Source organism: Cornus florida, unplaced genomic scaffold, assembly GCF_030987335.1.
Source record: "Cornus florida cultivar Cherokee Brave unplaced genomic scaffold, ASM3098733v1 CherokeeBrave_3.0.0_Hap2_Chr02, whole genome shotgun sequence".
NCBI classification, from domain to species: domain Eukaryota; kingdom Viridiplantae; phylum Streptophyta; class Magnoliopsida; order Cornales; family Cornaceae; genus Cornus; species Cornus florida.
Genome location: NW_026775572.1, coordinates 63,126,451 through 63,198,539, shown reverse-complemented (window position 1 = coordinate 63,198,539; position 72,089 = coordinate 63,126,451). Strand labels below are relative to the sequence as shown.

Genomic DNA, 72,089 nt, shown 5'->3' with positions numbered 1-72,089 from the left:
GATGACATGTTGAGATTCAATCTTGACTTGCTAGAAGAGAAAAGGGATGCAGCGGCAATAAAGCTGGCCTCATATCAGCAGACACTTGTGAACAATCATAACAAAAAGGTGAAGCAAAGGGATTTTACAGCTGGTGACTTAGTTTTGAAACGAAAAGTTAGAATTACCAAGAAAATGGAGTCACCATGGGAAGGACCATATAGAATTGCAGAAGCCATAGGAAAGAGGGCATACGTCCTAGAAACCATGGCTGGAAGGTTGGTCAACAAACCGTGGAATGCCATATCTTTGAAAAGGTACTACCTGTAAAAGCTGGATTTCACTCCGAACGATGTTTTTTCCAAATTACATGCTTGCAAATGTACAAAATTCCCAGAATCTATGAAATAAGCTTATTTCGCTTAGAAAATTGATTGGCACTTTTCCTGCTAAGCCAAGTGGCAAGTGGCATCCTAGCCGAGTGCCAGGCACTTAGCAAAGTAAGTGGCAACTGGCACTATGAGCCGAACGCCAAACACTAGCTAAAACAAAGAGAAAAAGCCAAGTGGCAAGTGGCAAGTGGCATTCTAGCCGAGCGCCAGGCACTTAGCAAAGTAAGTGGCAACTAGCACTATAAGCCGAACGTCAAACAATTGCTTAAAATAAAGAGAAAAAAAGAAGCCAAGTGGCGAGTGGCGTTCTAGCCGAACGCCAGGCACTTAGCAAAGTAAGTGGCAACTAACACTATGAGCCGAACGCCAAACACTTGCTAGAAATAATAAAGAAAAAAAGGCCAAGTGGCAAGTGGCATTCTAGCCAAGCGCCAGGCACTTAGCAAAGTAAGTGACAACTGGTATGATGAGCGCTGAAAAGTGCGTAATTAAACCCCTTAAGCTTAGGCATTCTAGTACCTTTATCTATCTTACTTTACCGTTTTAGATTGATTTCGTATTATTTCCTTTTTCAGGCACTTATCCCAAAAATAAGCTAACTCAGCCAAATAAGAGCTTAATTGAAGCAATTCTGGGATTAAACAAAGAAAGGAGCAAAGTGGAGAAAGAAGGAAGCAAATGAAGCCAAATGTGGCAAGCAGCAAAGTTCGATCGATCCAAGTTCAAGGTTCGATCGATCAAACAATGATCGATCTCAGCACTTCAAGATAGATCCAAGCCTTAACCCAAAAGCATAAAGTTCCAAAAGTTTGATCGATCTAACACCATCCTTCGATTGATCGAACACTTTTGTCCTTATTCAAATGATTGATCCTATCCACAGCCGTACCACTCACTAACCACTTTTGTCCTTTTCCCATAAATATCTTAGATTTGTCTTTTTCCAAAAAGGTCAGCTAGTTGGATCGATCCAGCCTAAGTTCGATCGATCTCACTTACTTTCGATCGATCCAAGACCAAGGTTCGATCTATCGAACTTCCTCCAGTGCGAAAAAGTTAAAATTCCATCTCATTGAAAGTTATCCTTTTATCCAATCATTAGGGAATATTGTGTGCATGACCCCAGCTCATTTTGGGTGTCATTTTGACCTACCTATATAAGGATAATGATTGCTTTTTACAAGGGGAGCCAACATTATTTTTATATCACCTCTTGGAGAGCAAGCTTAGAGGAAGAGGAGGCTAGAGACACCATAGAAGTTCTTCATCAACAAGTAGCTGATTTCAACCATGGAATTAGCCCTTGAGGGTTGGAGCATCATCACCATGAGCGGCTAGACATCCTCTTGGGGCTAGAGTTAGCCCCAAGCATGCTTTCTATATCTTAATCTTGTGTATTATTGAGGGATTAGTGTTGTAATTGATGTTTTGACATTTTGATATATATAGATCTTGTTTATTCAATGATTTATGTGGTTTAATGCTTCCAATTGGTCATTTCATTCTATCCATATGTCTATGTATGCTAGAATAGATGTTCATATGCTTGTCTCTAGATTTTATATTATTGATGCATGTCTATGTGTAATGATGCTATAGATTTGGAGATTGTCAAAACATAGTGCTTAAAGGAATGCTCTTGTAATTCTCTTGATGGTTCATTCTTATACCTTGATGGATTGTACCTCTCCCCTAGTTTATTTTCATGCTAGTAGTGTAGTTGTAGTGTAGTTGTAGTATAGTGTTAAATGGGAGGATAATCTATGCTTGTTGTTTGACGATCCAAGCTTTTGAATGCAAGTAGCGTATGTCTCTATCCTTGTGTTGTATTTGGATTGTGAGCTTAATGAAAGGATTAATTACTTGTTTTGATTTATTGTGCCTTTCACATGTTGTTTAGACAATATATGCTTCATTGCTTAGATATATTGTGTCTTTCACATGATGTTTAGACAATACATACTTAACTAGCCATCCTTGCTTGTTAAATCAACCAAACACACACACACACCAATATTGCAATACACCATTTGCCCTCATTAATCACTTGTCAATGATATAGAAATGCATTGCTTGGTGGTGATCTCTAAACCCCAAGATCTCTCTCTCTCTTACTTACTCTTAATTGCACTTTTTTGCTATTACTTGGTTTAATTTAGTTGCTCTTTAATCAACCAACCAACCAACTGTTTGATCACTCGACCTACTAGCCCTAATTGTGATTCCACGACATTGCTCGATCCCCATAATCCCTTGGGACGATCCCTTCTCACTTATACTACATAGTATAGGTGTTAAGCGGTTTATAAATTTAAGTATGATGCCCACTTGACACTATTCTCCAAACTCAAAGTGTTGTGCATTATTTTGTGCACACCTAGGGTTAAGGCATCATAGTTTTTGGCGCCGTTGCCGGGGATTTGTTGACTAGATTTGGCAACGTCAGATTTGTGGAATTGATTAGGATTAGTACTCTTTTGATAGTGTCTTTACTTTATTTTTATTTTTCTTTTTGGTTACTTACTGTGTTGTTCTTACTTAACTAGGTGCATTATTAGAGAAGAAGCAAGCAAAGGAGCCATTGAGCATTCAATTCCAGCAAGCAAAGAAAATAAAAAGCTAAAAATTCTAAAAATTGCTAAGCTAAGCTTTAAATTTGGAGTTGAAGTGCTAAAGGACCTTTGTGAGATTTTCTTTACTCAATCCCTTAGTTAAATCGTCGGCCCGCGAGGAGGCTTATTTTTAATTGTCTTGCATCATTGTTGTTAAAGCATGGGAGTATGAATTAAATGTTTGTGGAAGAAGTCTAATTGCATTGTTGTGAAGGCATAGTGTTTGTCATTCTTTGTGTTTGTTGTGTTTTGCATTGTGCATGCATGGACGTCGTTCATTGAGACCAACTCTTATCCCTCTTGATTTGCATCTTGAATTTATCGTTAGAAATCCTAGGGGAAAAGGAAGTTCAAATAGAGCCAATCTTTCAATGGATGACCATAATGATAATCATGTTGAGGACCTTGGTCACATAAACCACCAGGGTATCCTTCATCCCAATGTGCACAATGAGAACATACAAGTACCATTAGGCATGCCTAGGCCATTCATTCACCAACCACCACAACAACAAGGCCAAGTTCCATATGGAATGCCAAGGCCAATGTATGCTCCACAACCTCCCATCAACAATCAAGGAATTCAAAACCAAGGTGTTCATGTTGCACCTCAAGTAGCTAATCCACCTCTTGCTTTAAGAGATCATTATGTGCTTAATGAGTATAATGCACCTACATGCATCCAATTGCCTCTATTTAGAGCACATCATTATGAAATTAACCCACAAACCATTCAAATGCTTCCTAACTATCATGAACTTCCAAGTGAAGAACCTTACAAGCATTTGGATGAGTTTCTTGAAGTATGTTCCACCGTAAAATATACGGACATGCCGGAAGAGGTTTTAAGACTCAAACTTTTTCCATTCACCTTAAAAGACAAGGCAAAGTATTGGTTTAACAATCTTAGGCCTTTTTCAATCACTTCTTTGGCAAAAATACAACAAGAGTTCTTGAAGAAGTACTATCCGATTTCTAAGACCAATGCCATGAGAACCTTAATTCGAGAATTTTCACTTGGGGATGGAGAAATGTTTCATGATACATGGGAACGCTTCAATGAATTGCTTAGGAAGTGTCCACATCATGACATGCCCAAATGGCAATTAGTTCAATACTTCTTTGAGAGCTTATCGGACAACTATAAGGGCATTGTTGATGCTTCCATAGGTGGCTCATACATTGATAGGCATGAGGATGACGTGTGGCGTCTCTATGAGAGTATGAGTGAAAATTCTTTACATAGAACACTATCATCCAAGAATGGTAAAAATTCACAAGATAGGAAGAGTGTTAGCTTACATCAAGTCGACCATTTAAATGAAATAGCCGCCGAAATGAGGTCTTTGTCTCAAAGGTTTGATCAATTTTTGATTAACCAAAACTCGGCGAACCAAGTATCTTCCTTCCCTAACCATTCTCATCGTGCATCAAATGAAACATGTATGACTTGTTCTACTGTTCTTCATTCTACTTCTCATTGTCCTCATGGACAAGTGCAAAGTGAACCTAATGAACAAGTCAATGCGGCTTTTGTGAACCAAGGGAACAATCCTTATGGTACTCATTATAATCCAAGTTGGAGGAATCATCCGAATTTCTCTTGGAAAAACCAAGGAGAGGGCTCAAACCCTTCCCAAGGCAGTTTTTAAGGGAAGTACATTCCACCTCCACTTCAAAACCAAGGATCCCAAGGTTATAGACCCTATCAATCACAAGGGAATCAATTTGCTAATTCTGATTTTCCCAACCAATCTTATTCCCAAGGTAATACTAGAAGTCCCGCCTTTAAAGAGAAAGTTTTGAATATTTTGGGCACTTTAGAGGCTAACACTCAATTACCTCATTCTCACTCTCAATCTATTGCGAAGCTAGAAACCCAAGTAGGGCAAATAGCTAGCACTCTCAATGCGAGAGAGAAGGGAAAGATACCTATAAATGCCCCACCTAAGCAACAATGTGTTGTGGAAACCCATTCCTCATCGGAAGGCCACACCATTAAACATGTTAATACGGTGACTTCCTTGCGGAGTGGTAAGATTGTGGACAATCAAGTTGGAATGTCCAATGAAGAGAGTGAACCGGTGCAACCTCTCAAGTTGTCATCCGTCCCGTTTCATATCCCATTCCTCCTTCAATGCATATACATGACCTTGTAAATGAGAAAGTTTTAAAAGATGTGTTTGAAAAAGAAGTTTTGAAAAATGATGTTAAAAAGGTTTTATTGAAAAATGATTTGAAAACTTCTTGTGTTGAAGAGAGTTCAAAAGAAAATTTTGAAAAAGTGTTTGAACCAAAAGTTCCATTTCCGGATGCCTTAAAAGGATCCATTGCAAAAGACAAGCAAAAGGCAAAAACCAATGAAATCATGGAAATGTTTAGGCAAGTAAAAGTTAATCTTCCACTATTAGATGCAATCAAGCAAATATGCCAAATTCTTGAAAGACTTATGCACCCAAAAACAGAAAAACAAGAGCCAAGCACCAAGAAAAGTGGTTTTGACCGAGCAAGTAAGCTCAATTTTGCAACATAGCACTCTTCCAAAGTTTAAGGACCCCGGTTCACCCACTACATCATGCATTATTGGTGATCATATCATTAATCGAGCGCTTATTTACTTATGAGCAAGTGTTAACCTTTTTCCATACTCGGTTTATGTCAAATTGGGCTTAGGTGAATTGAAACCGACGTCGGTAGTTTTGCAACTTGCCGACCGATCCATTAAGAAGCCTAGGGGTATAATTGAGGATGTTTTGATAAAGATTGACAAATTCTTCTTCCCGATTGATTTCATTGTCATAGACACGGAACCGGTTCCTAATCCTAAGAGCCAAATTCCCGTTATCCTTGGTCATCCTTTCTTGGCAACTGCTAATGCCAACATCAATTGTAGGACGGGGATAATGAAGATCTCATTTGGCCACATGAAGGTGAAGTTGAATATCTTTAATCCCACGCCCAATTCATTTGACAAATATAAAGGAGAAGTTAATGTTGTAGATGAATGTCATGATCTTCAATACCAAGGAAATGAGCTTTTGTGTAAAACCAAAACTTCTAAAGGATCATCTTCAACCTTGTATTCTAAAAGTCTTGTTTTAAACTCTTGCTTTGAAAGGGCATGGAAGCCCAAAGGTTGTAATTGCATAGACAAGGGACCAAAGATTTCTTTTGAGCTTAATCCAACAAGTTCTTCAAAGAACCATTTGTTGGGAGGAGTTCAAAGCATCTATCACCCCAATAAGGAGGGGATGCATTATAAGATCTTTGATCCAGGCTAAAAGAGCCCAATGTCTTGCTAGAGACGTTAAAGACTAATAAAAGCATTCGTAGGGTGTCAAAACCCTATTCCTCCCCTATTTCTATCTTTCATTTCATTTTTTGCGAAGTCTAGATACTTGTTTTTGGTTCATATGCATTTCAAGGAACTTTAGTGAGGATTGCATAAGCTTTCATGTCATTATTAAGCATTCTGCATAGTTCGATGGATCTCAAACTTGAGTTTGATCGATTTCAAACTTGAGTTCGATCGATTGAACTCCATTCTACATCCAACACTTAGAAAAAAATTTGACCTACAGAAACCTTCATCCAAATCACCTCTCTGTCCCATCGTTCGAACCAACTCCAAGATCGATCAAGAAATCTTCGATCGATCCAACTTCCCAGTTCGATCGATCTCATGACTCAACACTTAGAAAAATTTTAAGCCTGCATCCACCTGCATATTTCAGCTCTCTGTCTGATCGTTCGAAACATTTCCAGATCAATCTGAAAGTTCTTCGATCGATCCAACTTCCCAGTTCGATAGATCTCATGTTCCAACACTTAGCCAATTTTCTGAGCCAAAAACCTGCATATTTTTGCTCTCTGTCTGATCGATCGAACTCTTATTTCGATCAATCTCAATCTTCATTTCATTGTTTTGACTTTATTTTGACTTTTCAAATTTTCAAATATCCAAAAATATTTTCATTTTTATTTTATTTTATTTCATTTTACTTTATTTTCATTTCATTTTATTTTATTATTTTGTTTTATTTTTCAAAAATCCCAAAATATCTTAATTAATTTTTAATTATTAAGTTTTTATTTAATTTAATTTGATAAAAAAAAATAAAAAAATCCTTTTAAGAGAGTTCATCAAAGTTCGATCAATCGAACTCTATCGGGAATGTTTTTAAAAATAGAACCAAGGGTTTGTAAGATCGATTACAAAGATCGATCTAACTCACCCTCATCCTCAAAACCCTAACCTCTGTTCGTCGCCGTCTCTATCCAACCACTTCACCATCTCCGGCGAAGCTTTCCGGCGAGTTTCCAAGCTTCACATCTCGGATTCCATCTTTCCTTCTTCGCATCCACTTCTCTCACTCGTTTAAGGTAAGATCCGAGAATGTCCCTCATGATTTAAGCTTCAATCTTTTGCATACATGTTTTATATGTTGAATACATGCTATTTACATCACAAAATCCTCCATTGTTGAAGCTTAAAGCATTTATATATATGTATATATATGTGTATATATTTTTGAGATTTGTTTAGATTTGTTGGAATATGGGCCTCGATTTGTGATGGGATTGGATGATTTGTTGTGTTGATGGGCCCACGAACACATTCGTCTGGGCCCCATGCTTCCAAGATCATAGATCTGTGACCTTTGGGTTTTCAACGTCGCACAGTTCGATCGATCGAAGTAGTATCTCTGATCGATCTTAAGAGATCGATCGAACTCATGTCTGAGATCGATCTAAGTAGTGAGATCGATCTCACTTACTTTCGATCGATCCAACTTTTGTGGTCGATTTCATTTCTTTTTATGATCGATCAAACTTCACAGATCTCACACACACACTTCATTCATCATATCTTATGTCATGCTATCTATCTATGCCCAATGCCTGTGATATTCCACATTGGATGCATTTCATACTTACATTGTTTAGCATGTTTCATATTCTACCACTTGTATAGATTCATGTCATATTTGTATTTGTCTATTTTACTTGACATCCATGATTCTATTTTGTGCTTTTAAATTTCTTATTCTGGCACTAACTCCTATTGTAAGTTTTTCTTTTTCTTTTTGCAGGCCATGGTAAAGAGGAAGACCATTGCCAACAGGCAACACGGGCCCACCCGACATACTAGGCCAAGGACAAAGGAGCCAGCAGAGCCCTCTTATGCACAGTGGGAGCCAGCACAGGCTACCCCGCCTCAGTCACCATCTCATGAGCCGGAGGATGACCACATACCATCCACTTCTGCGGCTCATCCTGCTTTCACTCCATCACCATCTCCACCGCAGACTGGAGCTGAGTATTCACATATACCACCTTAACCAGCTCAGCCTGCTCATCTGCGGCGTGATAAGCCCACGCCTCGATATACGCACATGACAGTCGACCATGAGTCAGAGTTTGACACAGCCTTCTTCTCTCGATCGGTGTTGACCCAATCCACCTACCAGGATATTATTCAGAGGGGCCTAACCGCTATTCTTGCCCCCGTTACAGAGCCGGTCTACCCATGGCTGGTTTGGTGTTCTACCAGAACCTCCGACCATCGCCGCGTACCACAGCCGAGATGGTCACTTCTATCAATGGCCATCCGATCACCATTACAGTAGACACTTTAACCCGCTCTTACCGCTGTCCACACAGATGTCCCCCAAAGCTTCAAAGCACATATCCGAGGCTATTCAGGCCTTCATATGCCAACATGGCAGTTACCTTCATAGGTCACCATGCCAGTGGTGAGACTTTCGCCACCCGGACATTCCTTCCTGACGACCTATGGTTCACTGATTCCATTCTTACCGGAATATATACATGGCGGGGCACAAGATTCAGAGGAGGGGCGATTATCTGATAGCCCTTTACTCTTTCTACACTGGGCACTGGGTGTCCATTCCCGCGCTCATCTAAAGCGTGATGAGGAAGCTGTATGACGAGTATATCAGCAAGGAGACGCCCGGACGGGATAAGTCTCTTCCTTTTAGACACCTTATCACCCAGATTCTCATTGACCAGCGCTACCCCATTCATCCTTGGGAGCACCCCAAGAGAGGTTCCTGTCACTTCCTTAAGAAGGACTGGAACAAGACCTACCGCTCCCTTATTACCAGATTACAAGACCACGCGGTATTGGGTGCAACAGAGTTGGAGCTGGAGTAGGCACAGGTATAGGCCTAGGCCCAGGCAGAGGCACCGGCAGAGGCAGCAGCAGCATATCCCGCAGCGGACAACACACCAGTCGATCTAACTGCAGAGCATTTAGACATAGACTTAGAGCGCCCTGCAGATGATGCAGAGTAGGACTCTCCAGCCAGGTCGCCCATTCATGAGCAAGAGCAGACTCAGGAGCTTTCTTCTGATTCATCTATGCCTGAGACTCCAGATATAACCCCTGGCTTTGGAGTACGTCTACAGACGCTTGAGGATGCTGTTGTTAGCATCTGAGCTAACCTCACAGCCCACAGAGCTGAGTTTGCTGCCTTCCACACGGATGTCGCGACCATGTTCAGAGATTTATCCAGAGACATCCACGGAGCCAGACCTGCCCATCCTACCTCATCTTCCTGAGCTCCCAGTCTTTTCTATCTTACGATCCCTCTCTCCTTTTGATACTTTACTATTGTTAATGTATTATTTTTATAGCCGGTCTGTCGGCTTTGATATTTTTGTTGTACCTGCACTTTATCCATTTTATATATATCTATTTCTGCTATGGATGTCATATGATTGTATTCTCATATCTGTATGTTTGACTCCATCAGGTGCATCACAGTGACTTCAGTGAGAGAGTGCTACCCAATTTTCAGGACCACCCTTATACCTCTCTCATTTCTTTATCTGTTTATCCCATTTACACTTGCATGACAACTGTGCACTGATTATCCCATTTTGTTATCTAATAAATTTATCCAAGTGCTAATTTTCAAGACCACAGTTCATCCCAAGTTTGGGGGGGCCATGCCACCAACTTCGGATACTTCAGTCTCGATCATTCTTACTTAGTTGCACTGGTATACTCTTTCCTTTGTTCCCTTTGCACATTGAGGACATTGTGTAATTTAAGTTTGGGGGGAATGGTGCTTTACAGTGTTAGTTTTAAATTCAAATTTTGAGTATGACTTGTGTATTTGAGGGATATTTCTATAATTGGTCCATTTCTAGTTATGATTTTGATCTTTTAAGGACTATTTTGCTTAAAATTTAAAAATTGATTGACTTGAGAGTCCAATACTCCTTGTATACCTTATGAATGCCATTTAGGAGTAAATTTTTAAAAAAATTAATATCATGCTTGCACTTGTGGTCCACATCATCTTGATTTTGTGATTGTTTTGAGATTCATTCTGGGATTCTACACTAGCACAGACGCACACTAGCATTCATTTGTGGGGTACATGCTTTGTTGATTATTGAATTGGTTATATCCCAATTGAGCTAGTAGTGCATTGAAAGCTTTCATTCTTGATAAAGGTGGATAACAACCCCTTTTCACTAAGTAGCCGGGATTCTAGCCTCATCAAGCACTGAACTTCTCGCGCCGAAAGGTGGAGGACCCAAACTCTAGGTTAATAATTGAATACCAAAAAAAAAAAGCAATAAAAAATGAGGACTTCTCCCAAAAGGTGAGAAGTGGGAAATGATTAGATGGTTGTTGTCTTGATTTGTAACCTAGTTGATTTGAGCTTGTAAGTCCGTAGGGGTATTTGAATGCCTAATGCCCTAAAGCCGTCTGGTTTGGGAGTCATTGACCTAACGCTCAACCTCATGAATCACTAGAAAGCTTAAGAGATCAACACATTGCACCATACTTCCATCTTTGATCCTCAATTATATATATATATATATATATATATATATATATATATATATATCGAGTGAAAAGAATAAGCGCACCTAGAACAATAAAGCTTTAATAAAAGGTCCACTTTTTATCTTGATGATCAGTACTAGATTTGTGTGCTAGTTTAAGGGTAAGGATGTGATTAATTCTTTAGTTGGCTTAGATAGCAACATATTTGATGCCGGTCCACACAAAAGTATTCTAGAATTGTTTTGATTTGCATGATCATTTTCTTGATGTGTGGAAGACCATGCTTGCTTGATGTTGAAATTTTGAGAGATTGCTTGGAAATGTTTGAAAAATGGCATACTTGAGGTAGTTTTCTCCCAATACTTGTTTGCAATATTGGTGCCTCCTTTGAAAGAATGAGCTTAATGTTTGTGGGTACCATTTCTGGAAACCCTCACGAGACTTCACTCGTCCACTATGGGTAAGCTAGGGGTTTAAAAGGCTTGTTGCATATGCTAAGTGCAATTGTGTTCCCTACGAAAGTGGCATTATCCATTTATTATTTTCTAGTTCATACTTGTATAGTTGTTCATTTCATTTCTTTACTTTCTAGTTCATTACTAGGGACTAGCAATATTTAAATTTGGGGGTGTGATGAGTGCAGAAAAGTGCATAATTAAACCCCTTAAGCTTAGGCATTCTAGTACCTTTATCTATCTTACTTTACCATTTTAGATTGATTTCGTATTATTTCCTTTTTCAGGCACTTATCCCGAAAATAAGCTAATTCAGCCAAATAATAGCTTAATTGAAGCAATTCTAGGATTAAACAAAGAAATGAGCAAAGTGGAGAAAGAATGAAGCAAATGAAGCCAAAGGTGGCAAGCAACAAAGTTCGATCGATCCAAGTTTAAGGTTCGATCGATCGAACAATGATCGATCTCAGCACTTCAAGATAGATCCAAGCCTTGACCCAAAAGTATAAAGTTCCAAAAGTTTGATCGATCCAACACCATCCTTCAATCGATCGAACACTTTTGTCCTTATTCAAATGATTGATCCTATCCACAGCTGTACCACCCACTAACCACTTTTGTCCTTTTCCCATAAATATCTCCCATAAATATCTTGGATTTGTCTTTTTCTAAAAAGCTCAGCCAGTTGGATCGATCCAGCCTAAGTTCGATCGATCTGACTTACTTTCGATCGATCCAAGACCAAGGTTCGTTCGATCGAACTTCCTCCAGTGCGAAAAAGTTAAAATTCCATCTCATTGAAAGTTATCCTTTATCCAATCATTAGGGAATATTGTGTGCACGACCCCAGCTCATTTTGGGTGTCATTTTGACCTACCTATATAAGAATAAGGATTGCTTTTTACAAGGGGAGCCAACATTATTTTCATATCACCTCTTGGAGAGCAAGCTTAGAGGAGGAGGAGGCTAGAGACACCATCGGAGTTCTTCATCAACAAGGAGTAAATTTCAACCATGAAATTAACCCTTGAGGGTTGGAGCATCATCACCATGAGTGGCTAGACATCCTCTTGGGGCTAGAGTTAGCCCCAAGCATGCTTTCTATATCTTAATCTTGTGTATTATTGAGGGATTAGTGTTGTAATTGATGTTTTGACATTTTGAAATATATAGATCTTGTTTATTCAATGATTTATGTGGTTTAATGCTTCCAATTGGTCATTTCATTCTATCCATATGTCTATGTATGCTAGAATAGATGTTCATGTACTTGTCTCTAGATTTTGTGTTATTAATGCATGTCTATGTGTATTGATGTTATAGATTTGGAGATTGTCAAAACATAGTGCTTAAAGGAATGCTCTTGTAATTCTCTTGATGGTTCATTCTTATACCTTGATGGATTGTACCTCTCCCCTAGTTTATTTTCATGCTAGTAGTGTAGTTGTAGTGTAGTTGTAGTGTAGTATTAAATGGGAGGACAATCTATGCTTGTTGTTTGACGATCCAAGCTTTTGAATGCAAGTAGCGTATGTCTCTATCCTTGTGTTGTATTTGGATTGTGAGCTTAATGAAAGGATTAATGACTTGTTTTGATTTATTGTGCCTTTCACATGTTGTTTAGACAATATATGCTTCATTGCTTAGATATATTGTGCCTTTCACATGATGTTTAGACAATACATGCTTAACTAGCCATCCTTGCTTGTTGAATCAACCAAACACACACACACCAATATTGCAACACACCATTTGCCCTCATTAATCACTTGTCAATGATATAGAAATGCATTGCTTGGTGGTAATCTCTAAACCCTAAGATCTCCCTCTCTCTTACTTACTCTTAATTGCACTGTTTTACTATTACTTAGTTTAATTTAGTTGCTCTTTAATCAACCAACCAACCAACTGTTTGATCACTCGACCTACTAGCCCTAATTGTGATTCCACGACATTGCTCGATCCCCATAATCCCTTAGGACGATCCCTTCTCACTCATACTAAATAGTATAGGTGTTAAGAGGTTTATAAATTTAAGTATGATGCCCACTTGACACTATTCTCCAAACTTAAAGTGTTGTGCATTATTTTGTGCACACCTAGTATTAAGGCATCATGGTACTATGACCCAAACGCCAAACACTTGTCTAACTAATGAAAGCAGTTGGTGGAATGTTTGATAAGCACCAGATGCATCTAAAGGATGAAACAATCAAGAGTTGGAATAGAAGCTGGTCAAAATTCAGTCATTTTATTCATAACAAATTTTGAATTACAAGAAGTGAAGTGCTCTGATGAAATGAATACAATGTAAGAAATGGGGTCTTAACTAGCCCTATCTATTTTCTCGGACTCTTGACCACCCTCAGTGTTCTCCTCAACATCATTAGTTACAGTGTCTCTTTAAAGAAAGGGATCAAGTTAGATCACCATCTCATTCTGTTGAGTTTCATATTCAACAGTAGATGCCAGGGGAACCATGGTGGAGAGGGGAGGAACGTCCAGAGGCTGAGCAGGAAGAGGAGTAGGAATAACTCTGGAAGAGGCAATCTCCTGACATTCGTCAAAGATATGTTTGGCAAAAGTGGGGTCTAGATCAGTATAAACTCCTGGAGGATTGATCTCAAGTTCCTTGTCAATATCATCTGGACTGGCGCTGGAACTGGTCTGACCCTCAGCAGGAAGACAGTCACTGTAACCCTCTCGGTATCCTTCAGCATACCTAAGGGCACCGATCCGAGAAAAGCGACCATGCAGAGCCATCACTCCCCCATTGACCCTGCCAATGATGCAGAGCAATGCATTGCGCTCATCTAAAGCCCTCTTCTCAAAAGCCAGCCGATCAATCTGTTCGTTTGCCAGTAAGTATTGGAGATTTTCCTTTTCAGTCCTTAAAGCATCCCGTTCGGCCTACAGGACGTTCTTCTCGAGTTTGAGAGCTTCCTTCTCATCTTGAAGAGAATCTGTATCTCTCTTCAGAGCATCCCTCTCTTTCTTAACATCGTTGAGCTTCACCATCAGCTCAACGTTCTGGGTGTTGTTTTCTTTATTAGCCGTGTCAAGGCTATTGGCGAATTTATGTGCCTTGGTGTTGGATGCTTCGACATACTTCTACATAGTCATCATCCCAAATAGAGTCTGCAAAGCAATGCATGAATACTAATTGAGCCGAGCGGATGTTCAAAGTTATTAAGGTGTGAAAACTCACTTATTTCTACCAAGTGAGAGATTGAAAATTGCTTCCATAGCAGCCAAGGGAAAGCGGCTGATTTAGCCACTTCGATATCCTTGGGGGACCACATGTTCTTGTAATAGGCCATAGTAGTTGGACCCTCCTTGAACATGGTCTCATTTGAGTTCACAACCGATCCATCCGCTCAGAGGAACCGTGGGGTCCACGAAACCCCTCCAGAGGGGGAAGCGGTGGCTACGCTAGACCCTGAAGGAGCAGTTGGCCTGATTTGAGGAAGTCTGGGTATGATCGGCCCAGAAGTTCGAATCCTCCTTACCAGAGGAACATTATCAGGACTGCCTTCACTGTCAGGCTGAGGTCTTTTTCCTCGCGCTTTATCCTAGGCTAACACAACGGGGGCAGAGGGATTCTCAACTTAAGGAGCAGCGTTCAGGTTGACAGAAGGGGTAGTGACGTTCGGGTTAGCAGCCACTGTGTTCGGAGTGGTGCTGGATGTTGTAACAGAAGAGGATGCAGTGGCTGGAAAGGAAGCCTGGGTAGGAACCGTGACGTTCCTAAGAGGATCTTTCTTTCTGCTGAAAGAGGGGATTCGAAGCTGACTCATGGTAGCGCCGAGGAGGGAAATGTCACTAAGATTCTCAGACACCAGGAGTTCCGAGCAGGAAGGAATGTTGTTCAAAATGTATTCCTTCAGGTGATTGATCCGGTCCCTACAAATGCTGTAACTGAGTTCGTCATGAGGAATACCCAAACAATCACAAAGAAAAGTGCAGAAACGGGGGGTGCAAGTTTCACAAGGGCAATCCAACTTGTGGTTTTTGTATTTCTAGTATGAAGTGACTGAGCATTCACCAAAAATGCTCAGGATGGGATAATCCCTTGCATCAGGAGTAGACCAAGCCCCCTGAACCCCAACTATGTTTTCTCTCCATCCTTTCTCAAAGTCTAGCTTATCTGTGCAAATAGATCTCTTGTCATAAGGGTAGAAATGGTAATATAGGTCGTTCAGCCTAATCTTACTGACCTTATAATAGAGGAGAAGATCTATAATATCCAGATCCAGACCCCTGTCATGGTTTAGAAGTATCAAAACAGACAAAACCCTAAGAAAATTGGGGTTCTAATAATATGCCTTAATCTATTAAAGACATAACTGGAGAGGGGAAAGCCTTAATCTATTAAAGACAAAACTGAAGAAAAGATGCAGAGGGAATCTAACAATATTTAAGTGATGGAGGGAAAACAAGACCTCGCCGGGAAGAAGGCCGGCGCCAGTCCTAATATCCACAGTCCCAGGGCACTCCCTAACGAGAATATCACTGGAAAGTTGGAGTTTCATACGAAGAACATCCAAATCAATGGGCATGGTGAAGATTAGCAAGAGCCCCCAAGGAAATATGCAAAAAGGAAAAGAGAAAAGAGAAAAGAAGAAAAGGAAGCAAAACTAACCTCAAGAAGATTAAAGGTTGCGAAAGGTATTGCAAGATGGTTGAGAAGGGAAGATCCTTTGTAAGGGTTTGCCGGAAAAGATTTGACTTGCTTGGGAGGGACGAACAGCGATTTGATTGATAGCAAAGTATGACAGAGATGACAAAGAAGGTTGGAGGTACGGACTAGGAGTTTATATAAGGAAGGTAGACCCAGTAATCGAGACGTTAGGAAAGCAAAGGGTTTTTGTACTTCAAGAGCATTAATTCCTAAGCCGACCGACCACTTTCCCACATGATCATCTTGAGCCGCCAAGTTATGATTAGGGGCCATAAATAATTAAACCCTAATTAATTAGGGAGTAATTGTGGGGGCAATTAAGGATACCAAATACGGCGCAGGCCGGATGTAATCCACAGAAGGATTAATGGGCTGGGTATTAAGCCATGGTCCGAACCGGACCCTCGCTAGACAAGCCCAAAACTAAAGAAACAGCCAGTGATCCATTAAAAGGAATGAGGCCATAAACTTGATAGGCCCAGGAGGGAGCCCCGTTCAGGAAATTAGGTAGGAAACTTCTAGATGGCATGTAACAGTCTATAAATAGGCTGAAAATAAGAGGAAAAAGGGGGGGGGGATTTTGAAGTGAAGGAATACTCTGTTAAAATTGAGAGAGGAATTTCTTGCATCTTCATACTCAAATAAAAATTACTTTCTTTTTCATGCAATATATTCATGAAATTAAGAAATTACTTAAATTGTTTTAAAATTTTCTACTTAGGATTTTTATTTAAACAATTAATATAAAAAAATTAAAGGTAATTAGTATATATTTTTTTCATAATTTATTTTAATAAAAAAATAGATTAAGTGAAATTAAATAAGAAAAGAGTATTATAGTCATTTAATAATAAATAGTTTAGGTATTGGGGCATTTTGCAACAAAATGTGATAGTTCAGGGGTATTATGCACAAAATATACTTCAAGAAGATTATTTGCAAGTTCAGACATAGTTAAGGGATTTTTTTTAATACTATACCCTTCTTTTTATTATTAAATTATTCGAGTATAATGGCAAAATCACTCTAAAAGGGAAGCGAGTAGAAGATTGTCAAAAAGTTTTATTTGTGTGGAATTAGGGAGAAAATTTTCTTTGCGCCCGTTGCACGGTGTAACGGACGCGTCCGAACCGTCTGTGCAGTATACGTGTGATAATGAACAATTGGTTGCCCTCATAACTCCATTGCACGGTACAACGGGCATAATAATTTTTTTTCATAATTAGGGTCAACTTTAGGGGATATAAGTGTATTTCATCCTAACGCATTAACTCTCTAGTTTTAAATATGGGACTTAAAACTGTTTATACTCAGTACCAGTTTAACATTTATCCAATTTTTTTTTTTTTTTTTTTAACCTAGTGTCAGGACTGCACCCAGGATTGGAATGAATGGCTCCATGGTTCAAGCCTATCAAAGGAACTTTTGTCCTTGCGAACCATTTGTAAAAGAGTCGTGATACATTGTTTGAAAGAGTTGGATGCATCAAACTGCAGTTATGTAAATAGGAATTGCCATTGTTATAACATCGTCGTCATGATATCATCCCCTTTCCACTCATATAAAAGAGTCGGAGTAGTCCAACTATGAAATTACATATCTATCTTCTTTTGTAGAATATGATCATACTTTATGATATTTATCACTAAGATAGTAAAAAAAAAAAAAAAAAAAAAAAAAAAAAAAAAAACACCAACACAATTTATATATATATACACATTTTCCGTTGCTAGGGATGAATTTATTTATTTAGATAATTGGTATTATCTAGTGGGACAAATCAAATAATGTAGCTGGTGTCATACAGGGTGCAAGGTATCAATAACATAAGTAGAGTTGTGTAGTATGGAAGTGATCAAACAGATGAAGAAGGTGTTATGAAATAAGGATTGAGTAGGAGTTTATGAGAACAAGAGAAAAATAAATGACAAGAAAAAAAAAAATTAGTGCACACACAAACGAGACAAGAATTTACGTGGTTCGACTGTGCCTACGTCCACGGGGAGAAGACAGATCAATATTTCACCATGGAAATAAAGAGATACAAGGCTAAGTGGCTTACACCCAAAACCCAATTACACCCAGAGCTCTCACACACTTTCGCTTTACAATATTGAGTAAACAAACTCAATTGTTGGATGATCAAACACCATGGGAGCAAGGCTATTTATAGCCAAAATATCATCACACGGGGCACTGAACTTGGTCACCACGCATGGGTCTGAAACCACAGCTTGGTGATCAAGTATACTTGTTAATTACTCATCTTGAAGGCTAAGTTGATGATGCAATGGATAATGTAAATGGGTGACCTCAATACTGAGTTGGCAATTTGCTTTTGAGCCAGAATATTCAACAAATCTCCACTTTGGCGAAAATTCAAGTAAGCCACTGTATCTATGCAAAACAAACTGTCTTCTCCACTAAGCCTTAGTTTTAACATTTGAGAATACCAACCAAGTCCAAGCAATGCTTGAACTTGAGAGCCGGAATGGACTTTGTCATCATATCCGCCGGATTTTCAACTGTGCCAATTTTCTTCAATGTAGTAATTCCTTCTGATATAACATCCCGAATAAAATGATATCTGACATCAATGTGTTTGATTCTCTCGTGATACATTTGATTTTTGGTCAAATATATCGCACTTTAACTATCACAATAAATAACAGTTGAGCTCTGCTGCAAACCCAAAACACTAACCAAACCTCTCAACCAAATGGCTTCTTTCACTGCTTCAGTAGTCGCCATATATTCTACTTTTGTAGTAGAGAAAACAACGGTAGATTGCAAAGTTGCTTTCCAACTAACTGCACAACCTGAGAGAGTAAAGACGTATCCTGTCAGAGATCTTCTTTTGTCTAAATCACCAGCGTAGTCGGAGTCCATAAAACCAACAACACTGCCAAAATCATCACTGTTCTTCTAATAAACTAAGCCAATATCTGCAGTATATTTCAAATACCGAAGAATCCACTTCACAGCTAGCCAATGTTCTTTTCCTGGATTATCCATATATCTGCTAACTACACTAACTGCATGTGAAATATCAAGGTGAGTGCAAACCATTGCATACATCAAGCTACCAACTGCATTAGCATAAGGAGCACGTGACATATGCTCCTTCTCCTCCTTGGACTGCGGTGATAGAGCTACAAAAAGACGAAAATGAGCAGCAAGTGGTGTGCTCACAGGCTTGGAATTCTGCATATTGAACCGCTTAAGCACTTTCTCAATATAACTCTTCTGTGACAAACTCAACCTGCCAACTTGGCAATCCCTCTGAATTTCCATGCCCAAAATCTTCTTCATTGCACCGAGATCTTTCATCTCAAATTCAGTATTCAACTGAGATTTTAACTTGTTGATTTCTGACATATCTTTTGCAGCAATAAGCATATCATCAACATATAACAACAAGTATACAAAAGAACCATCTAAGAGCTTCCGATAGTAGACACAACTGTCATAGTTACTTCTCAAGTAGCCATGTCCAACCATAAAAGTGTCAAACCTCTTGTACCACTACCTTGGAGATTGCTTCAATCCATATAAGGATTTCTTCAACAAACAAACGTGGTCTTCCTTTCCCTAAACAATGAACCCCTCTGGTTGATACATATAAATTTCTTCTTCACGCTCACCATGTAGAAAAGTTGTTTTGACATTAAGCTGCTCAAGCTCCAAGTCAAATTGAGTAACCATGGCAAGCAACACATAGATAGAGGTATGTTTCATAACTGGTGAGAAAACTTTATTTAAATCCACACCTTCTCTGTAACCATAACCCTTTGCCACCAAACGTGCTTTGTATCTTGCATCTTCAATACTTAGAGTTCCTTCCTTTTTTTTGAAGACCCATTTGCAACCAACAATCTTCTGGCCTTTTGGAGGTTTCACCAACTCCCATATCTAATTCTTGTGAAGAGATTTAATCTCCTCAGTCATAGCAACAGTCCATTTGGCAAATTCATTTCCTATAACAGCTTCTTAGTAAGTGGAAGGCTCTTTATCTTCAATATTTTCTACCACAGACAAAGCATAAGCAACTAAATCTGCATAAGCATACCCCTGAGGAGGTTTAATCTGCCTTTTCTATCTCCCTATAGCAATACTATACTGTTGCTTATCTGGTACTCGATCATCCTGCACCTCTTTAACATTGGGCTGAATTGGAGTGTTAACTTGTTTCTCTGGAGCTTCAAAGTCATGCTCCACCTGCTGCTTAACACCCTGAGATTCACCTGTAACAAAAGACTCATTTCTCGGGTGAAGTAAAGCAAACTCATCATCAGTAACATCTCTGCTAGTAATAAACATAGGTGACTTAGGATCAGGACACCACAACCTGTATCTCTTCACCCCGGATGCATAGCCAATAAAAATACATTTCTTAGCTCTAGGCTCAAGTTTTCCTTCATTAACATGAGCATAAGTAGGATATCCAAAAACTCTTAAATTAGAATAATCAACAGGAGTACCAGACCATACCTCTTTAGGTGTTTTGCACTTAATAGCAATCAATGGTGATCTGTTCACTAGATAGCAAGCTGTGTTGACTGCTTCAGCCCAAAATCCCTTAGGTAACCCAGCATTGAAAAGCATACAACGAGCTCTTTCCAAAAAAGTTTTATTCATGCGTTCTGCTACCCCATTCTACTATGGAGTCTTTCGAACTGTAACAATGCCTTCATTTCTGCAAAAATCGTCAAAATCTCCTGAGCAAAATTCTAAACCGTTATCTGTTCTGAGACGTTTGATTTTATTTCCAGTCTACTTTTTAATCATGGCCTTCCACTACTTAAACTTAAGGAACACTTCATATTTTTGCTTCAAGATATAGATCCAGACTTTCCTGGAGAAATCATCAATGAAAGTCAACATATATCGAGAACCACCAAGAGAGGGAACTCTAGAAAAGATCTAAATGAATGTAATCAATAGTGCCCTTGGTCCTGTGAATAGCTGTACTGAACTTGAGTCTTTTCTGCTTGCTAAAGACACAATGCTCGTAAAAGTCCAGCTTTCCTATCTTCTGTCCACCTAGCAAACCTTGTTTGCTCAATTTGTCAAACCCCTCTCACTCATATGCCCTAAATGCATATGTCTTAGATTAGTAGTTTCTGAATCTTGATCAACTGAAGAAGATACTAAAGCAACACCTGTCACAGTACTTCCCTACAAAAAATAGAGGCCTTTTCTCTGTTTCCCTTAAGCATAATAAGAGCACCTTTAGAAACTCTCAAAACTCCACCTTCAGCTAAAAACTTGCAACCATTAGAGTTAAGAGTACCAAAAGAAATCAAATTCTTTTTCAAATCTGGAACATGCCGACATCAGTTAAAGTTCTAACAGTACTATCATGCATTTTAATTTAGATTGTGCCTATGCCAACAGTCTTATAGGGATTGTCGTTCCCCATTAAGACAATACCACCATCAACAGAACGGTAAGTAGAAACCAGTCCTTTCTCAGCAACCCCAGCAACATCAGAAGAATTACTAATGGATTTATCCTTAAACTCCTTTTTATCCTTTTTGTCTTTCTTCTTATTTTTCAATTTTGGACAATTCCACTTAATGTGCCCTTTTTGGTAACAATAATAATATTCAGTATCTTTTTGAGACCTAAATTTAAATCTTAATTTGCCCCTACTACCAAAACCCTTTCTCTCACTTCTTCCCCTCACAACCAGACCCTCGGCCTGTTCATCTCCATTATTCCCAGACACCCTTTTTCTTAACTCTCGAGAGTTCAATGAGGATTTAACATCCTCCATACTAATGGTGTCTTTTTCATAGAGCAATGTGGTAACAAAATGCTCATAGGAATGAGGCAAAGAACACAATAACATAAGGGCTTGATCTTCTTCATCAATTTTAATATCGGTAATTTCCAAATCCATAATAATAAAATTAAAATTATCAACATGTTCCTTAAGAGGCATACTTTCCTTTATACGAAGGGTGTAGAGTCTCTATTTTAAGTAAAGTCTGTTGGTGAGAGACTTCGTCATTTACAGACTCTCTAATTTCAACCACAACTTTACCGCCATTTCTTCATCAATAACTTCACGCAGCACCTCATTGGCTAGATTTAGGAGAATCGCACTACGCACCTTTTTATCAACCTTGTGATGTTTCCGATTTTCACCATTTTCCAATTTTCTGGAATTTTGTCGTTGTAGGGGCATTTTTGTCTTTTCCCGTTTTGCGTACCAGACACTGTGGAATGTGTCGGTTATGTCCGAGAGTTGATTGGGGCATTTCATTGAGTCCAAGACTTTTTGAAATGCAAGGGTGGTCATTTTCACATTTTTTTGTTTTTCGGGCCGGACCCGCTACCGGAACTGTTGCTTACGGGGATTTTAGTTGGACCATTTGCACCATACTCATTTTTATTTAATGCATTTTATGTGGTGGTAATTTAATATGTGTATGTGTATGTATATATATGTGTGTGGTGTAAAATGAGGTTAAAAATAAAAGAAAAAGAAAATAAAATTCTAGGTGGGGCCCACAACCATTTAAAGTGGTCTAGAGATCACTTGGTCACTTATTTCTTCTCACTCTCCCGTAGCTCTCTTTCTCTCCCTCTTCTTCTGGGTTTTTCTTTTTCTTTTAGGTTTCAATCTTCAATCCAAGATTTCTCCTTCATCCTTTGGAATTTTTGAGTGCCGTTTGCGGCAAAATGAAGCTCACAACAAGACCTTCAAATCCATACCAGCAATTTCAGCTTTTGGCCACAAGTCCAAAAATTGAGACCCATTTTGAGGATTTTTGCATCCTAAGAGGTAGGGGTTCTTAATCCACAACTTCTTACTCCTTTGTGAGATGTTCTATGTGTTTTGCTATATAGCATGCTCAGTTGTGTTGAATATTCCTTTAAATGACTTAATTATGTATTTAAAGTATGCAATTATGTGAATTAATTGATGTGGTATGTAAAAGCATGTTTAAGTGGTGAATCTCTATGCCTATTGTGTTTGATTTTGCTAAATTGTGTTAATTGCTCCTTAATTGACTTGATTGTGTATATGAAGCATGTGAGTATGTGTATTTAATTGAATTGTATGAAAGAGCATGCTTTATGTGCTAATTCTCCATGTCTATGATGCTTATTAACTTGTTAGAAACTTGTATGAAGAAGCATGTTAATTGTGAAATAATAAATTTTTTTTTTTCCATTTCCATAGTATTGAAGGCATGAGATATACATGCATGTCATTGGGCATGAAGGAAGGGAAATGTTTTGAAATGAAAAAAGGGTTTTGGAAAGAAAAAAAAAAATTGAGAAAAGAATTTTGTAAAAACCCGAACGCCAAGGGGGTACCGAGGATCCGTGGCATTAATGTAGCCTAGAGGGAATTAAGGAAATCGCCCTAGCGTAGTTGAGCTATCTGGGCCCCAAATGACGCCGCCGGGATACCAAGGGTCAGGGATAGTAGCTAATCCTTCTCTCGTCGCTGAGGGGTTACCAAAGGGGGTTACATTAACGGTTTGAAAAGTGAAGAATGGAAGTGTTTTTAAGTAAGAAGAGCGACATACATGGCATTGCATATCATGGCACGGCATTGTTTATCATGAAATTGAAATTAATGTTATATTCCTTTCCGGCATAGCATGATCCTTATTCCCTATTTCTATTCATTATGTGGATTCACAGGGTCACAAGAGGTGTGTTTTAGGCATTATCTACTGAGCAATTTGCTCACCCCTTATATTTAATATTTTTCAAGACACGGATGGCAAGTGGCGGACAACGCTCCTCCACCTTCCCCCGTGGAAGTGAGTCGACCTATACAACCAAACCTTACCGGTGAACTCTAACAACATAATAAACCTCACATAGGTCCGTCTACCCACGGACGCGCACAACTCCTAAACAGAGAACAAGACTCATGACAAACGATGTCCTTGCCAGGACTAGAACAACGGAAAAGATAACAAACTCTACTCTCACAAAAGACTGACAACTCGTACCCGAATGCACCCAACACCCTATCACACGTTATTCACCAATCGTCCAACCGTGGACACCCAATCTCATCTGAGATGGAATGAGAGGCATGGGTTGCCAAATAGGGATTTTATTTTCGGTGTATGATACTATCGGTGGTGGCTAGAGATGTGTCATGAATGACAATTAAGGATGATTAGGTGATGTGATGTGAGTCATGTGTTCGGGTGTTTTTATTGATGTCTAAATTAAACAGTATCTTGAGGACAAGTGTTGGTATTGTTGAATGTTATGCAGTTAGAGAATGATTATGGGATTCCATTGAGGATAATAGGAATAATTGATTCTGGTTTTGAGATCTCAGGTATGAGATAGTTGTATTATGTGTTTTAACGAGGTCAAAATTGAATCGAATGATGTATTGAAGTTGTTTACCAAGTATGGGTATTATGAGAAGATTAGAGAGCTTTGATGTTGGTCGATGATTAAGACATTTGGTGCTGTGTTGTTTTTGTTTATTATAATTATATGATTGAGATATAATTGGGATTCTGAGGATAGGTATATGATTGTATAGTTATTGAGGTTGTGTATATCAATGGATGGATAGTGAGTGGATCTTATAGTTTTTTTGTGGATTGTGTGAGACTGTGTTTGAGGTTTGGACCTGAGAACAGGAACGACGTCTGTGTTAAGATCGGATCGATAATGAGAGTGGCTTGGCCAACCATCTCTCCTGAATCAATCCCTCTTTAACACGATGTCGGGTCAAAGATCAATGATTGTTTCAAGTTGTCATAAATTGTGAGAGTATGGTATTGGGTGTTATGTCAGTGTGAGGGTGTGGATTCAGGAAGTGGTCTCGGGTGACGAGGTATGTTAGGTGGAACCAAGTGTCCAATCCACTTGATTATTAAAGATCTGGTTTTGAGGATTTGAGTCCTGGGCACAAGAGGGTACGCTCTATCGGTTTGGTGGCTCATGATTGTATAATTGTTGGGAGATTCAACATTTAGTTATCTTAAGGTTGATCAGTATAATAATTGCCGATTGGTGTGGTTGGTGGTCATTGTATGATTGTGTAGTCATATAGCCGTATGTTGGATGGCAAGTGTTGGTCTGACTGAGAGGTATAGGTCTGAGTTTGAGTCTGATTGTGTGGTGGATAGGTTCCTTGTCTGGGACTTATGTGTCCTTTAAAGGGATGGGTTGAGATAGGATGTTGTCATATTCAGGGGTCTTACAACCATTCTTCTTTCAAGCCTTGTGTAGTAGTGTAGTGGGGACCAGTGTCGGTTTTAAGTCGAGTGTAGAATTCAGCGGGTTTTATGTATGATGTTGTGAGTGATGAGTACCCTCATATGGTGGTGATCATTGCGTTTTCTGGCAGTGGAGTGTGATTGCATGTTGGCGCCGATGTCAAAGGCAATATGGTTGTTGAGTTCTTAGTCTCGGGGTTTTGTGAGGTGTTCTCGGAAAGTGTGTGCCTATGAGCCTCCTTCTTTTAAGGAGGGTAGATTTCGAAGACGAAATCTCTTTAAGGAGGGTAGATTGTGATGTTTCCGATTTTCACCATTTTTCAATTTTCTGGAATTTTGTTATTGTAGGGGCATTTTTGTCTTTTCCCGTTTTACATACCGGACACCATGGAGTATGCCAGTTATGTCCGAGAGTTGATTGGGGTATTTCATTGAGTCCAGGACTCTTTGAAATGCAAGGGTGGTCATTTTTGTATTTTTTTATTTTTCGGGCCAGACCCGCCACCGGAACTGTTGCTTACTGGGATTTTAGTTGGGACCATTTGCACCATAATCATTTTTATTTAATGCATTTTATGTGGTGGTAATTTAATATGTGTATGTGTATGTATATATATATGTGTGTGGTGTAAAATGAGGTTAAAAATAAAATAAAAAGAAAATAAAATTCTAGGTGGGGCCCACAACCATTTAAAATGGTCTAGAGACCACTTGGTCACTCGTTTCTTCTCACTCTCCCGTAGCTCTCTCTCTCTCCTTCTTCTTCTGGATTTTTCTTTTTCCTTTAGGTTTCAATCTTCAATCCAAGATTTCTCCTTCATCCTTTAGAATTTTTGAGTACCGTTTGCAACAAAATGAAGCTCACAACGAGACTTTCAAATCCATACTAGCAATTTCAGCTTTTGGCCACTCTAGGAAGTCCGAAAATTAAGACCCATTTTGAGGGTTTTTGCATCCTAAGAGGTAGGGGTTCTTAATCCATAACTTCTTGCTCCTTTGTGAGATTTTCTATGTGTTTTGCTATATAGCATGCTCAATTGTGTTGAATATTCCTTTAAATGACTTAATTATGTATTTAAAGTATGCAATTATGTGAATTAATTGATGTGGTATGTAAAAGCATGTTTAAGTGGCAAATCTCTATGCCTATTATGTTTGATTTTGCTAAATTGTGTTAATTGCTCCTTAATTGACTTGATTGTGTATATGAAGTATGTGAGTATGTGTATTTAATTGAATTGTATGAAAGAGCATGCTTTATGTGCTAATTCTCCATGCCTATGATGCTTACTAACTTGCTAGAAACTTGTATGAAGAAGCATGTTAATTGTGAAATAATAATTTTTTTTTTTTTTTTACATTTCCATAGTATTGAAGGCATGAGATATACATGCATGTCATTGGGCATGAAGAAAGGGAAATGTTTTGAAATGAAAAAAGGCTTTTGGGAAAATAAATAAATAAATATAAATATAAATAAAAATTTTGAGAAAAGAATTCTGTAAAAACCTAGACGCCAAGGGGGTACCGATGGTCCATGGCGTTAATGTAGCCTAGAGGGAACTAGGGAGATCGCCCTAGCGTAGTTAAGGTATCTGGGCCCCAACTGATGCCATGGGGGTACCAAGGGTCAAGGACAGTAGTCAATCCTTCTCTCGTCGCTGAGGGGTTCAAGAAAAAAAAATTAACGGTTTGAAAAGTGAAGAATGGAAGTGCTTTTAAGTAAGGGGAGCGACATACATGACATTACATATCATGGCACGGCATTGTTTATCATGAAATTGAAATTAATGTTGTATTCCTTTCCAGCATAGCTTGATCCCTATTCCCTATTTCTATTCATTATGTGGATTCACGGGATCACAAGACGTGTGTCTTAGACACTATCTACTGAGCAATTTGCTCACCCCTTATATTTAATATTTTTCAGGACACGGATGGCAAGTGGCGGACGACGCTCCTCCACAGGGTTCGATGGGTTAGTAGACCGTTTTGACACTTTGTAGCTATAGTCTCATTTTATTATTATTTTTTTTTTATTTATTATTATTATTATTTTATTTATTATTACTTATTTTTTTTATAAACCCGGAATGACACGTATAATATGTATTAACGTAAGAAAGAATAGTGTTGTCCCTAATTGACCTCGGGTTCGGTTAAGGACCCGGCTAACGGTTCGGACCTATGGGTTCGGGTCGTTACAAACCTCATCCTTGTCTTCATTGGACATAGTTTCTAGCAACTTGTCCTTCCCGAACAACGCCTTCTTTAGACTTTGCTAAGTCAGCAAGGCCTGCATCTTGATGCGCCAAAGACTGAAGCTAATCTTGCCATCAAATTTCTCAATCTCAAATCTGGTCGACATCTCAAAAAACTTCCCAAAAAATATTTCTTGGTGAATAATACCGTATTTGTGAACAGTACCCGAATAGTATCTGTGAACAGTACCTGTACACAATACACGAACCCGAGCTATGATACCAGTTTGTTATGAAATAAGAATCGAGTAGGAGTTTATGAACAAGAGAAAAATAAATGACAAGAAATAAAATTGCGCACACACAAACGAGACAAGAATTTACATGGTTCGGTTGTGTCTACGTCCACGGGAAGAAGACAGATCAATATTTCACTATGGAAATAAAGAGATACAAGGCTAAGTGGCTTACACCCAAAACCCAATTACACCCAAAGCTCTCACACACTTTCACTTTACAATATTGAGTAAACACACTCAATTGTTGGATGATCAAACACCATGGGAGCAAGGCTATTTATAGTCAAAATATCATCACACAAGGCACTGAACTTGGTCACCACGCATGGGTCTGACACCATAGCTTGGTGATCAAGTATACTTGTTGATTACTCATCTTGAAGGCCAAGTTGATGATGCAGTGGATGATGTAAATGGGTGACCTCAATGCTGAGTTGGCAATTTGCTTTTGAGCCAGAATATTCAACTGAAGGCACCTTTGAGATAACCGACCATTAACAAATACATCAATGGCAAGGAATTGAATACCAAAAAATGCTCTGTTAGGCTGGTGTCATCACCGAACCCTCCTGTATGCAAGCGTATGACACCAAACCCTCCTGTATGCAAACCTCCCACCAACTTTGCCTATGGACGGTCAGGAGTGAAACTCAGCAGACCTACCTTGTTGTACAAAGACATCATCAAACAAATGTACAAACAAAGTTCAAGCCTAATTTAGAGGACTATCTGTTTTAGGCGTTATGTTTTAAAAGTGTTTTGGGTAGAAATCAGAACCATGTTTGGTAACAAAAATTTGTTTTGAAAAATTTTAAAAATTGCTTTAGTTCCTCTACTACAATACCAAAATACACAATATCACCAATTTGGTGATATATGTTTAGACCAAAAATCTGATATGTTATGGACTATTCCAAAACTAAAATTAGGGATCTCAAACATGATATGGGTACAAATTTAAATATCAATGTGAGAAAAATAATATTATAATGCAGGCCAAACGAGCCCTTATCTTGAGCACGGTCAAGTGCAGTTACAGTGGCACCAACTAACATTCAGTTGAATTGAATGTCAGTTGCATGGGACTTTATTGGGCCATTTATTTGGACTTGTTTTGTTAATTATTCGGCCTTGAAAAGCTTCTATATATAACCTTTATTTTGTTTTTGGGCCTTAATGGCTTGTACTCTATACCGCAGGCTGAAGCCCACTGTAATTATCATTATAGTTATAAAATTTGTTTTTTTCCCTAAGCTTGTAGTTTCTTTCATATGTATAAAAAACCACAAGATAAGATATTACAAAATTTTGTAATTCTATGTAAAAAATAAAAAATAAAAAATTAAATAGGACTGATTAATATATCAATATACCTTGAAAAAAAAACCTATCAATATACACCAATTGGTACCAATACAATTTTAAAACCAAGTGATTTTAGTACTTCCTATGGATTTAGGCAAGAGAGATTTTCGGCAAAAGAGATGGCAATCTTGATTGAATAGCCATCCATAGATTGAACTTCATTTTTGGGATTACGGGAGATTTCCAAACCAAATTGTGCCAAGGGACAAATGGGAACTCATACACATAAGAACACACAAATTTTACATGGTTCACCAAAAGAATTAAGACTATGTCCCAAGAATTTCACTGTGTTTAGAAAAATGACACAATGCGGAGAGTGCACCATTAAATGAGTTTCGATTCCTTGGTCATGACCTAAAAGATTCCAGAGGTCCTTATCAATTGAAAAGTCATTCCAAAAATTATTGCTTTCTTGAACAGAAGTAGTCATGTTGTCACAATTGATGTTATTTTACAAATAAACTAATACGAATTGGTATTTTTCTCTATTATGGTGGTGAACTTTACCAACTGCAGGAATAATGAAAAATTGAGATTTTAATTAAATGAATTAATTAAAATTCATTTAATGGCTCATTGGTCTTAATTAAGTTTCTAATCTTGTATTCATGATTTTCATGACAAGTTCCTTCAGGTGTGTCACAACTATGACACCCCCCACCACCTTTTATATATATAATAGCAAGTATCATAAGGTAGCCAATGTCCTAACTACAAGGGTAAGTATATGAGTGCTTCACTTTGGTGTGCAGGGTTAATAGCAATTTTAGGCTGGTTCGATGTAAAATATTTTTTTTGGAAATTTTTTTTTGTCAGGTAAAATATTTTTTTATTTTTACTTTGTTAGTGTTTGGCAAAACTTTTATTTTGAACTCTACGTCTAAGTAAGCCCTCTATAATAAACAAGCGCCATTATCCTTCGTCAATTCCAGTGGCATCCGTTGCCGTCGCCACCAATGATACCCTACAACCCACCGGCGACGACGATAGTTTGATTCCATGAAGACCAACACTACCGGAGGCTTTTGAATTTTCCTTTAATTTCTAAAGAATGTTTAAAAAATAGAAAAATGACTTTCACTTTTATAATAGTATTGATATAAATATGAAAAAATATATATAAAAAAAATGTTTAGATACTAGGAAAATACCTTACTCTTTCATAATAGTACTAAAAAAATGCATACGCGATCCACGTAATGAAAAATTCAAAAGATGCAAAATTTCAACAACATAGTGCATTCCATATAATAAAAGGAAAGAAAGTTAAAAAATATGTCAAATAATTTTGTAGTATGTCACTTAAATAAAATCAAGAACAATCAAATAATTGATAATCATACCAATTAATTGAAAAGAAAAAAAATCAGAGATTATTTGTGTTATCACATACCATTTACTATCTTCAAAGTTTATATCAGCTGCTCATAAATTTTTTAAAAGTACATTCATGGCATTCTCATTTTATGTATTCTTTGTAACATCAAGTATGGTGAAAGTATTTATAATTGAGACATGTACAAAGTTAAATTAGTCCCCAAAAAATAAAAGATAAAAAGTAAAAAGGAATGATAATCACGACTTGATCGTGCTCAAGATAAGGGCTCGTTTGCCCTGTGTTGTAAAAAAAATATAAATTGCTTAATTCAAATTAAAGTAGAATTAAACATGAATATCTTAAATTAAAATATATGATTTTATATATATATCCATACCTTTGCTCAGTGATCTCGATGCCAGTAGGTTTGGACGATTAGCTTCGCGTGGCTCTCCACTTTCATTTCTTCAATGATACTTCACTTTATTATAGCATAAAAACTAAAAAATATAATTTGGTAATTAATATATATATATATATATATAACAATATTGATGGGAAGATTATGATCCAAAATTCAAAAAAAAAAAAAATTCAAAACTGTTGTTCTTTAACACTATGAAAAAAAAAAAAAAAAAAATGTATAACTAATAAAAGAAAGAAAAACAATCGGCTATACATTTTTGGATTATTAAATTTTTTGCATTAATTTTTTTTTGGCAATGCAGAACCAATTTTTTTTCCCCATTAAATAGTCGCCCAAGCAGACCATTCCAGAGCCCTAACCCATAAAATAATAATTTAAAAAAACACGTCAATATTAATTCCAATTAAAAAAAGCACATTTAATGTCTTCATTTGATACTTTTAGTGTACATTATTTATCTATATCTATCTATACTAAAATATAAGAGTTTTTTTTCCAATTTTTTTACAGTTTTAAAATTAAACTCTTTTTTATTTTATTTTTTTTTAAAAGTGTACTAATTTTTTTATAATACAATTTTATTTCATTGGTTATTAATTGCATTTTTTTTTTATCATATTAATTGCAATTCAACAATTGTGCAAACGAACTACTACACTTACTGGATTATTAAACTTCTTGCACTGAAACCCACCTTAAAAACTTAAAAAATATAAAAAATGATCTAAAATGTTAAAAATAAAATCTATGTGCATTTATATATGTATATATATATAGATACACACACATATTTCTAAAGTAGGCGTTCCAAAAATGTAACTTAGGAAATGTTAGAAGTTAAATTAGTAGATGCAAAGAGTCGAAACCACACTCCAAAGTTCACCGAAGATACTAACTCACTGAACAAATCGAAGCATCTGCAATAAAATAATATAATTGTAACTCTTAGAAACTTTTGGGTTATCCAATTTATTTGAATTAAAACTTATTAAAATCATATTTATAACATTTAATGAAAATAATTTTATTTTTATTTTTAAATAAAATTATTTATAAATTAGATAAAGGTATTACTCTTTTGTAATACTCCAAGGATATAGATAAAAGAGTTCAAGTCCAATAAAATTTCTTGTACATCATTTAACTTTATTATTATAATTCATAACTAAAACTAACCCAATAAAAGTCCAACCCAACTAGGGCTTATATAATTTTATTCCTTTTAAAATTAAAAAAATTTAAGCCCATCTAATTAAAGGCCCATAGCCCATTTTACAACCTTTTAATTCTGATCCATATCTCCTCATTCACACAATCTAAGGCTATGTTTGATACGGTGGGAACAAAAAGAAAGAATAATAATTAGTTATGAGGGAAAGGGAAAGGGAAGAGAAGGATAATTTTAACCCTCTATCGTGTTTAGTTAATTAATGAAGGAAAAGAAAAGAAAGGATAATGATCATGTTTAGGAAAAGAAAAGAAATGAAATGAAACTATTTTAGTAAATTTACTATTATACATTTTTATATTTTAAAAGATAAATTTATGGGCCTCAAAAATTATAGGCCCATCCATGTATGATGGGCCACAAAGAAAAATATATACTACGTACTAAATTTAGGGCAAATAATTTCAGCCTCCCCAATCGCCTCCATCTCTATTCTCGTTCTCAACTCTGAACTTGCCCCCCTCTCTCTCTCTCTTTGTGCAACTGCAAACTACAAAATCTACAAGAATTAGAAGTTTAAAACTCATATATTTCAGTTTATCTATCTGTCTGCAAGAATCAAAAATTCAAAACCTATTACCTATATTAAAACCCATGTCGGCATATCATTTCAGATTGTTCAAAAAATCAAAACCCATATCTTTCAGTTTCCATCGCCCTATGTTCCGGTTCGGGTTTGCCGTTCGCAAGCTTCAGCCGTTGTCTCTTAACTCTCACGCTTCGCGCCCCCCCCCCCCCCCCCCCCCTCTGTGCAACTGATAACTTGTATGTATGGGTTTTGTTTTAATTTTTTTTTCTAAATCAACTAATCAAGGTCTGTAATTCTTATTTTGCAAACTAAATCCTAAAATCAAGTGTAATCTTGATTTTGTGTAAGGGTAAATTTGGCATCAGAAATAATTCATCAACCCTAGCCTTCCCTTTCCTCCCATTTTTGGGAGGATAAGAAAATTGTTGTTCAAAGCTTGTGATATCCTTCCAAAACCTTCACTTCCCTTTCATTTCATTCCAACCATTTATGCCAAACATAAATTTTTAATCACCCTCCATCACCTTTTCTTTCCTTTCATTCCTTTTCTATTGCACCAAACTGACCCTAAACGGGACATTCCTAGCAAATCGAGTCAACGGGAATTGACGACCAAGAAGCAGTTACACCAAAACACCGTTTCAAGTAATCAACGGCGATGATGACCAAAATGACGACAATACTCTTGTAATAGATTTCTAAGTCTGTCATTGATTATTTCTCTATTTTTTTCTTTGTTTTCAATTTTTCTCTCTGATCTTTCGCGTCTACTCTCATATTGGCATAATAATTATATATAAATAAAGTTAGGGCTCCATATTTACTGAGTGGTTGAGTCAAAATCCCATACTTTCAAGAAAATGAGATTAATTAAAAAGATGACATGGTACATGAACTTTTATTATTTAAAGTATTGTATTACCTAAATTACCCTTCTCCCTATTATAGCACATTTACCTTATTTCCCTTTTATTTACTCATCCAATTAAAGCAATATATGGCCAATAAATCCTCATTCGTGCGCCCTCTCTCTCCCCCTATTTGTAACAGCGAAACGCAGCCCGTTCTCTGTCTCTATAACCAGCGAAGTAGCAGCCCCGTTCCTCTATCTTCTCCACTTCGTTTCCCGATAACCGAATCTATTTGGTTTTGAATCAAGCTAGACCTAGGGTTTGTCTCTCTCGTTCACTCTCTCTCTCTCTCAAGAATGAATCTAGGATTTGAGGTATTTTTTCATCTAATTTCTGTGCATAATATGTGATTCTGATATGGGTTTATATGTGTTTCTTTTAGGGTTTTCATCTATTTTGCACATTCAATCCAAGATTGCATATTCAATCCAATTTATGAGCATATTTACATATATAATTTTCAATTCACAACTTCTATTCTAGGTCTGTGACATTATATAGATGCAAATTGTTGATATTTGAAATTAATTTTCAAAGAAGGTAAATATATGTTTGGGTTGACCCAAAGTTTTTGATCTAACTAGGTCCTTGTTGTTGTTAAGGTTCTTGTGTCTGTTGTTAGGGTATGCCCTCATTTTTTGCCTTGTACTATATTGGTCCATTTATAATTTGTTTTCTTCATTTAGGGGAGAAAAAAAAAAAAAAGATTTAGATGTAACCATTTGTAAATAACTTTAAAATTTTTAGTTAAAAGTTAAATAAAATTATAGACTCAAGTTTTTATACTGAAATTAACCAAAATAAATTCCATTGACTAAATAGTTTATATGCTTGTATTTTACTTGGAAGTCATATGCCCTATGTAACAAGGGTCATTTGTCCCACATCGGATTCGGATGGGAAAATGATTAGGTATCAATGGGTGGGTATGCAGCACTACCCAATAGCTTGAGCTTTTGGTAAATAAGCAAGCACCCACCCATTACAGTTGGTATAAGAGTCAAACTTAGTCCTTGATCCGGTGTCACGTCAAGCGCACGGCCCGGAGGGCGTCTGGGTTTTCAACCCTGGTAAGCAGGGTAGTCCGACCGCAACAAGGGCGTTATGTGGGTTCGGGTGGGGGAGAATGTAACAATGGCCATTTGTCCCACATCGGATATGGATGAAAAAATGATTTGGTATAAATGGGTGGGTATGTATCACTACCCAAGAGCTTGAGCTTTTGGGTAAGTGGGTAAGCGCCTACCCATTACACCTAAGGTGTTTATAGTTTTAAGTGCTCATTTATTCTCTTTCAAGTTTTTTTCTTGGATTTTTTTTCCTAAAAAGTAATACCGTGGAATTAGTGGTACGAGTACTGTGTAAGGTCCGCCTCATAAGTTGTTGAGTAACAGTTTAGTTTTATACTTATAAATGAGATCACTATGGAATCATTTTCCTTACTGGCAAGCTATTTGTATCTCATTAAGAGTTTTGAATGTTTAATGTAAGAAATCGGAACAAAAATTGTTAAAACAACCTTAGTAATGAGAATTGTTTTATTTTGCGAGTAATAAGAGATAAACTATAATCACTTGTTATTAAAAAATAATAAATAAATAAAAAAAATAGCGAAGTAGGGCACTTTTTAAAAATAATAATTCACCAACACTAATGTAATATGCTGATCTTGATCAGTTATGCAACCCTGTGTTTAAGTTAGCAGCTATTTAATAGAAACTCAAATGCATGTCGCTAAATTAGAGAAACAAGAATATGGCTAGATTAGTTGAATTATTTGATGTTATTGATGCATCTATGCAACGATCAATAATAATCAACCCTTTTGCAATAGCACAAATCATTGGAAAGTAAGGCTATTGGTCGAGTAAGTCGAACCACTGGGATTGCTAGTTTATGGCAACCAAGGTATCTAAAATCACTTTTAAAATAATGAAGGGGTATAGAGTTTTGTTTGGGTTGTCACTAAAATTAGGAATTGAAAAATACATAAAACAATAATGTGCTAGGAAATAAAGAGATAAAGATGATAAAGAAGGGACTAGGGAAGTGAATCCTCTAGCTATCAATAAACATGCTAGGACATGATTTACTTGGGGAAATAACATATATATATATGACCATGGAATGCAACAACACAAAATTGTTACATTACCTTCAAGAAATTTATGAAATCAATAGGCAAGAATAACCTATCAAAGCATTACATGTTTTGGTTACCTAAACTAGGATGCAAACTTAGATATGCTCACCAAGCCAAAGATTATCAATCCCTTAATCTCATAATAAAAGTACATGAAATAGAAATCAAGAATAATGTATCAAAGGATGACCCTAAGCAATAGATTATCAAACTTCCTAAATATCATGCCAATAAAAACACTTCCATGAACTCATCTCCATTGTCACTATGAAAATGTAACAATATAATTATGAGAAAAAACAATCTAAGATAAGATATTTAACTCAAAATGATCATTTATAGACATTGCAGTTCATTACATCATGTAAGGTGCTCTAGCTCATGGAAAGATCATTTATATACATTATACCCCAAAATTAAATCAAAACTAGCAATGCTTACAAAATAGGGCTTCATCACCTCCCTAGATAGGGAGTTAGTTACCCATGGATACAAGGAATGAAGAAGACGAAGAAGCCTCCATCTCCATTTTCGCACCTAAGGCTTCAAGAACACACCAAACCCTCCAAACTCACTATTTCTCTCTCTAACTTAGCACAAATGTGAGATGCCCCCAAAAATACAAGCTTCTAACCTCTTATCTAGGCAAAATCCTCCCTCCAACCACTCAATTTCGAGCTCCAACTACCCTAGAAGCCATCAGGACCACAAAAATTGCTTAGGGGACAAAATGTAGCTTGAAATCAAGAGCAGGTGATCTGCTTTCTGCAGATCAGCGGGGGCCCGCGGGGCACCTGCAGGTCCTTAGAATCCGAGGGAGCACACTGAGGTGTTTAGCGGGCGCCCGCAGGGCTGCGGCGGGGGCCCGCGAGACACTGCGTGGCCCCGCAGATGACAAGAGGCTACTGGCCCTTTGGCGGGCACCCGCAGGGCTCTGGCAGGCGCCCGCAGTTGCTTGCCTTCCATACATTCAGCTCCTTTCTTGAACCACTTAAGATTGGTCTGTCGATGCGATCTTCGATCTGAGCACTATGCCGTAAACTTCACACATATGATGACTCAAGAAGCTTGGCCCAAAAGACAATCCCCAGCAACGGCATACTTTGATTCTTTAAGAGTTTGTTAAAACTGTTCCTTAAACCCTATTCGGGGGAACCAACCTGAAAGTAGAAGAAAATAAAAAAAATAAAGCTAAACTATACATTATGATCAACTAATGGACTTAACTAAACCTTGGCGTTTATCACACACCCAAACTTTCATTTTGCTAGTCCCATAGCAAAACCAAAATATAGAACCTAACAAAAATGACAACATATGAAATGCTGACAACATGCGTTAATCATGAAGTGCGAAAATACCTACAAAGCTCAAATATAACTTAGAACAACAGAAAATTGGAGACAGATTCATTAAGCAGACTACCTTGCATATATGAAGCCTTGATAAACAAAATGGCAAAACATATTTCAACTTTTATGCATTAATCATCATAGTCTATATAAACACTTCAATTGTCATTTCTTGAATAAAAATGAACTCTAACTTCAGTGAAAGTGAACCGGATTCCCAATATGCGACTTTTACCCTCTTTTTCCAATCACATGAACACAAGCCTTCAAATCATTGAATTTCCTTCTAAATGAGGTCTCTAAGGCATGACTTTATTCACAATACAACTTTTGTTGCTTGCTAAAAATTTATTATATAACTCAGAAAGATACATATTATGGTCATGCAATGCTGAAGTCCTTTAAGTTTTCTAACCAACCCATGTAGCAAGTGTTAGGCCAACAACACCCAAACCGGATGGCTTTAGGGTGCTAAGTGTAGAAACACTCCTAGGGCTTAATAACTTGAATTGGTAAGGCTACGAACTCTAACGAACCATATTTATTTATTTATCTTTTTGTGAATGACCGTGCAATGTCTAAATCCCTTAAGCTTTCTAACCAACCCATGTAGTAAGTGTTAGGCCAACAACTCCCAAACTGGATGACTTTAGGGTGTTAAGTGTAGCGACACTCCTAGGGCTTAATAACTTGAGTTGGAAAGGCTACAAACTCAAACTGGTCATTGTCATTAATTACTCTCTTTTTTTTTCTTTTTTTCTTTTTTAACTCAAAATGTGCCAAAGATATCCATTCATTAGGGTCATCACTTCAAATCGGCTAAGTCATGGTCAAGGTTAATTGGGTTTCACACCTCACAATTAGGTTCCCGGTGTGCATCTGTGCAATGTGAAGCATAGAAGAGTATGAAATCCGACGAAAATCTAATTGAAGCATTTATACAAACCAATATGAATCAACATGATCGTTTCAAATTTTTCTTTATTTTCAAAATTATCATTTGCCTTTATACACAAAGTCTTAAACACATGTTTCAATCTTCAACAGGTTCCATGATTACACTATCATTGCTTCCAACAAAATGATTTTATTAACTTACATGCGTCAAGTTACAGTCATGCAAGCAAAAATGTTATCTAAAAAATGCAACAATGCACCCCCAAACTTAAATGTCATATTATCCTTAATGTGAGAAGACAAAGAATGAAAATGAATGAAAGAAAGGGTACATAGAACAATAATACCAAGGGAAAGAAGAAATTCAGTGGCGCGGCAAAAATAAGCCACCTCGTGAATTCCATGAGCATGCCCCCAAACTTGGTTTCAAAAACCTGTCAAAAGACATCTATACACAGTAAGTATCATATGAATTCAAAAATGAATATAAATAACTGCAATTTATGTATTTAAAAACTAATATCCATGTAAAGTAGCAAAAGTGGTGCAGTTATAAGTTCAAAATAAGAACAGGAAAGTAAATGCCAAACGTGGCCCCAAAAGAAGTTTAAAAAGTACTACTGAAAAAGGAAATAAAAACTAGAATCATAAAGTCACTCCATCATCGGAGTGAAGGAGGAACCGCTAGGCGCGCCGGGTGCACGGTCAATCAATATCTGAAGCATGCCTTTCAAAACCTGCTAACTCTCTTGAGTCGCCTTAACGGTGGTCTCTATGCTTTCGAGGCGCATGTGAAACGCATCAAGGCGAGCACAGAGATTATAATAATGAGCTTGAGTCATGACAGGCGGCGGCGGCGCAACAGGGGCAGCTGGAGTAGCGGGGGCATCATGAACAGGGGGAGTCGGCGTACCCCAATTAAACGCATCCCCAATTTGGGCCTGACGGGACGTCTAAAGCTGGGCAGTGCTCAACTTCCAGACCCCAAAGGTGAAATCAAACACGTCCTTCTTTTTCTCCTTATGGTGCGAGGGCCTAAACCCTGCATTCTTGAGCAACCAGGTGACAACATATGGAAATGGAAATGCCCAAGTGATGGTGTTGCTCGACCTGACCAAAATTAATTCATTGTAAATCTTGAGGATTTGGTCCCAGACAAGCTGCGGGACACAAAACCAATGCTTCTTTTCAGCGGCATAGAGGGCTTGCAGAAAAATCACTTTATGCTCGAAATGGCCTGGCATAGGAAGGATGAATTTGGCCAGGACCGAGTCCAGAAACCACAGTCAGCACGGCAAGAAGGATTTATTGGTGCTTGTGGTTCGATTGCCGGTGTATTGATTGTGGCAAATCTCCCCCACAATGTCCAACAATGACAGCTAAGCCGGAGCTTCAACATAAAGGGGCAGGCCCGCATCATCCATCGGCGATGCCAGTGGGCAAGCTAAAGCCGCAGCAAGATCATCAAGGTTAAATTCGAAAGCCTCGCCATCAATGGTGGTCTTGATGATGTCTGACTCCGCACAAGAATGGAACAAGTTTGAGTAAAAGTGGCGGACCACACGCGGATAGTATGCACTAGTACGTGGCTTAAAAAGAGATGTGAGGCCACTCTCCCTCAATTCATGAACTGCTCATGCCGTCTCTGGATTATTTTCGAAACCATGTTCGATGTCGAATCTGGCTTCAGTTTCGATTGGCCAATCAGCCCAATTTAGCGTAGGAGGCACATTGGAAGGCCCCTCGGATGAGCGAGCACGCTTTGAAGATGGTTTGGGCGCCATTGGAATGAAAAAGCTGGTTCAGGAATTTTGACGAACACCTGGCATGCACAGAAATGGGGAAGAGAGGCAAAATGATGTTAGAATGAGAAAATCCCAAAATTTGAACCTGCAAATGACATGCAATCATCACCCAACAATCACCAATCCTCCAATGATAGAATCCCAACCTCCATGGATCAAGAATTCAGAAAAAAAGAGTGTAAAGGAAGCTTACCCAAATTTGGAGAAACAAAAGCCCTTTGTACTTGATGATGGATGAACTTGAGGGTGAGAGTGAAATAGAAGAGGGAAGGATGGACAAAAGAAGGATAGAGATTTGGAATGAAGAGGAGAGGAAAGATGGAAGGTACGGTGGAAGGGTTTTGGGACGAGGGTTGAGAGAGAGATAAAGAGTTTTAAACTAAATGGAATGGGCTTTACAAACCCATTTAAAATGGGCAGCGAAGGGCAGCGGGCGCCCGCGGGACTGCGTGGGCTCACTACCCACTTTGGCGGGCGCCCGCGGGGCTGCGGCGGGCGCGCAGGGCTACTTCAAATGATACCTTATATAGCTTATTGCAGCCTGTAAGGGCCAAGATGAAATCAAAGGCAACTTAAACATGAACTAAAAGCGCTTGGAGATCCTAGTAAGCGTGTAGAATCACCGGAACTAGATTAGGTGCTCAAGGTCATAAGCGACAGCCATGAGATCCAAATGCTATTGGAAATTTGGAGAAAACGAGACAAGTGCCTGAATAACCTTGAAGAATTTCAGAAATGGTACAGTAACCTTTAAATGATGAAGAAAACCAAATGTGACCACGGAATGCAAGATGAGACAATTCCGGAAAAGTGCACATTTTGGTAAAACTTAGCGAATTCCCAGAAAATTCTTAGCAATTGACACTTGGAAGAAGGAAGCTTGGAAGATGGAAGAATTGCTTCCCATGAGTGCTAAATTTAACGTCGATAGCTAGACTAACCAAGATCGCACATTAGTCCTCGTAAATTGGGTCCGTTAGTAGGACTTTCTCTACTTTGCGGATAGGGACTATGCCATCAACATAAAGTTTAAGCCGTTGGCCATTAACCTTGAAGAGAAATCCATCGGTAGGATTTTGGAGTTCAATTGCACCATGGGGAAAGACGAACGTGATGATATATGGACCATCCCACTGTAAACGGAGTTTACCGGGAAAGAGTCTCAATCTAGAATTGAAAAGCCAAACTTTCTGTCCAGGGGCAAAAGACTTGTTGACAATGTGCTTGTCATGAAAAGCTTTAGTCTTTGCCTTATAGATTTTGGCGCTTTCATGTCATTTCGAATTTCCTCAAGTTCATTGAGTTGCAATTTACGAGTAGAGCCGGCTTATTTGAGATCAAAGTTGAGCCTTTTTATAGCCAATAAACACGGTGCTCTAGTTCAACTGGGAGATAACAAGCTTTGCCAAGACAAGTCGATATGGCGACATGCCAATGGGCGCCTTATATGCTGTCCGGTAGGCCCAAAGTGCATCGTTTAGTCTTAATGACTAATCTTTACAGTCTGGTCAAACCATTTTTTTTCAAGATGTGCTTAATCTCCCGATTAGATACTTCCACTTGACCACTCGTTTGAGGGTGGTAAGGTGTGGCAACCTTGTGAATGACGGAGTACTTAGAAATGATGGATTTGAGATAACGATTTTGGAAGTGTGATCCGTCCTCACTGATGAGTGCCCGGGGTGCACCGAAACGATTGAAAATATTTGATTGAATAAATTTGACCACAACTTTATGATCATTGGTCTGGGTAGCCTCGGTCTCAACCCATTTAGACACATAATCCACCGCTACAAGAATATACTCATAGCCATAAGAAGATGAAAATGGTCCCATGAAGTCAATCCCCCACACATCGAAGATTTCTATGATTAAGATGGGAGTGAGAGGCATCATGTCTCTTCTAGACATGGAGCCGAGCTTTTGGCAACGCTCACAAGATTTACAAAAGTTGTAAGCACCCCGAAACAAGGAAGGCCGATGGAATTCGCTTTGAAGGACCTTGTCAGCGGTCTTCTTGGCACTGAAGTGACCCCCACAAGTAAGGGTGTGGTAGAAATTTAGGACACTTGTGAATTCAGTTTCGGAAATGCATCACCGGATAATTTGATCCGGGTAATACTTGAATAACTCCGGATCTTCCCAAAAGAAATGTTTAACTTGGGAGAAGAACTGGTCTTTCTCTTATTTGGACCATTGGGATGGAATTTTTCCTACCACAATGTAGTTGACATTATCCGCGAACCAAGGAAGACTTAAATGAGAAATCTGAAACAGTTACTCATCTGGGAAGGAATCGCGAACCGTAGCAAATTCAGAGGATTTCTCAATGAGTAAGCGAGACAGATGGTCTGCAATAACATTGTCTGTTCCCTTTTTATCCCGAATCTCAATATCAAACTCTTGGAGTAAGAGTATCCATTGGATGAGACGGAGTTTGGTCTCTTTTTTGGCGAGCAAATGACTTACAATGGCATAGTCTGAAAAGACAATGACCTTGGATCCAAGAAGATAAGAACGAAACTTATCCAAGGCGTACACTACAGCTAGCAATTCTTTTTTAATGGTGGTGTAATTTAACTGAGCATCAGAGAGAGTCTTGCTAGCATAATAGATAACATGCAGAAGCTTTTCTACACGCTGGCCCAAAATCGTACCTAATGCATAATCGGATGCATCACACATGATCTCAAATGGAAGAGACCAATTATGCGGTTTCATGATTGGGGCGGATGAGAGAAGAGTACGGAGCTTCTTGAAAGCTTCCAAACAGGCTTCATCAAAATTAAAGGGAACATCCTTGGCAAGAAGATTACACAAAGGCCTAGAGATTTTGCTAAAATCTTTGAAGAAGCGACGATAGAAACCGGCGTGTCCAAGGAAGGAGCGGATTTGACGGACAAAATTCGGAGGAGGAAGGTTAGAGATTAACTCCACTTTGGCTTTGTCAACCTCGATTCCCCTTTTTGAAATGACATGTCCCAAGACAATGCCCTCTTGGACCATGAAATGACTTTTTTCCCAACTTAGAATCAGATTTGTCTCTTTGCATCTTTGAAGCACAAGGGATAGATTGTGGAGACACGAGTCAAAGGAGGATCCAAAGACGAAAAAATCGTCCATGAACACTTCCAAGAACTTTTCAACCATATCCGAAAATATGGACATCATGCATCTTTGGAACGTGGCCGGTGCATTGCATAGCCCAAAGGGCATGCGTCTATAAGCAAAGGTTCTAAAAGGACATGTGAATGTGGTCTTTTCTTGATCTTGAGGATCAATTGCCACTTGGTTATAGACGGAATAACCATCAAGGAAACAATAGTAGCTTTGGCCGGCTAACCACTCTAGGATTTGATCAATGAATGGAAGTGGGAAATGATCCTTCCTAATGGTAGAATTTAGTTTCCGGTAGTCAATACACACACGCCACCCGGTGGTAGTGCATTGTGGCACGAGCTCTCCCGCTGAATTTTCAACAACGGTGAGGCCGGATTTCTTGGGAACAACTTGAGTGGGGCTTACCCACTTGCTATCAGAGATGGGGTAGATGATTCCCGCATCTAGCAATTTGATTATTTCTTTCATGACCACTTCCTTCATGTTAGGATTCAATTGGCGCTGCACCTCTCTAGAAGGTTTAGCGTCCTCCTCCATATGGATGCAATGCATACAAATAGAAGGGTTGATTCCTTTCAAATCAGCCACTGCCCAGCCAATAGCTTCTTTGTGCTCTTGTAACACCGCTAAAAGGTTGTTTTCTTGGTCCTTTAAAAGGTCCGATGCAATAATGATCGGAAGAGTTTGACTTGCACCAAGAAACACATACTTGAGGTGGGCCGAGAGCGGCTTTAGCTCAAGTTGTGGTGGAGATTTCAAGGAAGGGACCGGAGGAGTAGTGGAAAGCTAAGGAAGTGGTTCTTTTAACACCTTCCAAGGAGGAAAGTTCATGATAGCACTAATGACAAGCAAATAGTTTACTTCTTGGATGGATTGGTTATTATCAAAGTTTGAGAAGTCAAAGTGAGACATGCAAGTTTCCAAAGGATCTTTGCTTAGAATGAAGGGGAGAGATTCTTCGACCACTTTATCTACCACATCAATAAGGAAACAATCATCCTCTTCAGAAGGATGTTGCGTTGCATGGAAAATGTGGAGTTTGACTTGTATATTTCCAAAGGCGATATCCATCACCCTGGTTTGGCAATTAATTGAAGCATTAGTCGTAGCTAAGAAAGGCCGACCGAGGATCACGGGAATATGCTTCTTTAGTTCATGGACCGGTTCTGTGTCAAGAACCACAAAGTCTACTGGGAAGTAGAATTTGTCCACTTTGATTATGATATCTTCAAGAATGCCTCGTGGGTGCTTGACCGATCTGTCGGTAAGCTGCAAGACCACGGAGGTTGGCTTTAGATCTCCCAACCCAAGCTTTAAGTAAACTGAATATGGAATCAAATTTACACTAGCTCCTAAGTCAAGGAGGGCCCTCTTTATCTTGTTGTCCCAATGACACACGAGATAGTTAAGGTACCACGATCCTTATACTTTGGAGGAGCACTGTGTTGAATGATTGCACTCACATTCTCAGTTAATCTTACCTTCTTTGGCAAATGATTTTTGGAAGTGCGCTTTTGAGTGCACAAATCCTTGAGAAATTTTGCGTAAGGAGGGATTTGCTTAATAACATCCAAGAGAGGCAAGTTGATCTTTACTTGCTTGAAAACTTTCCATATGGCTTGAATTTTGCAATTTTTGTTCCTAAAATGTGTCGACTCTTAGAGACGTTGAGGAAACGGAGCCTTGGGCTCATAAGACGTCTCCACATTTGGGGTGACAAGCTTGGGATTTTCAGGAGTGAAATTTGGATTAGATGAGCTAGGATTTAAATTTTTGGAAGGGGAAATTTTGTCATCCTTGCTTCCATCAACCTTGTTGTCCACAACTCACCCACTCATAAGAGTGGTGATTGCTTGGACATGTTCATGACTCGGCCCACTCGGAGGAGAGGCTTCATCAATCACATGCATCCCTCTAGGATTCTCAAATGGTTGAGCGGGAAGTTTACCCTTGTCCTTTTGAAGAAGTTGGTTCATGGAGTTAGCTATTTGCCCACTTGATTTTCAAGTTTAGCTATGGACTAAGTATGAGAATGAACCATTTGGAGAGTGGGCTGCAAAGATGTCAAGGGTTGCTTGTTGGAATCCATCAACTGCTTGTTTAAGGATTCCATCATTTGCTTATTTGCAGCCAGAATCTCATCAGTTGGAAACACAGGGGGTTGAGTAGAGACATTTGGATTAAAAGGTGGACGGTAGCTTGAAAAGGCCTGAAATTTTCCTATTTTGAAATTGAGAAGAGGGCTGATTTTTATGCCCTTGATTTTGAAATTGTGAATTTTGTAGGGCCTGTTACCTCCACGAGAAATTCGGATGATCTCTCCACCCCGGATTGTAGGTATTAGAGTAAGGATAGTTTCCAGGCCTTGAAAACATTGCATTTGCTTGCTCTTGATTGGGACTAGGAAATTGCTCCCGTGTGGGGCAATCTTCTAAGAGATGGAATGGACTAGTACATGATGAACACACCGCACTTGCAGAATTTTGAGACAAGGAAGGAGAGATATGTGGTGCCATCAATTGATAGAATTTGTGAGCTATGGCATCCACTTGAGAGGATTCTTCCCTCATGGTTTTTGGTTGACAAGGATTGGTGTTCTTTGCATTGGTTGAGGTCGGAGCCCTATGAGAATTATGTTGTAATGAATTTTCACTCAAATTCTCAAGTAAAGTCCAAACCTCATCCACATTCTTAGACATGAACATCCCTTCACACGAGGAGTCAACCATGAGTCTATGTGGTTCGGTCAAACCATCATAGAAAGCTTGCACTAATTGTCATTTTGGAATTAGATGGTGCGGACATTTCCTAAGGAGGTCTTATAGTCTTTCCCAAGTCTTATGGAGTAGTTCTCCATCAATTTGAGAGAAGCTAAGAATGGAATGCCTCATTTGGTTGGTTTTACTCACCGGATAGTATTTCTTTAAAAATTCTTGCTGCATTTGAGCCCATGAAGTGATGGAATTTGCAACAAGGGAGTTCAACCAATACTTTGCCCTATCTTTTAAGGAAAATGGAAATAAACGCAGATGAAGTGCATTCTCAGGGAAACCCCTCATCTTGATAGTAGAGCAAATTTCAAGGAACTCATCAAGATGCTTATAGTGATCTTCATTATCAAAGCCATGAAAGGATGAAAGCATTTGAATTATGCTAGATTTGATTTCATATTGGGCGGTCTCAATGTTTGGCATCACTATACAAGAGGGAGAAGCATAAGTGGTAGGGATGAAGTGGTCCCGAAGAGTCATCGGAACCACATTTGGAATGTTGACCCTATCACTATTAATTCCCTCATTCCCCAAATTTTCTTCATTACTGGCCATTATATTAAATTCAAGTTCAATTCCTTTTATGCTAGCAGATTCCCTAAGGTTTCTTCTAAGAGTCCTTTCAAGTGAATTTAAGTCAACTGGCGAGTCAAGTGCCGATAAGGAAAGTGATTTACGGCCAAACATCAACAACACACAACATAATCAACACAATAATTCATCACCATAACCTCCACATACGATGTTCCCGTTCTCCACAATTATCAATACAGAAAATAAATGGCCACGACAAGGACCGATGCTTGCAATATACAGAAATAATAAATAGCCTCAACAAGGGCTACATAACCTCACTATCTCTAAATTTTAACCATATGCAAAATATTCACAACTTTGAAACTAGAGCTTCAAAAACTTACCTGAAGTCGTCTAGACTTACAAATTTGCTAGCTTTCCCTCAGCAAGCCTCGAGTCCCTAGAATCTCACAGGAATACTTAAAACACAGATTATCAAAACTAACAAGAAAATATTCACAATAACACAATATTCACAATCAAACCAAAATTAATCCTAGAACCTCGGTTGCAAAAACCGTTTACAATCCCCGACAACGGCGCCAAAAATTGATGCGTCTATGTAACGATCAATAATAATCAACCCTTTTGCAATAGCACAAATCATTGTAAAATAGGGCTATTGGTCGGGTAAGTCGAACCACTGGGATTGCTAGTTTATGGCAACCAAGGTGTCAAAAATCACTTTTAGAATGATGAAGCGGTATAGAGTTTTGTTTGGGTTGTCACTAAAATTGGGAATTGAAAAATGCATAAAACAATAATGTGCTAGGAAGTAAAGAGATAAAGACAATAAAGAAGGGACTAGGGAAGTGAATCCACTACCTATCAATAAACATGTTAAGACATGATTTACTTAGAGAAATAACATATATATATGACCATGGAATGCAACAACACAAAATTGCTACATTGCCTTCAAGAAATTTATGAAATCAATAGGCAAGAATAACCAATCAAAGCATTACATGTTTTGGTTACCTAAACTAGGATGCAACCTTAGACATGCTCACTAAGCCAAAGATTATCAATCCCTTAATCTCAAAATAAAAGCACATGAAATAGAAATCAAGAATAATGTATCAAAGGATGACCTTAAGCAATAGATTATCAAACTTCCTAAATATCATGCCAATAAAAACACTTCCATGAACTCATCTCCATTGTCACTATGAAAATGTAACAATATAATTATGAGAGAAAACAATCTAAGATAAGATATTTAACTCAAAATGATCATTTATAGACATTGAAGTTCATTACATCATGTAAGGTGCTCTAGCTCATGGAAAGATCATATATATACATTATACCCCAAAATTAAATCAAAACTAAGCAATGCTTACAAAATAGGGCTTCATCACCTCCCTATATAGGGAGTTAGTTACCCATAGATACAAGGAATGAAGAAGACGAAGAAGCCTCCATCTCCATTGAGTACTAATTCCCAATTCCTAATTGATTCCACAAATGCGACGTTGCCTAATCCCTGGCAACGGCGCCAAAAACTGATGGTATCGTCACTACACCATAAGCTTAAGAAGTGTGCATTAAGGCGAGGGCCAAGTTTTACATTTATAAAAGCCACTACTACCTTCACTAAAAATATAGTTAGGGCGAGTAGGGATCGTCCCAAGGGGTTGGAGTCGAATTTGGTTGTGGAATCACAGTTAGGGTTAGTAGGTCGGGTGATCAAACAAATAGTTGGTTGGTTGATTAAACTAAAGAGCAAATTAAACTAAATAATTAAATGCAATAAAGAGTAAGTAAGAGAGAGATAGATTTTAGGGTTTAGAAGTCACCACCAAATAATACTTTTCTACACCCTTAACAAGTGACTAATGAGGAAAATGTGTGTTACAATATTGATGTGTGTGTGTGTTGGTTGATTCAATTAGTAAGGGTGATCAATTAAGTATATATTGTCTAAGCAACATGTGATATTCAATTAGCAAGGGTGACCAATTAAGTATATATTGTCTAAACAACATGTGAAAAGCACAATATATCTAACAATTAAGTATATATTGTCTAAATAGCATGTGAAAAGCACAATATATCTAGTAAGTCATTAATCCTTTCATTAAGCTCACAAGCCAAATACACCACAAGGTTAGAGACATATGCTACTTGCATTCAAAAGTATAGAACATCAAACAACAAGCATGGATTGTCCTCCCATCTAACAACTATGCTACCACTACACTACAACCAAGCTAATGACATGAAATTAAACTAATTAAGCTAAGGGAGAGACACAATCCATCAAGAAATGAGTATAAACCATCTAGAAAATTATAAGAGCATTCCATTAAGCACAATGTTTTGACAATCTCTAGATCTATGGCATTAATACACATAAACATGCATCAATAACACAAGAAATAGAAACAAACACATGAACATCTATTCTAGCATACATAGACATATGGATAGAATGAAATGATCAATTGGAAGCATTAAACCACATAAATCATTGAATAAACAAGATCTATATATATATAAGTGTCAAAACATGTATTACAACACTAATCCCTCAATAATACACAAAATCAAGATGTAGAAAGCATGCTTGGGGCTAACTCTAGCCCCAAGAGGATGTCTAGCCACTCATGGTAGTGCTTCTCCAACCCTCAAGGGTTAACTCTATGGTAGAGATTTGCTCATTGGTTGATGAAGAGTCTCTAATGGTGTCTCTAGCCTCCTCCTCTTCTAAGCTTCCTCTCCAAGAGTTCTACAAGGTATGATATGATATGATGTGATATGATGTAAAAATTAATCCTTATCCTTTTATAGGTAGGTCAAATAACACACAAAATGTGCTGGGGTCATGCACAAAAATATTCCCCAATGATTGGATAAGGACAGCTTTCAATGAGCTGGAAATTTAACTTTTTCGTACTGGAGGAAGTTCGATCGATCGAACCTTGGACTTGAATCGATCGAACATGGCTGAGATCTATCGAACTGAAGTTGGATCGATCCTCAATGGCGGCATTTTTTGGATAAAAACAAATCTGAGATATTTCGAAGATATTTTTGGGAAAAGGACAAAAGTGGTTATTAGGGTGGTACAACTAGATAAGATCAATCATTTGGATAAGGACAAGGTAGTTCGATCGATCGAAGAATGATGTTGGATCGATCGAACTTTTGAGATCTCTGAAAATGTCATCGTGGCTTTGATCCATCTTGAAGTGCTGAGATCGATCATGTTGGATCGATCGAACTTTGATCTGAGATCGATCGAAGATGTTGATTTCCACCTTTTTCTTCCTTTTGCTTCCACTTGGCTCCTTTCTTTGATTCATCCCAGAATTGCTTCATTTCTGCTCTTATTTGGCTGAGTTAGCTTATTTTCAGGATAAATACCTGAAAATGGAAATAACACGAAATCAATCTAAGACGGTAAAGTAAGATAGATAAGGGTACTAGAATGCCTAAGCTTAATGGGTTTAAATACGCACTTTTCAACGCTCATCACACCCCCAAACTTAAATATTGCTAGTCCCTAGCAATGAACTAAAAAGTAAAGGAATGAAATGAACAACTATACAAATATGACCTAGAAAGCAATAAATGGATAACGCCACTTTCGTAGGGAACACGATTGCACTTAGCATATGCAACAAGCCTGTTAAACCCCTAGGTTACCCCTAGTGGACGAGTGAAGTCTCGTGAGGGTTTCTAGAAATGATACCATAAACATTCAGCTTATTCTTTCAAAAGAGGCAACAATATTGCAAATAAGCATTGGGAGAAAACTACCTCAAGTATGCAATTTTTCAAACATTTCTAAGCAATCTGCCAAAATCTCAACATCAAGCAAACAAGTATGGTCCTTCACACATCAAGAAAATGATCATACAAATCAAAACAACTCTATAATCCTTTTGAGTGGACCGGCATCAAATATGTTGCTATCTTAGCCAACTAAAGAATTAATCACATCCTTACCCTCAAACTAGCATACAAATCTAGTACCGATCATCAAGACAAAAAGTGGACCTTTAATTAAAGCTTTATTGTTCTAGGTGCGCTTATTCTTTTAACTCAATTTTTTATTTTTTATTTTATTTTTATTAGGATCAAAGATGGAAGCATGGTGCAATGTGTTGATCTATTAAGCTTTCTAGCGATTCATGAGGTCGAGCGTTAGGTCAATGACTCCCAAACCAGACGGCTTAAGGGCATTAGGCGTTCAAACACCCATACGGACTTACAAGCTCAAATCAACTAGGCTACAAAACAAAACAACCTCTATCTAATCATTTTTCACTTGTCACCTTTTGGGAGAAGTCCTCACTTTTTTATTACTTTTGCAACTTCTTCTTCTTTTTTTTTTTTTTTGAATAAACAAGTTCAATTATTAACCTAGAGTTTGGGCCCTCCACCTTTCGGCGCGAGAAGTTCAGTGCTTGATGAGGCTAGAATCCCAGCTACTTAGTGAAAAGGGGTTGTTATCCACCTTTATCAAGAATGAAAGCTTTCAATGCACTACTAGCCCAATTGGGATATAACCAATTCAATAATCAACAAAGCTTGTACCCCACAAATGAATGCTAGTGTGTGCCTGTGCTAGTGTAAAATCCTAGAGTGAATCTTAAAATAATCACAAAATTAAGATGATGTGGACCACAAATGCAAGCATGATATCAATCTTTCAAAAAAAATTACTCCTAAATGGCATCCATAAGACATACAAGGAGTATTGGACTCTCAAGTCAAGTAATTTTTAAATTTTAAACAATATAGTCCTCAAAAGATCAAAATCATAGCTAGATATGGACCAATCATAGAAAATCTCTCAAATACACAAGTCATGCTCAAAATTTTGAAGTTTAAAGCTAACACTGTAAAGTACAACATTACCCCCAAACTTAAACGGCACAATGTCCTTAATGTGCAAATAGAACAAAATAAAAGAGTATACCGGTGCAATTAAGGCAAAGAATGGCTTGGACTGAAGTGTCCAAAGTGGGTGGCATGGCCCCCCCAAACTTGGAATTAACCGTGGTCTTGAAATTTGGCACTCGGATAAACTCATCAAATAACAAAAAGGGATAATCAGTGCACAGTGGACATGCAAGTGTAAATGAAATAAAGCAGTGAGAGAGGTATAAGGGTGGTCCTGAAAATCGGGTAGTACTCTCTCACTGAAGTCACTGTGATGCACCTGATGGAGTCAAACAGACAGATATAAGAATATGATAAATAACATCCATAACAAAAACATATATAAAGAAAATAAAGTATAGAGTACATAAAAAGAGCAAAGCCGACATATCCGGCTGCAAATAATATACAGTGACAAAATGAAGTATAGATCACAGAGGTGTAATATGAAAAGATAGAATAACTGGGAATCTCAGGTGGACAAGGTAGGACGGGCAGGGCGAGCTCCGCGGATATCTCTAGATAAATCTCGGAGTGCAGTCATGACATCCGTGCGGAATGTAACAAAATCAGCTCGGTGGGCTACAGCATCGGCTCGAATGGCAGCAATATCAGCTCTGATAGCAACCACTGCATCCTCAAGAGCCTGAAGATGCTCTTCAAAGCCGGGGGTCTGACTAGGAGCCTCAGGTACTGATGAATCAGAAGAAAGATCCTGAGTCTGTTCCTCCTTGTGTACTGGTGACCCAGCTGGAGAGTGCTGGACCTACTGGTACATCGTCCGCTGCCGGGTCTGCTGCTACTACTAGCTCCTCAGCCTCTAAATCCTCTAAATCTAAGTCCTCTGCCGCCTGAGCTGCAGCCTCCTGTAATCGGGTAATAATGGCATTATAGCTCTTGTCCCAGTCCTTCTTCAAGAAGTGACAAGAACCTCTCTTAGGGTGCTCCTGATGATGGAAAGGATAGCGCTGATCAATCAGTATCTGGGTGATGAGGTGGCTGAATGGAAGAGACTTAGCCTTTCTGGGCTTCTCCTTGCTGATATACTCATCGAAGAGCTTCCTCATCACGCTCTAGATGAGCACGGGGATAGATACCCAGTGGCCTGTATAAAATGCGTAGAGGGCTGTCAGATAGTCTCCTCGCCGCTGAATCTTGTGCCCGGCCATATATATGTTCTGAAAGAGAACGAAATCACAGAACCATAGGTCATCTGGAAGAAAAGTGCGGGTGGCAAAAGTCTCACCATCGGCATGGTGACTTGTCAAGAAAACTGCCATGTCGGCATAAGAAGGCCTGTATAGCCTCGAATATAGCTCATGTAGCTCCGAAGGGCATCGGTGTGGACAATGGCACAATCTGGCTAGCGTGTCCATAATAATAGTAATCTGATGGCTATCTATGGTAGTGACCAGCTCTGCTGTGGTACGCAGAGACGGTCGGAGGTTCTGGAAGAACATCCGTACTAGCCGCGAGTAGACTGGCTCAGTAATTGGGGCAAGAATAGCTGCAAGGCCACTCTGGATAATATCATCGTAAGCTGATCGGGTCAGCACCGATCTAGAGAAGAAATCTGTGTCGAAAGTTGACTCATGGTCTACTGTCATATGTGCATATCTAGGCGCGGGCCTGTCACGCTCTCGAGCTGGCTGAGCTGGCTGGTGTGGTGGAGATGGTAATGGTGAATGCTCAGCCTCAGCCTCAGCCTCAGCCTGTGATGGAGATGGAGATGGTGTAAACGTAGGCTGAGCCTCAGAAAGAGATGGAATATGATCAGCCTCAGCCTCATGACAAGGTAACTGAGGTGGAGTAGGCTCTAATGGCTCCTCCTGTGTATGAGAGGGCTCTGCTGGCTCCTCTATCCTAGGTCTGATATGTCTCTGAGGCCCGTGTTGCCTCTTGGCAACAGTCTTGCGCTTAGTCATAGCCTGAAAAATAATTTAAAAACTTGCAAGGGGAGTCAGTGCCAGAATAAAGAATTGAAAGTACAAAATAAAAACATACATGTCAAATAAGATAGACAAAACATATATGATATGAATCTATACAAGTGACAAGAAGTGAACATGCTAAGCAATGTAAGTATGAAATGCCTCCAATGTGGAATATCACAAGCATTGGGCATATATGAGAAAGCATGAACATAATACATGATGAATGAAGTGTGTGTATGAGATATGTGAAGTTCGATCGATCACAAAAAAATGTGAGATCGATCTCAAAACTTCGATCGATTTGAGAAACTAAAAAAGATGAGTTCAATCGATCACTCAAGATCAATCTGAGATAGAAGTTCGATCGATCGAACTGTGCGAAGATGAAAACTTAAAGGTCACAGATCTGTGACTTTGGAAGCACGGGGGCCACACAAACAGTGTCGTGGGCCCATCAACACAACAATTCCTCAATCCTAGTCACTTTACAAAGCCCATACTCCCACAAATCGAATCAAAACTCAAAATATATACACATATATACAAATCTATATACACATATATATAACATGCTTCAAGCTCCATCAATGGAGGATATCATCAACAAAATATCATGGATCTAGCATGTGAAGTGCAAATACACAAAAATAGAAGCTTAAATCACAAAGTGGATCTCGGATCTCACCTAAAATATGAGAAGTGAAGATGAGGTGCGAAGGGGTGAAATCTGAGAAGAGAGAGAGAGAGAGTCGAAGCTCACTGGAACTCGCCGGAGATTCGCCGGAGAAGATGATAAAGATGGATGAGTGCAGCGGCGATGAAGGATGAGGGATGAGGGTTTGGACGGTTGGATCGATCTAATGAATCGATCTTGAAACCCTCAGGTTTTATTTTTAAAAACTTTTCCCGTCCAGTTCGATCGATCGAATTGAGATTTCAGATCGATCGAACTGTGATGATCTCTCTTCAAAGTGTTTTTGGAATTTTTAAATTTTTAAAAAATTTAAAACTAAAATTAAAAATTAAAATTGAATAATAGAAAATATTTTTGGATTTTTGAAAAAAAATAAAATAAAATAATTATAAAAAAGAAAATAAAATCTTTTTGGATTTTTGAAATAAATAAAGTAAAATCTTCTTTTTTTTTCTTTTTTCTTTTTTGAAAAATGAAATAAAATAAAATAAAATAAATATATATTTGGATTTTTGAAAATTAAAAAGTCAAATAAAGTCAAACATGGTGAGATGAAGTACTGAGATCTATCTGAACAAAATGTTCGATCGATCAGACAGAGAGCAAAAATATACAGGTTTTTGGTTCAAAAGTTTGGTTAAGTGTTAGAACTCAAGATCGATCGAACTTGAGGTTTGGATCGATCAAAAAAGTTATGATCGATCTGAGAACAAGTTCGAACGATGGGACAGAGAGGTGATTTGGATGTAGGTGGATGCAGGTCAAAAAAATTTCCAAGTGTTGGATACAGGTAGAAGTTCGATCGATCGAACTCTCATTTGAGATCGATCGAACTTATGCAAGATGCTCAATCACAACATAAAAGTGCATGCAATCCTAACCACAGTTCCTAGAAATGCATATAAACTAAAAAACAAATATCTAGACTTCGCAAGAAATGAAATTTAAGATAGAAATGAGGGAGAAATAGTGTTTTGACACCCTACGAAATGTTTTGCTAGTCTTTAACGTCTCTAGCAAGACATTGGGCTCTTTTAGCCCGGATCAAAGATCTTATAATGCATCCCCTCCTTGTTGGGGTGATAGATGCTTTGAACTCCACCTAACAAATGGTTCTTTAAAGAATTTGTTGGATTAAGTTCAAAAGAAGCTTTTGGTCCCTTGTTAGTGCAATCACAATCTTTGGGCTTCCATGCCCTTTCAAAGCAAGAATTTGAAACAACACTTTGAGAATACAAGGTTGAAGATGATCCCTTTGAAGTTTTGGTCTTACACAAAAACTCACTTCCTTGACATTGAAGACCATGACATTTATCTACAACATTAACCTCTCCTTCATATTTGTCAAGTGAATTGGGTATGGGATTGAAGATATTCAACTTTACCTTCATGTGGCCAAATGAGATCTTCATTATTTCCATCCTACAATTGATGTTGGCATTAGCAGTTGCCAAGAAAGGACGGCCAAGGATAACGGGAATTTGGCTTTTAGGATTGGGAACCGGTTCCATGTCAATGACAACGAAATCAACAGGGAAAAAGAATTTGTCAATCTTTATCAATACATCCTCGATTATACCCCTAGGCTTCTTAATCGATCGGTCGGCAAGTTGTAAAATTACCAACGTCGGTTTCAATTCACCTAGGCCCAATTTGACATAAACCGAGTATGGAAGAAGGTTAACACTTGCTCCTAAGTCAAGAAGCGCCCGATTAATGATATGATCACCAATAATACATAAAGTAGTAGGTGAACCGGGGTCCTTAAACTTTGGTAAAGTGTTATGTTGCAAAATTGAGCTCACTTGCTCGGTTAAAACCACTTTTCTTGGTGTTTGGCTCTTGTTCTTCCGCTTTTGGGTGCACAAGTCTTTCAAGAATTTGGCATAAGCCGAAATTTGCTTGATTGCATCCAAAAGTGGAAGATTGACTTTTAATTGCCTAAACATTTTCATGATTTCATTGGTTTTTGCCTTTTACTTGTCTTTTGAAATGGATCCTTTTAAGGCATCTGGAAATGGAGCTTTTGGCTCAAACACTTTTTCAGTATTTTTTTTTTAAAACTCTTCAACACAAGAATTTTTCAAATCACTTTGTTTCAAATCATTTTTCAACAAAACCTTTTTAAATTCATTTTTCAGCAAATCTATCTTCAAATCATTTTCAAAATCATTCTTCAAATCACATTTTGAAGCTTTCTCATTCACAAGATCATGTATATGCAATGAAGGAGGAATGGGATGGGTGACAACTTGAGGTTGCACCGGTTCACTCTCTTCATTGGATATTTCAACTTGATTATCCACAATCCTACCACTCCGCAAGGTAGTCACCGCATTGACATGCTCAATAGTGTGGCCTTCCGATGAGGAATGGGTTTCCACAACACATTGTTGCTTAGGTAGGGCATTTATAAGCATCTTTCCCTTCTCTCTTGCATTTAAAGTGCTAGCTATTTGCCCTACTTGGGTTTCTAGCTTTGCAATTGATTGAGAGTGGGAATGAAGTAATTATGTGTTTGCCTCAAGAGTGCCCAAAGCATTCAAAACTTTTTCTTCAAAGGCGGGACTTCTAGCATTTCCTTGGGAATAAGATTGGTTGGGAAAATGACAGTTAGCAAATTGATTCCCTTGTGATTGATAAGGTCTATAACCTTGGGATCCTTGGTTTTAAAGTGGAGGTGGAATGTACTTCCCTTGAAAACCGCCTTGGGAAGGATTTGAGCCCTCTCCTTAGTTTTTCCAAGAGAAATTTGGATGATTTCTCCAACTTGGATTATAATGAATACCATAACGATTATTCCCTTGGTTCACAAAAGCTGCATTGACTTGTTCATTAGGTTCATTTTGCACTTGTCCGTGAGGACAATGAGAAGTAGAATGAAGAACAGTAGAACAAGTTATACATGTTTCATTTGATGCACGATGAGAATGGTTAGGGAAGGAAGATACTTGGTTCGCCGAGTTTTGGTTAATAAAAAATTGATCAAACCTTTGAGATAAAGACTTCATTTCGACGGCTATTTCATTTGAATGGTCGACTTGATGTAAGCCAACACTCTTCCTACCTTGTGCATTTCTACCATCCTTGGATGATAATGTTCTATGCAAATAAGTTTCACTCATGCTCTCATAAAGACGCCACACGTCATCCTCATGCCTATTAATGTATGAGCCACCCATGGAAGCATCAACCATGCCTTTGTAATTGTCCGATAAGCTCTCAAAGAAATATTGAACTAATTGCCATTTAGGCATGTCATGATGTGGACACTTCCTAAGCAATTCATTAAAGCGTTCCCATGCCTCATGAAATGTTTCTCCATCCCCATATGAAAATTCCCGAATTGAGGTTCTCATGGCATTGGTCTTAGAAACCGGATAGTACTTTTTCAAGAATTCTTGTTGCATTTCTGCCCAAGAAGTGATTGAAAAAGGCTTAAGATTGTTAAACCAATACTTTGCCTTGTCTTTTAAGGTGAATGAAAAAAGTTTGAGTCTTAAAACCTCTTCCGGCATGTCCATATATTTTACGGTGGAACATACTTCTAGAAACTCATCCAAATGCTTGTAAGGTTCTTCACTTGGAAGTCCATGATAGTTAGGAAGCATTTGAATGGTTTGTGGCTTAATGTCATAGTGATGTGCTCTAAATGGTGGCAATTGAATGCATGTGGGTGCATTATATTCATTAGGCACATAGTGATCTCTTAAAGGAAGTGGAGGATTAGCAATTTGAGGTGCAACATGGGCACCTTGATTTTGATTTCCTTGAATGATGGGAGGTTGTGGAGCATACATTGGCCTTGGCATTCCAAATGGAACTTGGCCTTGTTGTTGTTGTGGTTGATGAATGAATGGCCTTGGCATGTTTAATGGCACTTGAATGTTCTCATGATGCACATTTGGATGGAGGATAACTTGTTGGTCTATGTGACCAAGGTCCTCTACATGCTCTTCATTATGGCCTTCCATTGATGTAATGGATTGGGTAGAACTAGAACTTCCTCTTCCCCTAGGATTTCTAACTACGGATTCAAGATGCAAATCAAGAGGGACAAGAATTGGTCTTAGTGATCTACAACCATGCATACACAATATAAAACACACAAATACAATGAATGAACAAGCACTTTGACTTCACAACAAATCAACAAAACTTCCTCCACAAACAATTAACCCATACTCCTATGCTTTAACAGCAATGATGCAAAGAACAATTAAGAATGCCTCCACGCGGGCTCACGATGTATCTAATAAATTAAAAACAAGCCTCCACGCGGGCCGACGATTTAACTAAGGGATTGAGTAAAGAAAGTCTCACAAAAGTTCTTTAGCACTTCAACTCCAAATTTATGCTTAGCTTAGCAATTTTTTAAAATTTTTAGCATTTTTCCTTGCTTGCTTAGATCCTTTGCTTGAATGCTCCTTTGCTTACTTCCTAGCTCAATTCTCCTTGTCGAAGATGAACAAACACAATAAGTAATCAAAAGAAAAATAAAAACAAAGTAAAGTCACGATCAAAAGAGTACTAATTCCTAATTGATTCCACAAATGCGACGTTGCCTAATCCCTGGCAACGACGCCAAAAACTGATGGTATCGTCGCTACACCATAAGCTTAAGAAGTGTGCATTAAGGCGAGGGCCAAGTTTTAAATTTATAAAAGCCACTACCACCTTCACTAAAAATATAGTTAGGGTGAGTAGGGATCGTCCCAAGGGATTGGAGTCGAATTTGATTGTGGAATCACAATTAGGGTTAGTAGGTCGAGTGATCAAACAAATAGTTGGTTGGTTGATTAAACTAGAGAGCAAATTAAACTAAATAATTAAGTGTAATAAAGAATAAGTAAGAGAGAGAGAGATCTTGGGGTTTAGAGGTCACCACCAAATAATACTTTTCTACACCCTTAACAAGTGACTAATGAGGGAAATATGTGTTGCAATATTGATGTGTGTGTGTGTTGGTTAATTCAATTAGCAAGGGTGACCAATTAAGTATATATTGTCTAAGCAACATGTGAAAAGCATAATATATCTAACAATTAAGTATATATTGTCTAAATAGCATGTGAAAAGCACAATATATCTAGCAAGTCATTAATCATTTCATTAAGCTCACAAGCCAAATACACCACAAGGTTAGAGACATATGCTACTTGCATTCAAAAGTATAGAACATCAAACAACAAGCATGGATTGTCCTCCCATCTAACAACTATGCTACCACTACACTACAATTAAGCTAATGACATGAAATTAAACTAATTAAGCTAAGGGAGAGGCACAATCCATCAAGAAATGAGCATGAACCATCTAGAAAATTACAAGAGCATTCCATTAAGCACAATATTTTGACAATCTCTAGATCTATGGCATTAATATACATAGACATGCATCAATAATACAAGAAATAGAAACAAATACATGAACATCTATTCTAGCATACATAGACATATGGATAGAATGAAATGATCAATTGGAAGCATTAAACCACATAAATCATTGAATAAACAAGATCTATATATATATAAGTGTCAAAACATGTATTACAACACTAATCCCTCAATAATACACAAAATCAAGATGTAGAAAGCATGCTTGGGGCTAACTCTAGCCCCAAGAGGATGTCTAGCCACTCATGGTAGTGCTTCTCTAACCCTCAAGGGCTAACTCCATGGTAAAGATTTGCTCCTTGGTTGATGAAGAGTCTCCAATGGTGTCTCTAGCCTCCTCCTCCTCTAAGCTTCCTCTCCAAGAGTTCTACAAGGTATGATATGATATGATGTGATATGATGTAAAAAGTAATCCTTATCCTTTTATAGGTAGGTCAAATAACACACAAAATGAACTGGGGTCGTGCACAAAAATATGCCCCAATGATTGGATAAGGACAGCTTTCAATGAGCTTGAAATTTAACTTTTTCGCACTGGAGGAAGTTCGATTGATCGAACCTTGGACTTGGATCGATCGAACATGGCTGAGATCTATCGAACTGAAGTTGGATCGTGTAATACCCCTAATTTTAAAAGGATAGTCTCGGTATTTATTTATTTATTTTAATTGTATTTTTTAATTATTTAATTAATTATTTAACTAATTGCTTATGTGTTTAATTGAATTAGGTATTACTTGATTATTTGATTATGTGTCTATGTATTATTTGTATTTGTCTATGTGTTAATTGTTTAATTAGATTATGTGCTTAAATGGTGTTTTGATTAATTGTAAATTAAATATTTTCTTTTCTTTTATTATTTTATTTTATTTTTCTTTTATGATTATGGTTAGTAGTAATGGGCCAACCAATTGAGTCCCATGGACTACTTGGATAGGAGGTTGGATATGTATGAATTATTATCCATGAATAATGTATGTGTATATATAGATATATATTATATACATGTATAAAAAGGAAAGTAATTTATTAATTATTTTTATAGTAACTTGGGTAGTAATATTTAATCTGATGTATATGTTTTATATTTAAATAATAAAAATATACATAGATTTGATACGTGTTATGTTTTAAGTTACTTTATAATATTATGGTAACTTAAGTATTATTGAATAATCCATTAATAAATAATGGAATGTGTATAATTTATTTATTTAATAAATATATACATAAATTATATACGTAACATATTTTACTTACCTTTTTAATATATATATATATAAGAGAAAGTAATTTATTAATTACTTTTATGGTAATTTGGATAGTAATATTTAATCTGATGTATATATTTATTTAAATAATAAAAATATACATAGATTTGATACGTGTTATCTTTTAAGTTATTTTATAATATTATGGTAACTTATTTATTATTGAATAATCCATTAATAAATAATGGAATGTGTATAATTTATTTATTTAATAAACATATACATAAATTATATACGTAACATATTTTGCTTCCCTTTTTAATATTTTTATTTTTATTTTTTTTTTAGTTGACTTGGATTGGGAAAAGAGTTAGGGTTATTTTATTTAGCCTATAAATATATAGCTATAGGTTGTAAAAGGGGGTTAGGAATATTCACGTGATATATACTGGAGAGATAGTGTTAGAGAGGGAATGAGGAAAATGAAGGAATGAGGAGAAAAACCCTGTAGAGAGAAGATCAAGGAAGAAGAAGTTTAACTTTTGATCCGAAAGTTTAAGGCAAGCTCTTCTTCTATCTCTTTCCCTTTGATTCGTGTTTCTGTATATGCCTAGGAAATTTCAGGATTTATTAAACACATAAAATTAAATAATTATGCATGTTTAATTGGATTAGAACATAGGTTTTATGAAATTGGTTCATATCTGTTCTTGTGTTATGAATTGATAAAATGCATGATTTTGATTTGATTTCTTATGTGAATTTTTACATGTTTAAATTACGTATTTTTCATATCTGTGGAATGATGGAACGTAAAAACATGCCTAGGATTCCTGAACATTAAATAGGGACTAGGTTTGAGTTTTAATAAATTTAAATAGACTCAATCATAATGATGCTTGCTATTTGAATGTTTTAAACAAACGAATGGATTTAATCTTTTAAAATATTTTAGCAATTGAGATTAAATGTGTAGGATGAATTAGATATAAAAAATCCTTATTTAACGGTATAATAAAATATCATCATGTATAAGATTCAGTTTGTGTAGGACATATGATATAGGAAGTTTAAAGAAATAATAAGTCATTCCTATTATGTGATAACTTGATATCATATTTATCATAGTTATTTATGGAATGTTTGATGTATTTCCTTAATTGTTACATCAATTGTTGGATTGTATGATTTAATGCACCGGTATGGGACGGTGGCATTCTAGGGATGGATTAACTTATCAGTTAAATCCTACCTATTTTATATAAGGGAATGGATTAACTAAAATGTGAAGTCCTATTTATATTTAAGTCAGGTCAGCTGAACAAGTTGAATGACTTATGGAGGATTGATTTATTATATAAGGGAATGGATTAACTAAAATGTTAAGTCCTACTTATATTCAAGTCAGGTCAGCTGAACAAGTTGAATGACTTATGGAGGATTAATTTATACTGGATAGGATGGTTACTAGATTATATATATATAAGTATGGTACCATGATATGAGCTTAAATCTCAGGATTAATGGTTAGGGCGCGTATATCACCAGGGATATGTAGCTAGATATAGTGTAGTTGTGTACCCTGGTAGGTCTAAGTACTAATGCCCACTATATGTGCGTTTTGCATGTTGCCTACTATTCAGGTTGAGACAACCCTATAGTCTAGTGAGGTTCCTTTAGTGTGTGTATATATATATACGGACTACTAGTTACTGTTGGATTGACTAGGATGTATACGTGTATCGGATCTCTGCTTGGACTGTAGTAGAGTAGAACTTGTTTGTGGGCCTGACCCACCACTATTTTTCAGGTGTTCGTCACGAGTAGAGGTTGTTCGTGCTGAGCGAGGATCAGTCTACTTCATTCTTCCAATGCTACATAAGAGTTCCTTTATGATTCAGTTTCCTGTTTTAGATTACTGTCATTTGTTTAGTTTGATTTTCTAGGGGTCCACACAGTATGGATTCCCGAGTTGTATTTTGGAGGATCAGTTGTATCAGAAGAGTTTATTAATTAATGGAAATATAATATGAGGTTTATTATTAGATTATCATTTTAGTTTCTTGTCAGCATTTTATTTATTCTTCTTTATTCTTTTGTACTCTGTGTTCGTTTATTATCAATTTGTTTTGATATCCTCGGGTATTCGGGCGTGGGCCTGGCCAACCCGCATTCAGAAATTCAGGGGTATCACAAATCGATCCTCAATGGCAGCGTTTTTGGATAAAAACAAATCTGAGATATTTCGAAGATATTTTTGGGAAAAGGACAAAAGTGGTTGTTAGGGTGGTATAACTGGATAAGATCAATCATTTGGATAAGGATAAGGTAGTTCGATCGATCGAAGAATGATGTTGGATCGATCGAACTTTTAAGATCTCTGAAAATGTCATCATGGCTCTAATCCATCTTGAAGTGCTGAGATCGATCATGTTGGATTGATCGAACTTTGATCTGAGATCGATCGAAGATGTTGATTTCTACATTTTTCTTCCTTTTACTTCCACTTGGCTTCTTTCTTTGATTCATCCCAGAATTGCTTCATTTCTGCTCTTATTTGGCTGAGTTAACTTATTTTCGAGATAACTGCCCGAAAATGAAAATAACACGAAATCAATCTAAGACGGTAAAATAAGATAGATAAGGGTACTAGAATGCCTAAGTTTAAGGGGTTTAAATATGCACTTTTCAACGCTCATCACGGAGCTTGCGGCGGGGGCCCGTGAGACACTGTGGGGCCCCGTGGATGACAAGAGGCTACTGGCCCTTTTGGCGGGCGCCCGCGGTTGCTTGCCTTCCATACATTCAGCTCCTTTCTTGAACCACTTAAGATTGGTCTGTCGATGCGATCTTCAATCTGAGCACTATGCCACAAACTTCACACATATGATGACTCAAGAAGCTTGGCCCAAAAGACGGTCCCCAGCAATGGCATACTTTGATTCTTCAAGAGTTTGTCAAAACCGTTCCTTAAACCTTATTCGGGGGAACCAACCTGAAAGTAGAAGAAAATAAACAAATAAAGCTAAACTATACATTATGATCAACTAATAGACTTAACTAATGCAAATAAGGGTGCTTGGAGATGCAATATTCGTGTGACGACCCTGGATTTTTCAACCCAATGTGTCCTGTGATGACCCGAAGCGAATCCAAAATGCGAAAGCAAAACAAAACCAAGTCCTTAGAGATATACATCATCCCTAAGACACAAGAATAGCCCTTCAAGAAATTTCGAGACTTAGCGGAAGCAAAATGAAGACAAGGGTATCAAAACCCTACCAAAAGAAGGACCAAGGGTAAAATGGTCATTTAACCCTAAGAGGAAGGCATTTGAATCCCAACAAGTCAAATGAGATCAAAAACATCCAAAAACATCATTCGGTAACTTCACATGAAGTCTCAAGGCCAAAGGAAATGAAATCCCAGAAGAACCCTATCCCTGTTCGAACCAAATCCGACACCCTCTCACTAAAGTGAGGATATTATGAGCTAAGAAAATAATCTAAAACTTAAATTTATACCATTGGAAATTTTATTTCGACGCGGTCAGTTTAGACTCAAGAACGGACTAATTCGGAGTTAAAACGAAGAAGTTACATCAGTTTGAAGTTGGAAGTTGAAAATTGAAAACTCTGGAAGACTTGAACCGGTTTAACATTCTTGAACCGGTTCAACATTGGCAGTACACCCAAGCTGAACCAAAATGACACCTTGAACCGGGTCAAAAATAGTTGAACCGGTTCAACTTGAACAGAACACCCAAAATGCAGCAGAAACAGTGTTTTAACAGAAAAATGAGTTTGACACGGTTTTTGAGGTCAAATGACATTTTTCAGAAAAATGTCATGAAGAAACTCCCCCTAAAATCACATTTTCTATGTGACGGAGTCAAGAACAGAATTTATTTCCCAAAATACCCTTAAGCTGAATTTTTCAACAAAATGGTGAAATGAGTCCATAGGAGGCTCAAAACACAAACGAAAGGGGTTTTCATGAAAACGATCATTCACGCAAACGTAAATAGTAATTTTGAGCGCATGGGAATGGTTCGCAGCTCCCGGAAATGGCCGAATCAAAATCCGACCCCCCGACGGCCAAAAAAGGCAAAAATGAACTTCAAATGGAAACTTTGAAAACCAAAATCAACAAATGACTTCAAATGACCGTTTCGCCCTTGGCCACACTTCATACATAATTAGTAAGACCCTATGAAAGAATGAAAATGGAATTCCCACACCCGATGCAAACATGGTGAAACAATAACTTGGCAATTTTCAATATTTTCATAGTATTTCAAGAAGTCAAAAATTACATAGGATACAAAATACATGTCATTGGCCTCCGGCCTCATCTCATACATGTTAAATACATTGTAAAGAGTGTACTCATGTACACATTACATATATGGAATCAAATATACACATTTTGACATATAAGGCTGCAAATGGCATTTCAAGCCGCCCTTTACAAGAACTAAAGCCTTCAAGTCCACAATCATCCAAGCAATGATGAACATCACGAATCAAGTTTTCGTACCTAAACAAATCCCCCAGTAACTTCGGGGTGAGTAAACAAGTTTACTCGTAGAGAATGAGCATGCATAGACTCGATTTCTTACAGATTTTTAGACTAACATGAAACAATTCAAAAGGGTCATGCCACCTAACGTCTATGTCAAAGGTTAGACTCAAGGAGCATCTTAAGCTACCTTAGCTCATTTCTAGCATAATTCACATCCTTCATGCAATTCCAAACAACATAAAGACATGTGATACAAAGCAACAAGATATAGATTTTCAAAGTTATCAACTTGAAATCTAAAATACGAAAACGACAAAAGTGGGTCATGCCATATAACATCTATGTTCCAAATGAATCTATAGGATCATTCCTAAGTTACATTTGAACATTTCTAACATAAATCACATCATGCATGTGATTCCAAACAACATAAGAACATGTTATACGAAGCTACAAGATATAGATTCTCAAGGTTATCAACTTGAAATCTAAAATACGAAAACAACTAAATATAACAATTTAACATAATTAGAATTTCTAACACAACGTTCAAGACATAGATTCTCAAAGCCATCGACTTGAAATCTAAAAGTGCGAAAAATAACTAAATATAACAATTTAGCATAGATGTACTTAACAACATCAATTCGCCAATAACCAAAACCACAAGTCACAATTAAACATGATTGTCAACTTGGAATTGAAAGCGAAATCAAATAATGGAAGACTTGGACATCACGTCTCAAAATGAACCAAGAACATTACGGTTATTCCGGGCATTAACTCGCTGGGAAGACCACCCTAGTGCGTATCTTAATTGGGGAGAACTCATACCTCCCGCACTAGAGCCAAACTCTAGCCATATCACTTGTAACAATGTCCCAAGATTCCAAAATAAACTAAATAAGTTCACAACTTATACATAATTTATATAATACACGAAATCACCTTTCATGCATAAGTAGGTTGAAACCACACAATCCATGCCTTAGAGTTTTAATTCTAAAATGGCATATATAATGTCAAATACAAAGTGTGCAATACATTACACAAGGCAACAATATATTCCATAAAGAAAATATGTTCTCATGAATCTAGTTATAATAACAATGTTATCAATTGCTCAAAAAAAACAACCAAGTGAATACACAACAAGTCCAAGTCCATGATTTGAATATAGAAATAACTTCTAAAACACAAATAGAACCATAGAGCCACTAAATAGAATTTAATTAAACAAAATAATCAAATTCTCTTAATTTCAATTCAAATTCAAATAACCTCTAAATAATATATGTTAAACAACATAGCATACTCATTACATATATCAACTCAAAAGTGTAAAATGAGCAAGATATCATCAAATAGAATTTAATTAATTTAAATCAATTAAATCTCTAGATTTTCAAAAGTTGTTCAAATGATCCCAATTTAATATATGGCAAGCAACAAGTCATGGTCATACCATATCTCAAGTCTAAAATGGAATACAAGCAAAACACAATTTACTAGAATTTAAATCAAATTAAATTCATTTAATTCTAGATTTGAGAACTCATTTAAATCACCCCAAATTAACATACAACAAAGATCAAGTCATGGCCATGCCATATATCAAGTCTAAAATGAGTTATATGCAACCTATGATACATCATTAATTTCTAAAATTAACAAGAGGCATACATAAAACTTGTATTTCATACAAAAGCAAGTAAAATCACTTGGAAAGATAAATTATAGCACCCTCTACCTCACTAGAGAAGAGTCTCTCTAGAATCCAAGGCAAATCAACACAAAATGGTAAACCCTTCTAGGGTTATGTAGAGGAGGATGAGGGGAACAAAAAGTGTTCCAAGCTTCAAGGTCTAAGGTGAGTGGAAGGACATCAAAAATCAAGGTCAAAGCCTAAGGTTTCAAGCTCCATCCATGGAGGCTAGGGTTTGTGGTGAAAAAGAAATGACATAATGTGAAAAAAGTATGAGTGGAGGAAATAGAAATCCTCCACTCACTATGTGATCCTACACAATGGTTAATACACACATCTATGGTCAATTGCACAAAAACCCTTCTTTAACAACATAATCCCAAAGTGACCCAAAAACAATTGCAAGACTTAATTTGGAGCATACACTTGTCACTCATCCAAGCATTCATTATAGGCTTCATCCTAAGCCTACACTTGTCAACCATCCAAGCCAACAAGTGCACCTAACTTAGTTCAACAAGTGGTTGAATCTCCACCATCCACATGTCCTTATCTAAGACCTCAAAGTGTTTCCACATAAATGTCAACAAGTGGATCAATGAGAGTGTGACACTTGTCACACTTTTTGGAAATTACAAAAAGGTCCTTTTTGAAAATATCTTCCAAATTAAATTACAAAATGGTCCCTAAGACGAAAAATAATTACTTTACAGTAATTACACAAATGACCCCAAAAGAAAGAGAAATTACAAAGAAGTGTGCATCCACACCCCTAAGGAAGAAAGACCACAACTAGCATACTTTTCTACAAAAGTAAAAATACACATAGCATGGAATTTAAATATCGTGGATGCATGCAAAACCGGAATCAAATCCGAACACGAAAAATAAGGTTATTCCAACAAAGTGACAACCGAGAAAAAGACGAGAAGTGAATAGTGTCACAAAAGTGAAAACGTGAAAATGACTCGGTTCTCAAAGAAAGTCGTCAAACCAAAGGAAAAAGTATCGAAAACCATTCCCGAGGACTCAAGATGACACTAAGTGACGAGAAACCGAACTCAGAAAGGAAAAGATCAATGAAAAAAATATATCCGTGAAAATCTGAGAAAAGGAAAGGAAGAAAAATGACCAGGCCATTACAATTTGGCGCTTATCAGTTAAGCTTCCATATCTTAGTATAACATGGTGATTTTAAAATAGCACTCTAGCTTGGGAAGATCATTCATTTGGAGCAGCCATATAAGAATTAAACTGTTCTTATGTGTAATTGTATAGTAAATTTGAAATTTAAAATAAATGATATGCTTATTGGATGTATATATATGCCTTTAACATGCATACTTCACACTTTTGAAATTTTTACTGCGTAGCAGCCACTAATAGACATTCTTGTTGTGCACAAACTCTTAGTCTACGATCTGATTACCTAGGGTCTGTTATGTGATGTTTCATCAATTTTGCACCTTAAATTGGAGCCATACTATCAGTTAATTTATAAACCTGTTATGTGATTTTGAAGACTTTAGTAGTGGAAGGTAGGTAGCAACATGATAGCAAGACACTTACTCCAATTTGCATGCACTTACCTAAGACATATATAAAAACCACCAAAGCTTGTATTGCATTCCACCAGATCTTAATCAACAATTCTTTGTACTCCTTATTTTATTTAATTAAAATTTGTCCATATATGTGTTCTATCCTTCCTTGTTGTAGCATACCCCCTCTAAATGGATAAATTTTGAGATGGCTTTTAAAACCCGTTCTTAATAATCCGTCCCTAATATCTAAAAAATTTGTATTGTAGTCAGATATCATGCATAAAAAAATTAAAATAATTGACTCTGGCTATGGGAACTTCATAAACTTACACTTTTGATGTCAACTATTTATATCTAGATATAGAAATTTAAATTCACTCATTCCTCCACCATAAGTGCATTTGAAACCGTTTATAGAGTTTTCAAAAAAAAAAATCAATCTATAAAGTTCAACTAGGTATTCATAATTGGTAATTTGTGTCATGTTTTCAACTCTTCTATCTAATGTGTTTTTGTTAGTAATTTATTTGTAGATGTTGAATACCTGGTGTTCTCCAGGTAGATTCAAGGAAGCGACATGCAATTTAAGTGAGGTAAAAAAGGTGATCATACAAAAGATTGGGTTTAGGTCTCTTTTAGACATTTAGTGTACCAATTTGAAGTGCAAATTGTGCTCATGGTTGGTATAACACTTTGATCCTAGAACATCCCATCTCACCCTTGAATGTGGCAATCAGATTCTTGTTACACCAAGTGACGTTGAAGAGGTGCTTGGCCTACCCTCGGGAAAAGGAGAAGATGTGCCAAACTATATTGTATAAAATGTGAATTGGTTAGAAAATGGTAATTTTGTAAAGAATGGTGCAATATAAGTGAAAAACTTAGCGCATCAATTGGACGTTGTTCCTGTTGGGGGTGAGTTCAAAAGGGCTTTTGTCCTTTTCACTTGCAGATCACTTCTATCACCCATATCGAAAAATGAGACAAGCAAAAAGTTGTTGGGGCGGTAGACATTGTAGATGCTATTAAATCATACAATTAGGGGAAGTTTGTTTTAGATTGGTTGAGAAAAGGCATTGCGTCCTATAAAGGAAAAGAAGGAAGAGAATGTTGTAAATACATACATGGATGTTTGTTCTTTCTCATGGTATGTTTTAAGATATAATATTTGTAATGTGTCTATCATTTTATTTCAAATAGCTATAATGTCATTATCATTATGGCTTATATGTTGTAGTTTTCTACGTACATCGTGTGGATGTCAACAGCCCAAAACCAATGGCTGAGATTTTATGACTACATGGATGGACCAACAAATTAATTAGCGACAGGTTGAATTTGGAGAAATGTAAATATAATGGTTTCGGCTGTAGTGAGGTAAAGTTTGCAACTCATACATCTAAATATGCCGATTATAAAGTAATCATGTCAATCATGGCTTTTTATGATTAGTTCTAACTATACGGTTAAATTTGTATATTCACAATTACTTATAAATCTACAGTTACATTTATATATTAACTGATATATATTTATAAAACTTTTTTAAAAATTGTTAGGAGTTGTCATATGAAATTATTACAGTGTTTAAAAAATGGAAGCAACGACACAATGTAGGCCAAGGTAGGGAGTCGAGATCCTCACAAAGCCTCGCTACAAAACCTAGTTCATCCACACGATAACCTAACCCACCTTCTCAATTATTTGCACAACACCTTCCGATGGAAGAGGAAGACAAAACCCTCATACCAGTGAAGGAGGAATACGAAACCCCCATATGACAAGCAAACTCACCTTAGCAATCTTTTGCAAAACACGATCCCATAGAGGAGGAAGGCCTCACACCAATTGAGGAGGAAGCGGAAACCTCCACAGCAATGGAAGAGGAAGGTGACGTGCAAGAAGCAATAAGCATCCCCTTATTGAGTGTTATAAAGCCTGGATGCCATATGAGATCACCTTGGATTGAAATAAAGGTCAACCGATTGTATGCCATTAGTATAATAACAAAGATGGTCCTCACATATGCCATGAACGAGAACATAATTCATTAGTGAGAAATTATATAAATAATTATTTATTTGTTGTATATTTACTTACTTTATATGCTCAAACCTTAATATATTATTATTTAATTATAATGAAATCCTAATGGACATAAATGATTTTTACCTCACAAGAAAAGATATGAGAACAATCTCTTTTAATAATTGGATATCAAATGTGGTATGTTCACTTAAAGTTCATTAATTTTTCAAAACAATCACACACATGCATTTATGGTTTAAATGTGCTTATTCTAGGTGGTTAACATCTATCGCCAAATGCTCCAATTAAAACAAAGGCGTAGATGATCCAAGTTTTACTTTCAGCCTTGAATTGGGGTAACAAATTCTTCTATCTATAATGAGTTTTTGTTTCACACATATTAGGTTATCAATTATGCATTTTCAAATTGAGATTTCCAAGATAGCTTCAAAAGTGGTTGATAGGAAGGCCAAAATACAAGCAGTATGGAACTAGACTAAAAGGATAATAAAAGGTCAATGACAACATAGTTCACCAATTTAATATGGTAATATTTATCGCTTGGAAACATAACCATTTATTATCTATTTATCATAAAAATATTATTGTAAAAATAATTAAATTTTTATATTTTTAAATATGCAACTTTTCTTTCCAATACTTGTAAATGAGAAACATTGGTGCTTCTATGTCTTTCAAAATCTGCAATAGTCGCATAGATATGTTGGATTTAATGAAGCGATGTTCGCATGATAAGCCTACTCTTAACAATATGTCAAAAGATTTGATAAATGCTTATTACTTATGAGCTCATTTTTATGATTAAGTATTCATTTACTGTTAAATTAGGACGGTAAAATATACAGGTTGAAGACTCTTTACTGGATTTTCTACTTTAATCATTTTATATACTGTGCATTTTTAGGTAACGTACCTCAACATCCCGATAGGTAATTTTATCGCTTAATGTTCCTGGTTTGGTGTATTAATTATGTTCACAATTATAATTGAATTATACCTAAACAATCTTCTATTCAGTGGTAGTTGTGGTGCTTTCATGTTGGAGTTCATAGAGAAATGGGATGGTTCACTCAATCACCCAAAAGAGAAGGTGAAGTGAAAAATTGTATATTTATATGTATTCATGTATGAAGTTCATTTCCCTGTCCTATTCTCATGAAAAGAAATTACCTTGTTTAATGTATAAGTAAACATTGACAAGTTACGTGCAACTATCGCTTCACGATTGCTTTTAGATGAAAATAATAAATTGAAGGATTATATAAAGACCCAAGCACGTGAGATATGATATATGTGGTTAAGCACATTTATACTCTTTAACGGCTGTATTTTAATTTTCAACAAATGGATTGACATTTAGCCGTAGGATTGTTTTTTGGAAATTTAACTATTTAGTTGATTTTTGAAAGTGTTGAACTCTGATATGATTTTGGGTATTTAATTTATATGTTTACTGAAGTTTTGACTTATTATAGAAGTACTTAGAATATGATTAGACTTATTGTGGTTTTATTTGAATACCGTCAACTATATGTAAGATGTTGCATGAATGAGATCATTTCCATTGCAAAGAAGATGAATAAGGATCCTACTGAAGTTGTTCAAGCCATAACTGATGATATAGACTTGCAATCAGATTCAGAGTTATCAGATTATTCAGATCCAGGGGATGATGACTTTGTAATTCCATTTCCTCGTTATTGCTCAAAAAAATTTAAAAAACTCAGTAGTTGAGCTTAATTTTATGTAGTATTTTTATGAAATGCATGAATCTTTATTTTAGCTTTGATAGTATTTAGAAGAGTTTATGGAAGCACATTGACTTATTTTACCTTGGGCAAATCTCAATATACATTTAAACATATCGAAATATTACACCCTTATAGTTGAAAAAAATTATAAAAAAAAAAAAAGTCCAACTAATTATAAGAAGGTCCCCGAGAATCATAAGAAGGTCCACTAAATATGTTGGCCACTGCGAGATTTCACTCTTGCTTTTTGCAAGGAGACAACATATTATTAC

General features: G+C 37.2%; 1 pseudogene; it reads left to right on the top strand.

Annotated features, from left to right (window-relative positions):
- The first annotated feature begins 56,889 nt into the window (after window positions 1-56,889).
- LOC132298021 (small nucleolar RNA R71) lies at window positions 56,890-56,988 on the top strand (annotated as a pseudogene).
- The last annotated feature ends 15,101 nt before the right edge of the window (window positions 56,989-72,089 follow it).